General features: G+C 35.3%; 1 protein-coding gene and 1 long non-coding RNA gene across 4 annotated transcripts; one reads left to right on the top strand and one right to left on the bottom strand.

Moving 5' to 3' along the window:
• Nucleotides 1-18,002: 18,002 nt before the first annotated feature.
• LOC149224668 (uncharacterized) lies at nucleotides 18,003-33,106 on the bottom strand. 2 transcript variants are annotated; one of them, XR_016249527.1, is made up of 2 exons: nucleotides 32,761-33,106; nucleotides 18,003-18,231 (listed from the first exon to the last, which is right to left on the bottom strand). It is a non-coding gene; the product is annotated as an uncharacterized LOC149224668 (long non-coding RNA). The 2 variants fall into 2 exon arrangements; XR_016249528.1 differs by lacking the exon at nucleotides 18,003-18,231 and adding an exon at nucleotides 29,530-29,671.
• A 19,002-nt stretch (nucleotides 33,107-52,108) lies between these two features.
• On the top strand, nucleotides 52,109-53,013 carry LOC149224667 (uncharacterized). 2 transcript variants are annotated; one of them, XM_089383582.1, is made up of 3 exons: nucleotides 52,109-52,460; nucleotides 52,597-52,668; nucleotides 52,755-53,013. In XM_089383582.1, exons 1-3 carry the CDS (start codon nucleotides 52,279-52,281, stop codon nucleotides 52,852-52,854), a joined length of 354 nt encoding a protein of 117 aa, XP_089239708.1. In that variant the 5' UTR covers nucleotides 52,109-52,278; the 3' UTR covers nucleotides 52,855-53,013. The 2 variants fall into 2 exon arrangements, 1 of the variants encoding a protein (XP_089239708.1); XR_016249093.1 differs by having other exon boundaries at nucleotides 52,331-52,489.
• The last annotated feature ends 19,076 nt before the right edge of the window (nucleotides 53,014-72,089 follow it).

Below are 72,089 nucleotides of genomic sequence, written 5' to 3'. Positions count from 1 at the left end.
AATAGATCTTCAAGTTCATTTTTTCCTTCTTCTCCACCTTAGCTCTGATACCATGTTAGAAAGTGAGAAAGGAGAAAATATTTTCTTTATGTTGATAATTACTTGTGATATTACTATGTTATTAACTTTCTTTTGTTTTTCTTTTATCTTAGTTCATCAAGCAATTACTAATAACCATAACAAGAAGATCGAAGACACCAGATGTAGGCATACGACTAAGGGAAAAGCCCTATCTAGGGGAAAATCCAGTCAACAACACTTCCTTTAATATTTTCATGAGATGATCCAAGACCCTTGATGTAGACACAAACTTCCTCCAATCACCAAGTCAACCCTTCCCTTCTTTTGCAGATGACAACCTTCCAGTAACAACTTCGACCTAGAATTTTGACCTTGCAACAACAACTGGCAGCAACAACTGAACTTCGACCTAGATGCATCTCTTTGATCTTGAAGCAGCACTTCGACCTAGAAGCAACACTTCAACCTAGCGGAAGTAACAAAATTTTGACCTCCCTAGCAACAAAATAACTTTGATCATGATGCAATAATTCGACCTCCCAACAATAGTCCATGAAATTCACACGTGTGAGAGAGATGACCCAGAAACATAAACTTTTATCCTTCAGTAATTCTCCTTCTTCTCTTGGACGTTCACACTTTTTCTTCTCCGCCTTATTCTATATCGAACTTATGAGAATGAGTCTTCCAAATGAATTGAACTGTACTGTATATATACCATTTTCTAGATTTTGGATTACCCTCATGTAGGCCGACTTGATCATGTAAGGGTCAACTTGGTGTGGAGGTGACAAATTACATATTTTACTCAATAATAATTCTTTTTAAATGATTCAAAAGCCCACGAAGGGTCTATTTAAATGGACAATGACTCTAGTGAATTGATATAAGACATAGAAGTCCTCAATGGGGATTTTGACCTAAAACATTATGACCTATGCATGAAACTTATGCTTTAACAAGTCATAAAAATAATAATAATAAATTCCTTTTTCTTTCTTTTGATAAAATTATACATTTCATTATGACTCAAATATAATTATGAAGACCGAACCTAGTTACATTCTTCAACGGGGTTTGCACATGTGTTGGTCAAGTCGTCCTAGTGTTTAGAGGCCTAATGACAGTTGGCAAGCCCTGTAAAAACAAATTGTTGCAACCCTCACATTTGTGTATAAATTGAGTTGAGTTGAGATCATTTTATAAAATCACATGTGCAACATTCCATAGAAACACAACTTCTGAAGCAGTTGCAATCACTTGAGGACAAGACGTGGAGGTGAATAGGACTTTTTTGGGTTAGAATTTATCTTCTATGCAGATCTAAGTAGAGGAGCAGGCAAGCCACAACTCCTAGATGAATTATGGGCTAACTTGGAGTATCTTAAGGGCCGATTCTTCTCCCATTCAAGAAGTTGCAAGGTGCATTAGTGGAATTTTGAGGTCTAAAATGGGCCTCCTAAGAAAAATGTACGAAAAAAATAAACTTTATAAGGACCAATAGGATTCAAGATGATGATGTCAACCATGGGGGATGATTCACCACTTTTTGAGTAAAAAAGTAAAAAGATTAAAAAATAATAAAATGATAAAATTACTTTTTCAACTCGTATTTTCAACTTATCTCCCTAAGTTTTTACTCAAATTTTGAGCAGGAGAACTCATTGGATGAAAGCTTTAAATCCTCATCCAAGGAATACCCATGTTGCATACTTTCAATGGACCCTGCTACACAAAAAATGAGAAATACATGAAAAAATGCGATTGCAATCACATTTTTCATGTATTTCTCATTTCTTGTGTAGCAGGGTCCATCTAAAGTATGCAATATGGATACTCCTTGGATGAGGAATCAAATTCTACATCCAACGAGTGTTTCCGCTCAAAATTTGAGTAAACCCATAGGGAGATAAGTTGAAAATACGAGTTGAAAAAAATAGTTTTTTCTTTTTCCCCTCTAAAATTTGATGATGTAATCTAATCTTATTTTATTATTTCCACTATTATTTTACAATTTCCTTAGGAGACCCATTTTAGACCTCAAAACTACCCTAATGGTTGTAGCCTTCAGGAGGCTGCAGGTATGTTTGGGAAGCATTAAAGAGGTGCTAAGACCTTGTTTTGACAAGCAATCTAGCTCAAATTGAAGGAGAGAAGAAGTTGCAGCAATAGAAGGCAGTTTGGGAGGATTGAAGTGGGAAGGTGTGGATTGTTACCTTTCCCTAACGAGTAAACCTAAGTTGCAGCAGCGTTACACCAGTCAAAGAGGTATGTGTATGTTATGGTTATGTTGGAATTGTTGTTAGGAGGATAGTTCCAAGTGTGGACAGAACAAGTAGTCTGTGGAATCCAAAGAGGAGGGGAAGACTTGGTGGTTAGATGCCCTAACTAGTGGGTATATTCTATAGTGGATGATAGAAGTATGTATTGGGCACCTTTGGACTATTGGAGGGTAGCGTGTAGGCAGCCTGAGTGTAGCCCTTGATCAGTTGTCACAAAGAGAACTTGGAAGCTAAAGGTGGGTGATGTTTGAAGCCTAATGTGCATCACTTTGATGGACAAAAGTGACTCCTAGATTAGAAATTTGATAGCTCGGGTATTGGCTAGCCTAGAGGAGCAGATTGATGAGCCAAATTTCTTTGTAGCAGAAGCGACTTGCAACATTGATAGAAAATAACCCTCCTGGATTCTAAATGTGTTGTCCTTAATGGACTAAGGGGCAGCTAGAAAGAAAATCAGAAGTGAAGGACCAGCAGGACGAGATATGAAATAGTGGTTGTGATTGTGCACTAGAGGGGCGAGATTATCATTATATCTTGTATTCTTGTACTTGTGGATGGTTGAGGGCCATTATCCCTTATATGGGGGCCCTAGACTATTGTATTATATGTTGATAATATAACGAAGTTGGGTTACATATACTATTGTTATTATTGTGCTTGATTTACTGCATTATAGTGTTCCATTGTGCAAAGTAGTTTTGTTGTGATTCTTGGTTTGGTAGCGTCAATAATTTAAGATTCTATCCTAGTCATCGGGATCATGGAAAAACAACACGACCTCCGACCAATAAGTTGGGTTGACCCCCCGACCTACATGGTCATCTGATTGGACAAGTCAAATTTGCATCTCTCCAAAAACCAAATCTTCTGCTACAAGTACGCAGTTAATGGAAAAGCCCATGGTATTTTTCAATTTTTGTTACCGATAGAATATATCTATGGGTGAATATGATTGAGATAGACCTATCACCTGAAAAAATGTTTGTTTACCTGCATATGATAGACTTGTTTCACCTCTCCTTTTCCATACAAGAGAAATTGTTGATGCTTAAAACAAGATACCATAACTACATCATTCGTGAAGTGATTCTACTTTTCGCTAGTTAGAAAACATTTGATTCCAAATCCCCATGAACGTGGAAGCCTTATTAAAATTTCATATCCCAGGTTAAGTAAATGAAATCTTCCCGACTACCAATTACTATTTTAACAAGAAATTGTAATGCATTGTGGGCTAGTCATTGCAATATAAATTGAATGTATTTCTCACCATGTTAAGTTTCTTAGTAGACATGCTTGATTCATTTACCCTTTGTGTTGTTCGTTTAACTCTTTTTCGACGCCCACCTTTATTCAAACATATATTCCCTCATAGGTGGGTTATATGCAAAGAGGACATGAATAAAACAAAACAAATAATCATATAGAATTAAGAAATCACCATATAGGCATGAATGCAAAATATGAATTTATACAAATATATTAGATTAATAATGACTATGGTGAGTTTTATTTATCGAACATTTGTCTTAAATTGTATATTTAACAGCATTAAAAGCGCTTCTTCATCACATATTTGTTAAGTTCTTTGGTGAATGTGGAAGAAAATAGTAAATTATTTTTATTCATTGGGAAGTTTGCATGCAATTATCCATTGGACATAAACTATCAACACAGTGAATATAAATTGAATTTGTTTCTCACTATGTTAAGTTTCTTGGTGGACACATTGACTCGTTTAGCCTCCATCCTATCGTCTTAACTCTTTTTCGACCCCTAACATTAGAATAAAACCAAACAAATAATCATATAGAATTAATAAATCACTTTATAGACATGAATGCAAAACATTCGCAAAAGTATTACATATATCGCCATACATCGTTAACTTGTGATCTGAAATTTGATTGAAAACATAAAGCTAATAATCACAATTTATTAATTTCGTATAATAAAAATGTGTTAATTTCACCGAACTTTAACCAAACATTGTATGCATGTGAACAAATTTTCACTAAAGAGAAAGGAATTGATATCGTGAGACAATATTATAATTAATATGCAACAAACTATCTCTAATAAACAAATCCTCTTATAATGAAAGTCATTAATAATGGATAGAAATCCCATATATTTTGCTACAATTAACTAAAATTTAATTTGGTAAACTTTAATTTAATTTATCTTTATGTATTAAAATAAAAAGTTAAAAACAAATCCTCTTATAATAATAGTCATTAATGATTGATAATTATAAATTCAATATATTTTATTATTGTTTGACACTTAATTTAGTGAGTGTAATTATGGTGTAAAATGTGAAAGGTTATTGGAGTACAAGAGACCACTTGGAATATGAATCCAATGATCATGGAAAATAAATAAATGTATATCATTGTGAATAGTAAATGGAATCTCATGATTTACTGTATTTATTACTTATTATCTTGGGTTGTTCAGCATGGTATAAAAGTAGGTACCTTCCTAGCCTACTCAATTATGTGAGAGCCACCAAATTGTGGTCATGTATGCCCTTCGTTATATTTGTTGCAATATGTGTAGCATTTGATGCTCTAGGTGTTTGATAACGTCTCTTTTGCATGCCCAATCTATTCCTACTTGGCATTTTTTCTCTCAAGGTTTTCTTTGCATATTTTAGACGACGCTAATTGGGGAGTCCATTATTCAAACATAGCCCATTAGTTGTTCCAACTTATCATAGCACAGTGGTCTCAGTGCATTATGCTAGTTCTATCCATTATTGTTTTCCAAAACCATTTTTTCTTACAAATCGATAGAAATTTGTATTCTTTTTTAGTTCATTTTTTTTATACATGGAATTTCTGTCATTTATGAGTGCACAAGTTCATTATAACAGCCCTAGTTAAAAATACATGTAAAAAAATATAAGACCATGGTCATGGGACACGTATTCCAAGCTGAATGGTGGGAAAAACACCATATTGTGGGTGTTCATTTCGAAATTGGCAAAGGCGTTGGAAAGACATGAGCCACTTAATGGCATTATATTTATGAAAATAATGGAAATTAGGAAAAAAGGAAGGTGAAAAGTCACAAGTTGCATTTGAGGAAGAAAATAATGGAAATTGAAGAAAATAGAGGCATCATTGATAAAAAGGCTTTTGAAGATCAGTTGGCAAGCTTTTGGCTCGGGTATGCTCACTGTAACTTTTTGTCATTCAGTTTTGAAGCTCTCATTCTATTCTCTCTCTCATACTCTTGGACACTTAGAGTTTCCTTGGAGCACTCTTGGAGAGTGTGGCATACTTACATGCTTGGAGCAAGAAGGCAAAGAAATAGCAAGAAAGCGCAAGAAGACATTGCAAGCAGTGGCTACAACGGTTTTTCCTTGTGGCTACTGAGTTGCATGTATGTTTTCCTCACTTGTTTTGTTATGCATGGCATATGCATGTGGTTTATTGGTCATGATTTGTCATTGGCATGGAGAATTGTTTGGATGGACAGTGGATTTACCTAACCTTTCCATTTCCGAGATAGCTATGGTGTTGTAGGTTCATTTCTTTATTTTTCTAGTTGGTTCTCATGTTTCCTTTAGCTTCGATTGAGTTACTAGTTCCTAGAGCCTTGGTTGGACAAATGCTCTGGAGCCCTGTAACAACTTGGGTTGAGTTACTAGTCCTGGAGCTTTGGTTGGACAAACGCTATGGAGCCCTTGGTGGGTTGAGTTATTAGCCTTGGAGCCTTGGTTGGACAAACACTATGGAGCCCGACAGTAGTTATGGGTGAGTTTCTAGTCCTAGAAGCTTTGGTTGGAACAAACGCTCTAGAGCCCTGGAATGCTTGGGGTAGAGACCAATCTAGTGATGGTTTATGATGCCCAACCGTGAGCTGGAATCATTGTGTTGAGGTGGTTTGGCCTCTGTAAGCCCCGAGTCGGTTTTGATGGATTGTTCCATGAGATCCCACATTAATTCTTAGAATATGGCACAGGGGTGATTGGCTGAAAGAAAGATTCGGTTCAGCCAATCTATGGTCAGATGGTTCATGGAAGTCCCAAACCTAGTTGGTTGTTGCATCATTAATATGAGGTTATTTCTCCTTGTTATTTCATGAGTATTATACTGGTTCGTATGTGGCTATTGTTTTCTTGTTATTTATGTTGTTATTATGTTGGTTATGAATATGTATTATGACAGTGGTGATGTATAACTCTCATCATGTTTTTACTTGTAAATGAATGAACAATGTATCTATGGCCTAATAGATGATAATGCAGCTAATGTGATAAGGAAACAATGTTTCATAGTGAATTTCAAATAAGTATGAGACCTTTATGGTCAAATTTGTTGTTAAGACCTGTAGATTTCATATTTGTGATATGTTTGACGAAATATCTGTCATGGCTAGTAGGGGTCCAATATAGTCCTTGATGTTTTTTCAAATGTATCTTTGTTCCGCTATGAAATTTCATTTATGAAGGTGTCATTGAGTTGTGGGAAATGATCTGGGCTCTGGGCCTGAAAAAGTGGCACAAATCCCGAAGTCACAGACACAACATCGAGGAAAAAATTCCCCAGAAACTCCCTTGCCCTTGTTGTGGGAGCTTCTAGAGCCTTCTAGAAGCAGCCTGGTCCATATCAAAGGAGCGTCCATGGGTTTGACACACTAAAACTTCAGTTGCTCTCAAGGGTTGGTTACCTGAGTGGTTGAAATGGCTCTTGGGAGTTTTTTTGCTGATGTGGAAGGTCTATGTAATTTCTTCCGTCGATTCCACTTCCTTAACTGACACATACGGAGTCGAATCATATCGTAGTAACCTCTCATCACATGGTTACAACAACTGGTCGATTATCACATGGTTACCCCAACTGGTCGATTACTTGAGTAGATGTGGGAGGAGGGCATTACAGAGTGGTATCAGATTGGATTTCGCTCTCTTCAGATCATATATGATACCACAAAGTGGCATCAGAGCCGGTTGCACTCTCTTTGGGTCATATCTGATACCACAGATTGGTATCAAAACGGGTTTCGTTCTCTTTGGGTGGTGTCTAGTTTATGTTATTTTAAGTGACATCTGATACTACAAGGTGGTATCAGAGCATGGTTCACCCCTCGGACTGGATAGGCGGTGTGTTGGTCATGCATTCATATCACTTGCATATGTGTTCCTTATGCTTGTAGTCCATGCGCTTGTTGCATTTGCATAGTGTTGATAATGGTTGTAGTGTTTTCGCCATGTGAAATTGATGATGTTGTTGTGAAGATGTCTTCGTCATGAATGCAAGTCAGTTGTATATGCATTTTTATGCATGCCAGTGTCTATATGTTGTCATGCATGCATTGTCATGGTTATGGTTATGTATGTATGGTAGGTCAGACATGCATTGTGAGACCATTGTATGCAATTAAGTCATCATGATGTTATTAGTATGTTATGATGCTAATCAGTTGGTTGAGATAGAGCAAGAGATGCATATCATTAAAGTGAAGTTGCAACAATGGACTTCGGGGTAAGAATATATCATCATACAGGTTTGTATGGTGGGCATGCAGATATGTTGGTTAATGTTTGTTATAAGCATTAGAGTTACTGATATGCTTGTCATTCTATTATTATTATGGTTACATATATGATAAATGCTAGTTGATTAGTGTAGTCATATGCATATGTGTTGGATAAGCATTAATGATATTAACATGTAGTTGTATGCATGTTTATTGTTGTTTTATGATAGTTGACTTGATGATTAAGTTATATGTTGTTGATGAGCATGTTATATGTTAATTTGTTGTTATATGTTAGTTAATGATTAGGGTTATTGCATTAAGATCTCTATGTTATATGTATCATGCTAAATTAGGTTGGCCAATGCATATGGTTAGGGTTATGAAATTAAGGTATGAGTTTGGCTATGTCACCTATTTGATGTTTGAATGTGTGATTATGTCATCTGGTTGATTTATTTAACATGGTATGTTTGCAATTTGGTTGAATGTTTAATTAATTGCATGATAAGAGTATGTATCTGTAATATTGCATAAAAAAATGATCTTGTTTTAAGATGGTCGTACTAACACGTGTTGAGACAGTTGATATGTACTTGAGTGTAACATTATGTATTATGACTGATGAATGTGAGTTGATTTTAATTATGAGATGGTTGTTAGACTTGGTGAAAGTTGATTTCCAATTAATAGATATGTTTCCTTGATCCTTGGAACACGTAATCAACATGTGTGAACAGTTGCAGGAAATATGCTTGGTATTAGCATGACAAGGTAATAGTTGATTTGTTTACATAACTATCCATTGGGTGATGTGACAGTACATAGTAAACCTCAGTTGTAGCAAAGTAAAGGTAAAAGAATAGAATTGAGTGAGAATTCCTTTGGCTATATTTGGAAACTGCAATTCCAAACGAATGAATGCTTTGCATACAGGGAGTCTTTTTAACCCTAATTTGTATGAAATTATGTGGATAAGTGTTATATTCATAGACATCTATTTGATAGGTATAAAAACTCGTGTCTAGTTATAGCTAGATCTGTCAAAAGAATTAGAGTCCCTTGAGATATGGCACGGATGTGTTCAGCTACAAGGCAACGTACTTGGCATAACAAGGTAAATTGACTGGTATATTGTTATATTTATTTATACATTAACAATTATGTGTTTATGTTAGTGTGATGTTGGGAGTTGCGTCGCAAGAGAGATTGTCATGAAATCTTGAAGAAGGATCGGGTTAACCTTTCCTTGGGAACCATGGGATTGAATCATGGTGTCTATTGTTAGTCTTGTGCTTTCGGTCTTTTGTGATTTGTTTGCGCTTGATTTGCAACTTGTTTATGTCTAGTATATGGCCATGCCACTTTGTTTGTGGTGTCGTATTGTTATTAATTTTCATGGTCCCCTTATTTTTGCTTCTTGGTATTGCCTTTTATGTTTTGAGAGTCTTGGGAATTAGTTGGGAAAAAAGAAAGTTGATGGAACCCTAGGAGAGTTGTGTGGAACCCAACAAACAATGTAAGACTAAGATGAAGTTGGTACATGTATAAGGGAAGCTAAAGGTAAGAGTATGGTGGTCGACTAAGTTGATTGGGGCCATTAATGTAAATGGATGGTCGCAGGACAATCATGAGAAAGCTAACAAGAAAGGTAAAGTGAATGGATGTGAGGAATCTGATTCCTTGGCTATGTTGGGAACGGTTGTTCTCAATTTTATGCATGTTGTGCATGGATAAAGAGAGTTTTCTTAACTTTGATCTTATGGTATTTGGTAATTATGTTGTGATTGTGTTTATGCTAATGTTTATATATATGCATGTATGTATGTCGTTGTTTGACAAGATCATGATTGTTTTATGTTGATATATATATATATATATATATATATATATATATATATATAACGTTGTCTAACGGGGTCATTAGGAATAGTTATTGTCAATGAATGATTTTATTATGCAGGTGAATGGCAAAAGATTCGTGGTTCATAAGGAATCAAGTGGAAAGATTAGCCTGACGGATCTCTAAGGTCAATATCATGTGGATATGAATTGATATTATGTGATTATACTATGTGTATGTTTATGTTATGGACAGACTAATGCTGAAAGATACATCAACGGAATGAAAACAGTGTGATCTGCGACATGCTAGGATAAGCATGGATGGCAGAGAGACATTGGAAGCAAAGTTGCTTGGTAGAGTTAGTGTGGTCTTAGATGTGTAGTGCTATTGTGGTGTATATGTTGTTCACATTTTATATTTAATGATTGTACCTATGGTGTTATGTGCATATTGCATATGCAGTGCTGGGCATAGATGGTGCTATGTACATGTTGGATGTGTGGTGATGTGTACATATCGTACTGTGTGCATGATGGATATGCGACATTGTGTTCATGTTAGATATGCAGCGTTGTGTACATATGATGTTATGTACATATTGTATATGTAGTGCTATGTACATATGGTGTTGTGTGCATGTTGTACAAGTGGTACTATGTACATATGGTGTTGTGTGCAGGGGGTGTTGTGTACTTGTCGTCCATGTGATGTTGTATACATGTCATGCATGTGGTACTACGCACATGTAATATTGTGTACACGTTGTACAGGTGGTGCGTTGTACATGTTGTACTATGTACGCGTTGTGCAAGTGTTGTCGTGTACATATGATGTTGTGCACACGTTGTGCAGGTGGTGTTTTGTACATGTTGTACTGGTGTACATGGTATTGTGCACAAGTTATACATGTGTTGTGGGCATGTGGTACTATGTATGTGCCTTGTGTCGTCGTAGTATCGTGACATATGTATTCATTGTGTTGTACTTTGTGTACGTATTTGTGTTGTATTGTACACCAGGTGTAGGTGTATGTATTGTGTTGTGTACACCAAATGTAGGGGTATGTATTGTGTTGTGTTGTACACTAGGTGTAAGTGTATGCATGGGATGTCAGGTGTATGTGCATGTATTGCAAGGGGTTGTATGTCGTTGTGTGGTTGTATGTGTGTGATGCACCCTATGTGTGTGTGCACATGGTTGAAAAGAAGGCAATGGATGTTTATCGGGTGTGGCAACTGATCCGGTGTGCGCATGTAATAAGGACAAAGGTAGAAGTTAAAGATTGATTAAAGGATAAGTATCATTATTTTATTTCAGTTTTATTATGCATGTGATCTATGATTCTAGTTTATGATGGTTACATGTGTATATGTGTGTATTATTGTAAATATTGTATCGAACTTGATTTCTAAAGCTCCAAAGACAGTATGATTATTTTTTGGGTGAAGCAAATGTGTATATGTCTATATGTCTATATGTGGTTATTATTGTAAATACCATAATGAGTTGTATTATAAAGCTCCAGTAAACGATAGGTTTGTCATGTTTTAGCAGATGGTCATTGTAAGTATTGCAACGAGTTGTATTATAAAGCTCCATGGGAAGTATGTTTTGTTTTCAACGGTCTTGTTGGTTATAGGTATGATTGAACACAGAGGATGATGTTCCCCTGGGGGGAGGGTTCTGTAACAACCTCAGTTAAAAATCCATGTAAAAAAATATAAGACCATGGTCACGGGACATGTATTCCAAGCTGAATGGTGAGAAAAGCATCCTAGTGTGGGTGTTCATTTCGGTTATTATGGCTAAAGGAAATTGGAAAAGGCATGAGACATTTATTGACATTTTATTTATGAAAATAATGGAAATTAGGAGAAAATGAAGGTGAAAGGTCACAGGTTGCATGTGAGGAGGAAAATAATAGAAATTGAAGAAAATAGAGGGCTCATTGATAAAAATGACTATGAGAATCAGTTGGCAAGCTTTTGGCTCATGCTTGGTTAGTATAACATTTTGTCAGTTCAGTTTTGGAGCTCTCATTCTATTCTCTCTCTCTCATACTCTTGGACACTTTGAGTTTTCATGGGGCACTCTTGGAGAGTGTGGCATACTTGGATGCTTAGAGCAAGAAGGCAAAGGAAGAGCAGGAAAGCGCAAAAGGACATCAAGATCAACAACTACAGTGGGTTTTTCTTGCAGATACCGAGTTGCATGTATGTTTTCCTCACTAGTTTTGTCATGCATGGCATATGCATGTAGTTTATTAGTCATGATCTATCATTGGCATGGAGATTGTCTGGATTGATAGTAATTTGCCTAGCCTTGCCATTTTCAGAATAGTCATGGTGTTTTGTATTCATTTTTTCTTTTTTCTGGTTGGTTCTCATGTTTTCTTTAGCTTGGGTTGAGTTACTAGTTCCTGGAGCCTTAGTAGGACAAATGCTCTGGAGCACTGTAACAGCTTGGGTTGAGCTACTAGTCCTAGAGATTTGGTTGGACAAACTCTTTGAAGCCCTTGGTGGGTTGAGTTACTAGTCTTGGAGCCTTGGTTGGACAAGCCCTTGGTGGGTTGAGTTACTAGTCTTAGAAGCTTTAGTTGGAACAAACCCTCTAGATCCCTAAAAATCTTGGGGTAGAAACCAATCTAGTGATGGTTTGTGATGTCCGACCGTGAGGTGGAATCGCTGTTTGATGGGTTGAGGTGGTTTGGCCTCTGGAAGCCCTGGTTCAGTTTTGATGGATTGTTCCATGAGGTCCCACATTCATGCTTAGAATATAGCACAAGGGTGATTGGCTGAAAGAAAGATTCGGTTCAGCCAATCTATGGTCAGGTGGTTCGTGGAAGTCCCAAACCTAATTGGTCGTTGCATCATTAATATGAGATTATTTCTCCTTGTTATTTCATGAGTATTATACTAGTTCATATGTGGATTATATGGTTGTCGTTTCCTTGGTATTTATGTTGTTATTATGTTGGTTATGAGTATGTATTATGACAGTGGTGATGTATGGCTCTCATCATGTTTTTACTTGTAAATGAATGAACAATGTATCTATGGCCTAATAGATGATAATGTAGCTAATGTGCTAAGGAAATAATGTTTCACAGAGAATCTCAGATAAGTATGAGACCCCTATACCCTGCGTTGTTGTTAAGACCTATATATTTCATATTTATGATATGTTTGACGAAATGTCAATCATGGTTAGTAGGCATCCAATATAGTCCTTGTTGATGTTTTTGCAAATGTATCTTTGTTCCACTATGAAATTTCATTTCTGAAGATGTCATTGAGTTTTGGGCAATAACTTGGGCTCTGGGCCTGAAAAAGTGGCACAAATCTTGGAGTCGCAGCACAACATTGGGGAAAAAATCCCTATAAGCTCCCTTACCCTTGTTGTGGGAACTTTTGGAGCCTCCTAGACGCACCCTGGTCCATATCGAGGGAGCATCCAAGGGTTTGACGCATTAAAAATGCAATTGGTCTTAAGGGTTGGTTACTAGAGTAGTTGGGGATGGGTCCTAGGAGTTCTGGTGCTGATGTGGAAGGTATGTGTGATGTGCTTCGATGGTTCCACTTCCTTAACTAACACATAAAGAGTCGAATCATATCATAGTAACTTCTCATCACATGTTTACCCCGATTGGTTGGTTAATTAGGTAGATATGTGAGGAGGGCGTTACAATTGCTATGGATTGAGACTTCAAAAATGCTTCTACCAATCCGCCTACGCCTTTTCAACTGTCATGCTAAGAATTGTGAGTCATGCCCTCATCAATCAATAGTTGTGTTGAGCAAAAACAGACGTTATCACCAAAGGTAGCCATTTCATCTATCTCTGTTATACTATATCCAAATGCCTCTCTCATCGCAAACGTTCCAAACACCTCTCTCATTGTAAGTCAACCAAGTCCTTGTTGCATAGAGCTCGAGACTCTAATTGACTTATGTTATCATTATTAAAACGTCCGAGAATCGGTTCAAGACCAAGCTTGAGAAGTCGTCCCAAGTGGATCTCTTCTTGATCAAGAGTTCAAAGTGTTTTTTATTACTCTGAAGTCTTAATCCATTGTTTTCATTGAGAGGGTGAATTACTTCTACGAAGCCATTGCAAGTAACATGGGCTAGGGAGAATTTAGACGATGTGGTCAATGTGAATTTTGTGTGTTGCATAAGATTCAATCTAGCGAAGTTGCATTATTCTCACTATCATGTAAGTATTCCTCTGTAATGGAAAGTGAAAAGAATTTGCTTGCGTACATCTCTAATTGCTTGTGTGCATCATGGAGTTTGTTTCCTCGACTTCAAAGTGAAAGTGAACCCGCATCTATCCTCTTCGAATGTCAGTGATGGGAATCAAGTTTCTATGATCACTGATAAGGCTAGAGAAGTAAGACCAGTATAATTATACGTATTCAGTGAAGTTGATAACATATTTAAGTGTAGTCTCAGGTAGGCAAAAGTGACAATAATAGAGCCAGGAAAAGCACCATTTTGGGTCTTGCACCTAATTTCTCCTTTACTTGGTACTTCATTGCCATAGAGCAGATGAATGTGAGCAATGTGTCTGAGATTTGTTGAGCAACGTGTATGAGATTTGTGGCACAAGGTATGAGCTTTGGAGTAGCGTGGGCAGCTTTAGTGGTGAGCAGCGTATGAACTGTAAGTAGCATTGGTGGATATTTTTTTCCAATCATCATTTTATTGCAGCAATCTAAATTTACATTTGTTCATGAGAAATGGTCAAAGGCCTATAAAGTTTATTGATATTAGCATAGGAACTCTGCGTCCTCTGAGCATTGAATAGCACATATGCAGTGTTGTTTCTGTATGAACAAAGAATCCTGAACGATTCTATACTTTTGGGCAAAGTGTGGATCTACAAAAATTATTCATAAATTGTTTGATCGTTTCCGATTGTGTGTTGGTTATGGTAAATAAATTGTTAGCAAATTACTTCTATAGCTACAAATCTCAGTGGGTTTGAATTTTACAGTGTTTGAATTTTGGCTAGTAGTAAATTGCTCATTTTGAAGATCATTGTCCATTCTCAATAGAGTCACAAAATTGACATTGTCGACACCTTACGTTTGTTGAAGTTGAGTTGTTGACAAAATGACCAAAATCACTGAGTTATTAGAATTGTTAAATACTTTAAAACAATCAATTGGTCATGATACAATCACAATTGGCAAGGGCACTCTCTCTAAAATTAGAACCAAAACGCACAAGAAAAGATTGAATTTTTGCAACTCAAATCACAACTACAACAAGATGAATTACAGCAGAAAAGACATCATTTTAAACTTGTTTTTGTTCATAACATTCCTTTATGTAAGGTTGAGATGGCCTTCCATTAGCACGCAGAAACTAATCAAATTAGTGAAGATGTGGATTAAGTGCCCAATTCAAGAGTAGTTTTGCATAAAGATGCAGAAGTTTAGGTTCCTCTTCCCAAGCCTATCATTAGACCTTGGGAAGAGCTTGTCAACAAAAAGAACAAAATTGGTCTTGGATATGACAAGGAAGTGTCATTTCATATTCTAGACTACTCAAAGCCCATCAAAATTCAAAGTGTTGGATTTCTTAAGGACAACTTGTCTTCACCTGCTTCTCTTCCTCCTTCACAGCAGATTGTCAAATGCCAACACTGTAATCAAGTTGGGCAAGCGAAATATCATTGTTTTGATCTTCATCTACGTGAGCATTGTGGTCAGCACACTCATCATTCAAACAAATGCTTAAGAAACAAGCCTCCTACAAGAACGCAAATTCACCTTGGATGAGTCACTTTTTGGCAATGTGCTTCAACAACCACGAAGATATTTTGCTCATACCATAGGATTTATTCTCAAGTATTGAAAAGTTTTGCAACTGAGTTCTCTTCATCTTCTCACCTTGTATTTGATATGAGGGGAATTGATGGTCATCTACGAGTTTCAAAGATAAATCGAGCAAGCCTAAGTCGTAACCTAAATCTGTTGCCTAAGCCTAGAGCTAGAATTAGCCATACCCAAATTCAGAGTTTTAGCTAGAGACAAAGAAGCTCATGAGAATGTCTTTAGTTGGTGACCTCCATTTTCAAATTGAGATTCTCCCTTTTTCTGCAAGTTGAGACCTCTCTTTTCCAGGTTGATAGTCTCCCTTTTCAAAACATTACGGATATTCCATCTAGCAGAAGACTAAAAACTTCTTGTCAAATTTGGAACCATTCCGGGAATTGCACTAAGCGTTCGAGGTTGAGACCCAAATGGTCTCCTTTTTCAAAACAATAGAGAGCACTTCCTCTAGCAAAAGACTTCAACTTCTTGCCAAATTTGAAAGAGTTCCAAGAACTACACTAAGCATTCCAGTATTGGTGGTCATCCTCAAGCCACCATTAGTTGAGACCTCGAGTTCTCCCACCTTATACCTTCATTTGAAAGAGCACATTCATCGTATCGTTGTCATGTATTGTTGTATTTTTGTATTATAGTTGTCTTCTTGGATTCATATATACCCCTTCGGATTAAAGGAGGGAATGTTAGACACCTAGTCCGCTAAGAATTATGATATAAAATGTGAAAAGTCATTAGAGTCCAAGAGATCACTTAGAATATGAAAACCAAAAACCATTAAACATTATATAAAATATTCTATGTAAATGACATGCATCTCACATTTATCTTTCATATCTAATCCATTATTTGTATATGAGTGCAACAACTACAATTAATTAAAATTGAATTTAGTTAACTTTAATGTACTTTATTTTATTTTTATATACTATAATAAAATTTATTAAATTAAAATTACAATTAAAATGAATTCCTTTGAAACCTAACCTATGTTCATAGCCTTTATTTTATTCTCTTCACTTGTCAAGCTCATCATCACGAGCATCCCTCACTAAACCAAAAAGTTACCCAAAAAAAAATCATATGTTATTAAAAAAATATATATTAAATTACGATCACTATGAATTCTTTTGAAGGCAAACCTATGTTTTATTAGTATTTATTTTCTCATTTTTCACTGGTAAAGCTCGTCATCACCAGCATCCCTCTCTGAACCAAAAATTTAAATACTAATATATATATATATATATAGAGGCTCTGTATATAATTTATTAACAAACTTTTTTGAAAATTTTGCATTTTTACATATCACTCAATCATACAAATATTTGAATTTTTAAAAGATTTATGAGGTTTACATTTGATCATTTTTAAGAAATTCTCTCCTGATGAGACAAACAAGCACCCCTGTACTATCAATGCTCCACCTGGTACTTACGAAATCAACATAGACAGAATGAAAAAACGCTAATTTAAGTAACAGATGCCTTGCGTGGATTAAAAGAAACAAAATTTGATCCATGGTAGAGTTTGTTGAAGGAGATGATCCATCTTGAAACCCTCTTCCGTGGCTTATTAATTTTAGGCCAAGGTTCACTAGATTTGTGTGTAAGTCCAACCAGCTATACAATTGCAATTTCAAGATTGTCTGCATCCAAGAACTTTTTGAATACAGTAAAACATTTGCTACTAGTTAGGTGACTGGAGGGCTCTACTTTTATGCAGTAATGGTTGGACTTTGATCAATCAATCATATGATTCAAGGTTAGGCTGTTTAATCAAGAAGGCATTGTGGAAGCGCTATAAGCAAGCAGATGTGCTCACAGTAAAGCCAAACTAGGTACGTTGTGCAATTTTCCTCCATTCAACAATTGAATTAAACTGGACGATGGCAGGTTTAGCATTCTGAGTTCATTCCACCTCATTATTTAAATTGAAATCACTAAAATTAGAATTGGCTGTGGTAACATATGGCAATTGTTGTTAATGTTTATGGAGGTTCTTTGTTCAACTGCATCTTATTGAGTATCAGTGGGAATGCAATAACAGCACAAATCTTGTAACAAAATTCTGGAAAATTTTAATTTCCTTGATATCTAGGGCTGATATCCACGTTACAATATATGGCGTGTGTGATGTGGTAAATGCTTGCAAAGGGGTATGCTGAACTTAGGATTGACCACTTTCTTTTGTGAAAATTGTGTCTAATATTGCATTACTAAATAATAAAAAAGGTACATAAAGAATGGTTCATCCTGGAGCCAAACTACAATCACAGATTTCCCCTCCCCACATAAGCAAGGAGAGCTAATACATCCGCCTTCGCTCCAATCTCATGACAATGTACATCTTTTCTGAAAATGCCAATCCTGGCTAAAATATGTAAGGCCAGCTCTGATTGTAAAGTTGTGACTTCTCCCCAAGGGAATGGATTAGTTGCCCTATAAAAGGCTGCATGACAGCTTCTTTTCCATAAAAGAGACATGCATGCCAGTCGGATCACATTCCACAATGGCTATTGAAGTCTGAAAAACCCTACTTTTGTTGTTGGAGATCTCTACTACTAATATATACTCTGTGCTGCTTGAAATTCTGTTGAATGTTCTGGGTTTCTATTTCAGGTTGAAGCAATTTGCGATATTCCATACGAAGAAATCACAAGCACGGCTAAATTGAAGTAACGCAATGATAATTGATAAAACATTCAAAAGACCAACAGAGGAATTGTAGACAATGCAACCCCCCATTTTAATCTGCAGCATGATAGGCATCATTAATTAAATTCATGAGCATGGTAAGAAGGGTAATGGACATTTAGACTACTTGCATTGTCATTCTCTACACAAATGGAATGAGAATATTTCTACCAATAATTTGTCGCTCAAATCAACAAAGTATAATTTCAGTATTCATGCTTCAGAGCAATGTTTGCATCAGCTGAGAGAGTGGACTTGTTTAGCATATAGCATCAACAAGCAGACATACTTGAAAAAGATTAAAAAAGGATGATAAATTTGAATTTCCTATGGCTAGGCCTTATCCTTTTCTGATGATTATAGTCTTCATTTGACATGTTAGGTCTGTGCTAGTTTAATATGTTATCAGTTTTCATGAAAAATATTAGTCATAACCCGCTGAGTGTCATGTAACTAAATATTATAATTAATATGTATTTTAGGTCGTTCCCTTTCTTTCATCCCGTGTATATATGAATATTATATAATATATGCACTTCTCTCACCGTATGTCAACTTTTCATCTTTTTTCTTCCATTCATGGATGATATTGCTCAAGGAAATTCCTTAAACTGAAATTTTCCAGTGTGAGCATTCCGGTGTAGAGTAACATATCAATACTGGAATCAGTGTTTGATATGGGGTCAATTTACAGAGATTTTATATAGGCAGGGTTTGTTATTTGCATGAAAAAGCTGATCCAAACAGGTTTAACCTTAACTGTGCATCAATTTGGTTAACTTTCCAAAGGCTCTTAGTCATTTTCCTATACTTGTGATGATGCATGAGAATCCTTGGCCAATTAAGCTATCCTGCGTGCAATTGAATGCATAGATAGGTGTGGAAGACTTACAAGTATTCCAATTCAGATTTCAGGACTTGAGCATGTTTACATTGCCCTGGGTGTGCATTCCCTGAGCTGAAGAAATAAGGGCAAATTTTCTTCAAGTACACTAGAAGTTAGAAGTTTATTTAGAGTGTGAGATAAAATAGGTTTATAGATAATTGACCGCAGAATCAAAAACAACTTTGAAAACTTGTTTTGAGTCATTGATGAGACCTTGGCAAGCATTTTAGTGATGATGACATGCATTTTCTGGAAATGTCAAAAACAGTGTCAGAGAGCAGTTTGGTAGACCAGCCAGGTGCATTTGAAGATGGATCAAGAAAATCTAGGACATGCATTTAGAAGCCAGCATGGCAGAATAGTGAACTGCATCTTCAATTTTATCTTTTGATTCATTTAAGGAGGGCTGGTGGGCATTTTGGAAACTCTGTAAAGAAGGAAATTTTATGGTATTTTTGCACAGCGGGTATTTTTCAGATCAGAATTGAAATTCCAGAATTGTAGGAAGGTGGGGAATGGAAAAACAAACATCTTCCAAGTTTAATCATTCAATTTGAATTTGAAATGAACCATAGATATGCATTTTGGTGAAGCAATGCAAACTTGGTTGCCCTTGATAAAAAAAATGCAGAAATCACTGAGTTGGCAGATTAACTGCTTGCATATGGCAATGAAATTGGAAATAGCCAGATTTAAGGAGGGCTGGTGGGCATTTTGGACACTCTGTAAAGAAGGAAATTTTATGGTATTTTTGCACAGCAGGTATTTTTCAGATCAGAATTGAAATTCCAGAATTGTAGGAAGGTGGGGAATGGAGAAACAAACATCTTCCAAGTTTAATCACTCAATTTGAATTTGAAATGAACCACAGATGTGCATTTTGGTGAAGCAATGCAAACTTGGTTGCCCTTGGTAAAAAAATTGCAGAAATCAGTGAGTTGGCAGATTAACTGCTTGCATATGGCAATGAAATTGGAAATAGCCAGATTTAAGGAGGGCTGGTGGGCATTTTGGACACTCTGTAAAGAAGGAAATTTTATGGTATTTTTGCACAGCGGGTATTTTTCAGATCAGAATTGAAATTCCAGAATCGTAGGAAGGTGGGGAATGGAGAAACAAACATCTTCCAAGTTTAATCACTCAATTTGAATTTGCAATGAACCATAGATGTGTATTTTGGTGAAGCAATGCAAACTTGGTTGCCCTTGATAAAAAAATGCAGAAATCACTGAGTTGGCAGATTAACTGCTTGCATATGGCAATGAAATTGGAAATAGCCAGAGTTTCAGACTTCAATCCTGTGCCTTTGGATTCCACTTGGCATGCTTCTCTGACGCTAGCGGGCATATTTCTGACTCAATGTTTTAAAACTCCGACTCCGACTCCGACTCGGCCGAGGGTCGACTCCGACTCCGACTCGGACTCGGTCGACTCGATTTCAATGACTCGGTCATTGTAAAAAATACATTAAATATTTATTTTTTATGAAAACACATAATTTTAAAGATTTTCATTCATGTTTCCAAACACACAGCATTAGAATATAGATAGAAGACAACATATGATCAAAGTAGGCTCATGAATATATCCATTATATCAAAATGGCACCCAATGCATTGTCCAATACATACACGATGATGATATAGAGATCAAAACAAAAACACATAACCAAGGAGGCTATAAATGGCCTCTACAACAAAAGTCTGTGACCAGTACTACTGGCTACTGCTAGAGTTGCCAACATCATCTGGCTCAAGTGTTATTTGGAAGTTGGGAGCAGGAGCGAAAGTGGGGAGCGAGAGCGAAAACGGGAGCGGGAGTGACATTTTCAGAAGCTCCTGGTTTGGGAGCGAATCCCAGAGGAGTTCGACAACCAATGTCACTAACATCAAGGTACATAGAGGGATTGGTGCTCTTGATTAAATACGAGTTCCATACCCTAATACATGACAAAAGTCAATGGAAACATTGCAATCCTCCAATCCTGAAATCCTGAAAAACTGATAAGTCTGCTGGATTTTGAATGAAATCTAAAATTCTACTTTCTCCATATGAAATCCAATGAGGCCGAAACCCCTCTCAAATATCCTGAGTCATTTCATGGTAATGTTAAAAATTTAAGTAAAAGGATGAAAATGAAGATTAAGGAGAATGTCACTTTTACTTTAAGAATTTTACATGACCATGAAATTTGAATAGCATATCAATAGTAGAGAGCATTTGAGTGTGTTAAATAGGGTTTGGGAGGGGGAAATGGACCCCAAATAACATTTAACTAATTCATAAAACACATTGGAGTTCAAACCAATCAGCAAACACTTCAAAATTTCATTAAAAAAATGTCAAATCGTTGTTTTGATGGGGTTACAGGCCACTGGTTATGACTCAACCGAGTCAATACAGAAACGGCCGAGTTAGCCATGACTTGGCCTACTGAACCGTTTCCTCCACCGAGTCACATTTCTGGGCAATGAAATGGATCAACTCGGCCGTTTCCGTTTCGAATCGGCCGAATTTTAAAACTATGTTTCTGAGCCACTTGAAGCTGATGTAGATCCTGTGTCTTAAGCTTTTAACATCAAACTTAGATTTTTAGCACTTCATGGAAATTTGATATTGCTGCATGAATTTTGAGCTTGGGACAAGGAGATAGGTATGATGAAACATCCTCTACAACCTCTGAGCCTTCAACAATGCATAATTCATCGGGGAGTGCATTTTAAAAATGCATTTAGCCCAAAATTATAACAATTTGTAATTTTATTGTCCTTAGTGAATTTTTACAAACCCCTGGAATTTGAAGCATTGCATTTGGTTGGTTATCGTGGGAAGGCATGATTAGAGTAGTGGGAACAGGGTTGTAGGGGAGCGCCTCCCCCTCCCCCTCACGCCCCCTCTCCCATTTCGCGTTCCGAGCAGGAGCAGCTCAGGAGCGTGCTCCTTGGAAAAAAAACGCTCCCTGGTTTTTCAGGAGTGTTTACTCTTTTTTGCAATAATATTCAAAATGCAATTTTTTTCAAAGAAACAAATAAGTTTTGAGTGGGGCAGCCTAATGATCAAGCCTATGGCCCTAGTATCGATATGTGATTCATGATAAAAGTGACATTCTCCTTAATCTTCATTTTCATCATTTTACTTAAAATATTTAACATTACCATGAAATGACACAGGATGTTTGAGAGTGGTTCTGACCTCATTGGATTTCATATGGAAAAAGTAGAATTTTAGATTTCATTAAAATCCAGCAGAGTTATCAGTTTTTCAGGATTGGGGGGATTGCAATGTTTTCATTGGATTTTGTCATGTAGTAAGGTATGGAACTTGTATTTAATCAAGAGCACCAATCCCTCTATGTACCTTGATGTTAGTGACATTGGTTGTCGAACTCCTCTATCATGATCCTCCTAAAAATGTGCGCATCACTCAAACAAAATCTTGACTTGACATGCTATGTTTTTTCTATCTTATGTTTAATGCTTAGAGGATGATATCAATGATAAAGATCCCTATACAGATCTAGAGGTAATGACAAAGATACCTCTGGATATTAATGTTTAGAGGGTGATATTAATGACATAGATCCTGAGTTTCCAACAAGGCTAAAAAATTAGACATTTCTCGTGGTAGCACTCCGGGCAGGAGCGACTCGGGAGCGCGCTCCCGTAAAAAAATTTGCGCTCCCTGCCTATTTCCGGAGCGAAGCAGGGAGTGCTTTTTATAACCAAGGAGCGGTCAGGGAGTGATCGCTCCCGACCACTCCTGGGTTATAAAAATCGCTTCCAGAGCGATGTGAGCGACCAACGGGAGCGAAACGCGTGAAAAAAATAAATAAAACTAGATAAATTTGGCGGTAAAAAAAAAATTGTGGAAAATTTGTGAGGGAGGGAGCGAGGGTTAAATAGACCCTCCCTCATTTCATTTCATCATTGTGAGAGTGAGAATGAGATTGAGATTGAGAGAGGGTGAGAGTGAGGAGCAAGGAGAGAGTGAGAGAGAGCAAGAGAGAGCAAGGAGAGAGTGAGGAGCAAGGAGCAAGAGAATGAGAGAGCAAGAGAAAGCAAGGAGCAAGGGGAGATTGGAGAGCTTGCAAGGGGAGATTGGATGCCAAAGAGGTAGGCTCTACAATATTGAATAGAGTGTCTGACAATTTTTTTTTAATGTTTATTCCTGAATAAATAAATAAATAAATTTTTCTCTATTTCCCATTCCATTTTTTTTAATTTTGCAGATTCAAAACTTCAAATTTCAAACATCATGGTTATATTTCTTGGCATTTTCTTCTTCTTGGTTCCTTTTTTGGTTATTATGGTGCTGGAGAGTAGAAAAAGGAGGGTTAAAATTGAAAATGAAGAAGGGGGGCATAGTGGATTTGATGAAAACCCCTGTGAGGAGGAGCTGGAGGAGAGTGAACATGAGTCAACTCAAAAAACTAAACAAGACCAAACCCCTTTGTGGAAATATGTTAACAGGCCTGAAGCAGGGAAAGGGGGTGGAACCACTAAATTTCATTGCCCCCATTGCAACAATAATTACACAGGTTCATACATCCGTGCCAGAAAACACCTCTGCGAGAAAATGCCATGGGATGGAGATAAACAAATAGGAATCAAAACTTGTACAGGTGTTTCAGCAGCAGATAGAGCCAAATACATAAGGGAAGAGGAGGAAGCCCAATACAAATCTAAAAAATCAAAGGGTTTCTTTGAACCAAGCTCACAATCACATGCACAAAGAACTCCTTCAGCATCCTCCCAAGGCAGTGGATATGGAGGCACAGGGTCACCAAGTTTAAGACGTAGAACCATATCAAATTTCCTTGATGAAGGGTGTAGGAATGATGTGGAATCAAAAGTTTATAGGTTTCTCTATGCATGTGGGATATTATTCAATGTTCTTCGCTCACCTTATTGGCACCAAATGGTTTTGGCCATAAATGATACCCCTAAAGGATACAAGAGCCCTGGGTATGACAAGGCAAGAACAATTGGACTTGATCATGAAAAAGAAAAAATATCACATTCTTTGAATAGAATGACAAGTTCTTGGATTGACCATGGGGTGTCCATTGTATCTGATGGATGGACAAATGTAAAAGGCAAGCCATTGATAAATGTTCTTAATGTGTTTGTTAGTGTTGCCATCTTTCTTTTAGCATATGATTACTCAGACAAGTTCAAGACCGCCATCAACATTGCAGAACCATTACTTGAAACAATTGACCATATTGGGCCATACAATGTCATCCAAGTCATCACTGATAATGCTTCTAATTGTAAGGCAGCGGGAGCAATTATTGAGGATAAATACCCCAACATATTTTGGTCTGGGTGTTTGGTTCACACAATGAACCTTTTGATGCATGATATTGTTAAGAACAAAAACGAACAATACAAATGGATTGGTGATTTGTACAAGAAAGGCAAACAAATGATAAAATTTATTACAAATCATAGCAATACCCATGGCCTTTTCCGCAGTCACTCAAGATTGGAGTTGTTGAAGATTGCGAGGACTAGATTTGGTAGCTATTACCTCACCTTCAGGCGCCTTTTGAAGGTAAGAGAGTCATTGGCTAGCATGGTATCAAGTCCACACTGGCAGGTATTAAAGGAAAGGGCTACAAATGCAGCTGACAGGCAAGGTTTTGAACAGGTGGAGGAGGTTGCTCTTGATGGTATGTTTTGGGCACGTGTGAGGTAAGTATTGGATTTCACCAAGCCCATTTATCACATGATTTGGTTTGCAGATACAGATAGACCAGTGATTGGCGAGGTGTATGAGCAGATGGATACCATGTTGGGGCAAATAAAAGATATTATTCATAACAATGATCCCAACTTGTCCAAATTGATTCACGATTGTGTGTGTATACGGTGGGATAAACTTAATGCTGCACTACATTTCTTGGCGTATATCCTTACGCCAAAATACTAGTCTACATCTTGGTTGGGCCAACCTGCACCAGGGGGTGGGGTTAGGGCCAAACCCCATATAGATGAAGAGGTATCTACAGAATATTTGCAAGCATTAGAAAAGTTGATACCTGATAGGGAAAAATGTGCTAGTGTGCGTCTTGAAATAGGGAGATACTTCAGTTGCACTGGTTTGTTTGGTACCTTTCATACAATGGAAGATAGAGACAGATTTGATGCTCTCACATGCTGGGAATCATATGGCGGCCATGGACTTTTGCCAAAATTGGCAAAAAAAGTTCTCTCACAAGTTGTAAATACTTCTTCTACAGAGAGGTGTTGGAGCACCTACAACTTCATACATAATGTGAAAAGACACAGACTCAATGAAAACCGGGCAAAAAGCTTGGTTTATGTGCACTACAACTTGAGGTTGTTGAGTCATTACTGTGATCGGGCTTATGAGGATCTAACATATAAAATTTGGGACAACCACTCAGAGGATGATAATTTGGAGGATGGCACTATACATCTTGAAGAACTGGAAGCAGAACTTATAAGAGAGGAAGATGAAGCAACAACCATGCCACCTCCACCATCCAATAGCAGTGCTTGAGTTCCGAGTCTTGTTCCTTTACTGTCGCCGCCTCCATCTACACCCTCACGTGGAGGGCATGTTCCTTCTGGTTCTGGTCGTCGATCTGTGCGGGAGACTCCTAGAAGACCACCACGACCTGCTTATACATTAGACAATTCTCGTGGCAAGGGCCACATGTAGTAGTAGATAATAGATTTATAGTTTACTTGTCTTTTCTAGTTTCTATTAGTTTTCATAACTGTTGAGTCTTGACTCTTTCATATCATAATGATATTTTTTGTAAACAATATATGACTGTGACAATTTAAGTTTGAAGTTTGAAGTTGGCAATTATAACTCATTGGTAATGATTATGAATTATGAATATGATGCTTCGTGAAAGTTGTTTCATTTCATTTCATAATTCATTTTATAACATTTCATTTCATGTTAGATATTATTTCTTGTAATGGTTAAAGTTTAAAGTTTAAACTTAGCTTACAAGTACAACTTTGGTGATCAATGATGATAAATGTTATATATTGAATTTTCAATTTTGAAAGCTTGAAGTTGAAACTTTAAGATTGATGAATCATGATTCATGAGACTCAATATGTTGTATGTTACTAACTTGTGGACATGGTTGATGAAGATTATAACTTCTAGATGATAAATGTTATATGGTTGATGGTTCAATGATCAATCTATGTTTTTTTGTTTTTTATATCTAATTCATCATTCTACATGTTTTTGTTGACATATATGTATCATATATATATATATATATATATATATATATATATATATATAAATCACTCCGAGATTCGCTCCCAAACACAGAGCTTTTGAAAATGTCGCTCCCGCTCCCAAGTAACACTGGGCCCAAGCATTAGCAATAGATAATAGATTTACTTGTATTTTCTAGTTTCTAGTAGTTTTTATAACTATTGACTCTTTCATATTTATTATGATATTTTTTGTAAACCATTTATGACAATATAAGTTTGAAGTTGGCAAATAAAACTCATTAGTAATGAGTTACGAATATGATGCTTCGTGAAAGTCGAAAGTTGTTTCATTTCATTTTATTTTAGATATTATTTGTTGTAATGGTTACACTTAGCTTACAAGTACAACTTTGGTGATCAATGATGATAAATGTTATATATTGAATTTTGAAAGCCTAAAACTTTAAGATTGATGAATCATGAGACTCAATATGTTGTATGTTACTATGTTACTAACTTGTGGACGTGGTTGATGAAGATTATAACTTCTAGATGATTGTTGTTATATGGTTCAATCTATGTTTTTTATGTTTTTTATATCTAATTCATCATTCGACATGATTTTGTTGACATATATGCATCAAAATATAAAAAATATATATTATATAAAAAATGCTCCAGAATCACTCCCAAACCAAGAGCTTCTGAAAATGTCGCTCCCCCTCCTGCTCCCAAGTAACCTTGAGTGGGAAGGCTAGAGTCCAAATATCACAAGCATAAATGCAAGAACTGTGAATGAGTGAAGGACCTTTGGCTCTCGTAGTTTAGCCTTTTGTAGTTGTGATCAGTGGAGAATCTAGAGACCATGATGGCTTTATGAATGTAATAGGACTGAGAGTTTGGGCCATTTCCATTGAACAAGAGGCAGCAAAACCTCAAATTGATGGATTCTGTGTCTATGTTTGATTGTTGTGTCTATTTCTGTTCAATGCATGGTGTGTGTGTTTGATAGTTTACGGTGTGTAACTCTGAATTTCTGATTGGACTGCCATACTGCACCACCTGAGGTAAAGCCCATTAGTTGTAATAAATAGCAGTAACTAAGCCTTCTGACTCACGAAAGCTTTGAATAATCAGAAAAGATTATCCATAGTTAAAATTAAGCATTTTTCAGATTTAGCATTTTATGTACAAACTCCTCTAGCTGTTCTGATGTTATCATATGGGTTTACTGTTTACCAAATAAAGAGTAATCTTCCTTAGATTACATTCTCTTAATTCTACACTTGCGATGACCAACCTTCTTTATTTATCATTCAGCTATTTACTATTTTTCACTAGACTCAGATACATGAAAGATCTTTCTTCCTATTTAGGCAAGTTATTGTGCGTCAAATCTTTCCCTACAATTTCAAATCGATGGGCTTCATAAAAACACATGTGATAACTAGCTAATCACTTCCAGCGGTCATGTTATAAAGAGAATATCATCTTTATCATTACAAATCAAAACATTACAAAATTTTCTATTAAAATAAAGGCATGAAAGCACTCAACATATATTACAAAAGGTCAGAAAAAGGTTTCGATGTAGTTGGTCACTCACAAACAAAATATTAAGTTTTTATAGTCTACAGGAAACCTCCTACTATCGTTTTGATTATCATACCTGTTGACGGGAGAATATCTAGAATATGTATCCCACCATTACAGATCTACTACGAAGCAACTTAAGGATAACCAACCAGTTTTTTGAGTTCAAGGTGATTTAGAACAATGCAAAAGGAGGTAGGGAAGCTAAGTGGTAGGAGAGGTCAACAGCTTAGAAGATCATATAAATCCATTCTTGGAGAAGAGAAAAATACCACTATTAACAGCCTTTTGAGCATTAATTCAGATCACAAAGGTTTTGGGGCATATATAATGTCTTTCTCCAAAAGACGGAACTTCAACTAGGCTTGATAAAGTGGTTTTCTCGTTCTATGTCCAATATATCTTCCTTCAACAATTATAAGATTAGAATATGCTAGTATAATATGGAGCTTTCTTTATATGTACTTTCTGTATACAGATATTACAATGTATATTTGGATGGGAGACCGGCCCATACAGATAGAGTCATAGACCATTAAGATTTGTGTTTGTAGGGTGATAAGTCATTGTATCCATATTTAGACATAGGGAACATGCAGGAATAGCTGGCCAACGCATGATTTAAGACAGAATTTTATATGTTCCATATTAGTGAGATTTTTGTTGTTTCCCTCGAGATCTGGCCAAAGATAGAGTTAAGTGCAAACCCTTCCTTGAAATGCTCCCGGATTAATCTTCTACAATAGTAAGAAGTAGGAATTCTAGATTTCCTTGGGCATCACTTCTAAAAATACTGCAATGACAATTGCATTGATCTAAGGGTAAACAAGACAAGATATTTGGGCTTTAATAAGGCCAAAGTGATTGGGGGCTCCAAGCTCTTAAGAAATTTTGGTAACAAAAGGGGTTTTCAAAGATCCTGCAATAAAAGATAATGTTTTTCAAATTTACTAAAACACTTCAAATTTGATAGACACTGATTTCACTCGTGGTTGTAGATCTTGGAACTGCGGGACTGGTTCACTTGGCAAGAGAGGGGTCCATTTAGCTGAAGGAGGGGAAACTGCAAAGAGATTTCAAAACAACTCATGGGAAACAGTCCACGGGTCTGTCAGTTTGCTTGATTATGTTCTTTCAATCTAGAGATAAGTAACCTTTCATCTGAGAAAGGTTCATAAAAAGAGTAAATCATGAGTGTTTTGATATTTGCCAATTCCTTAAAAGATTATTCTGGGAATCTGAGATACAAAGCATTAAAATCATGAAGCATTTGGTGGATGTCATCCTTCTTATTTTATTTAAACAAGGCCTAGTATAAAAGGGTCTCACTACTGAAGTAACTTGAAGAGTAGGCAGTCAATTGGGTTTAGCTCAGGTGGTTGGGAGGAACAATTGCTATCCTCCCACCCCAGGTTCAATTCCCGAAAGTGACATGGCCTTGTTGTCGATTCTCAGCAGTCCCGTGAGGACTGAAACATGTATATTCCTCATATGGATATCAAAGGAGAACCACATTGTAGAAAGGCAGCTCAAAGTTGATGTTCGGAGGCTTGAAGACATGGTAGAGAACTGCATTGGATTTCTAAATAAAGGAGAGAAAATGTTTGCACACAAGGCTAGTATTTAGAAGAAAAAGTGGAAGATAGAGACCCTGACTAATCTCTATTTTAGTGACTAGGTTCTGTGTATAGTATAAGGATCAGAGTAGACCATACTGCCATAGTTAATGGAATCACCTAGGAAAGGTGCCAAATCTCTGAATTGGAATCTCTGAATCCCTGAACTGCATCAGAGCTGCTTCCTGCAAACGGAAAAAATTTGACATGTGATGGATCCATTTACAAGAAGATGAAACACATCATTTGTCGAAAAAACACCACCAAAAAAAACATAAAAAATCAAAGCTGCATGAGAAAGGGAAGGGCACATTGCAGGAAAGAGGATGTAGGAGAGGACCAAAAGCACAGAAAGTAAACCTAAACCCTAGAAAACCAAGACCTAAACATCAACAACATTATTTTTCACTTTCGCTTGCAAACTATGAGAGGTTGAGACCTGAAAGCAACTAACAATAACAGGCATTTGGAGCATCAACATAGTGACAGTGACAACCTGATATCAAGCATTCGGAGAGTGGATTTGGCATATCAGCATTCTCATTTGGCAAGTTCGGAGTGCAACATCTTTAGAAATCTTCCTTTTCAGCCAGAAAAACCTTCTCTCTACGATTATGATTATAACTCACGAATTTATGATGTAATTTGTCAGTCATAATTTTGACATATCTGAAATTAGAGTTTAGAAATTTTGTTTATATGTACTATGAATCTGAATTTTTGTTAAATGTTTATATGTACTATGAATCTGAATTTTTTTAAATGTTCAATCATTTATTATTCAGAAATCAGAAATTTTAATTCTGGAATTTGTTTATGTATTATTCTGCGAATGATAAATCTTAATATATAATATAAATTGTGACTATGAATGATGAATCTGAATATAGAAGATGAATTGTGACTGTATAAATGGTGAAGTTAGAAACGGGGTAATCTGTAATTTTAATGTTTTCCCAAAACTTTATTCTCTTTTTACAGCATATAAGTTAAATATATATTTATTTAAAAATTAGGATTTGGAGTATGATTCCCTTATTCCTAATTTCGGGATGGTTGCCACACCCACACAAGAACCTTCTGCCATTCCCGATTGCACCCACAATTCTTGTAACTTTGGAGCATGCTGAGTTCTGTATCATTTTTGTATAAGAACTGTGCTCAACTCTAGCAGAGTCTAAGACCTCTATAGGATATGCCAGGCTATCTGAAGTGTTAAGAGTTTGGTTTAGACAGAGCCAATGTAGCATAATTTTTGTAAATAAGAATCTAAGATTGGTTTCTTTTCCAAAAGTTATAATATTTTCCAACCAGAACTTTATTCTCTTTTTATCAGTATATAAGTTAAATATATATTTATTAAAAAATTAGGGTTTGGATGCTGATTCCTAATTTCGGGATGGTTGCCACAACCATAGAAGAACCTTCTGCCATTCCCGATTGCACCCACAATTCTTCTAACTTTGGAGTATGCTGAGTTATGTTTTCCCAAAACTTTATTCTCTTTTTATCAGCATATAAGTTAAATATATATTTATTAAAAAAATTAGGGTTTGTATGCTGATTCCCTGATTCCTAGGGATGGTTGCCACGCCCACACAAGAACCTTTGCCATTCCCGATTGCATCCACAATTGTTGTAACTTTGGAGTAGGCTGAGTTCTGTATCATTTTTGTATAAGAACTGTGCTCAACTCTAGTAGAGACTAAGACCTCTATAGGATATGCCAGGCTATCCGAAGGGTTAAGAGTTTGGTTTAGACTGGTTTTTTAAATAAGAATCTGAGACTGGTTTCTTTTCCAACCAAAAATGCCTTTTAATTCTACAGCAATTTAATTTCATTTCAGAAATGTAGCTTAAAAAAAGAACACTTCGATCCTTAAACCAAAACATGCCAACAACCAAACAAGAATAAAGAATTTCTGAAGACTTTATATTCTAAAACATTTGAAAATCAACTTCTCCACTAATATGAAGTGGAGACAGTACATGTAGACAATTATATATAAAGGATGGAGCGGAATGAAAAACAAATACAGAGCTGCAGAATTCTAAATATGGCTATGCATAAACACAAATATAAAATTGGGGTGGGTGTATCAATTATTGATACGAGAAGCCTAATCCTCTCTCTAAACCATCATATTTGCATGCAACTCAGTAAATTTCCATTTCCCCACTCTCTTGAGACGCCCTTCTCTCAGCCTTCCAACATAGTATTCCAATTTGGAGGTCTAATCAGTGAACTTACGCCTTTTCTTCAAGCTATTACTTTAGATGCCCCAACATTCAGACATCCCGGTATGGCAATTCCAAATGACACTATTGATACAATGATGGCGGAAAGGGCATATTTTGTATGAGTTCAGACGTAAGCAATGGCTATGGTTATTGATTCTAGAGTCTAGACTCAAGGAATGCCTAGAGCCATTCTGGGTCTTCAAGAAAAAGGTCAATAGAATTTTCCAAAGCATTAAACAGAGCTGCTTTCTTGGCCGGCCACGCAGACCATTCTGAGGTCTTCCCTATCCTTTCATGTACTGGTGCAAACTAGACTCATGGTCAATAGGCCTGCAGCTCGACATTAAAAGGATATCTTTAGGATGACTCCACAGACCTTATTCATCTGCTGGACTTGCATGCAACCTTGAGGTGGTGACTGCAACAGCTTTCTCAATTCTGTCAGCAAGAATTTAAGATGGAGGCCAGTATGCTGGACAGAGAGTCTGTAGGCGCTAGCACACTTTGGGCTTTTAAAAAGTATTAACTTCACAGAACAAAGTTACAATGTTCAATCCTAGTTTATGGATGAAAAGTTTAAGAAGGACGACTCTGGCAAGAAATCCAAGGGAAAATGGATCCATATGTAGCCAAGCTTACATGATCTAACAGCCCCCAAAAGACATCCAGATTGTATTCAATGGAGAAAGAGTCTACAATGGAATCTCTTCTTATGCAGGCTATGTTGCAAAAGGCCTAAATTCTGAAATGGGTACTCCTCCTTGTGGGTTTACATGACAGTTTTCTGATTGTAGAACCAGTAACCACTACACTAGGCCCATTTCAAGAACCCAATAGTCACCTGACCGCTGAGCTATTTTAACATGCCTCCTGTGCTAGATTGTGTGTACACTACAGAGACAAATATTTTTCAGGAAAAGATATTTGCATAGAAGACAATAGAATTTTAAAATCAAAAACATTTTAAATGCTGATAATTCAATTCTACCCACGTACAGAGTAAAACCATCATCTAGTCCAGGAAGAAATTTACCGTTAAAAAGTAGGTCAATCCAATCCCAATGTAAGTTGCAGCTCTTCCAAAGCTTCAGAAAGCACGTCCAAGCACAAAGCAGCCAATCTTGTCAGTTCCACCATCAATCCCCAGTTAGCCATATATATCTCTTAGCTCATCTTCTGTTGCTTTCAGCAATTCAGTATACTGCTCTTCTGGCAGATAAGGATTCCAGCACATATCTTTATGATAATGAATATTGATCAGACCTGAGACAGAAGCTTTCGTTAGCAAAGGAGCTTCCAATTCAGGGGAGGTCTTGTGTCATATTTCATCGTCTCGAAAATGCTTGGAGTCCAGATGGACAGCACACAACGAAAATCGAGTGTCGGCCGATTTGAATTCTGAACATGGGAACTCTCAAATTTAGGTGGGACCATGTCGTACACGGAAGTGACATGAGCTTTTCCAGAAAGATAATGACTCCTCTATCTAAGCCTTTAATTCAGGGATTTTGTTTTGTGAACCAAGCTTTTCCAAAAGATAATTACACTTAATTTAAGGGCTTTTCCAAAAGATAATTACACTTAACTTAAGTCACGGACTTTATTTATGGTTCTAATTCAGGGATTTTGTTTTGATGGAGTTACTGCTCTTATATGTGTAGTTTAAAGGAAAAAAAATATATATATATATATATTTTTTTTTATTTATTTTTTTTTTTTTTTTTTTTTTTTTTTTTGTTCAAAATTTAGTATTTTTATTTTTAAATCATGATTTTAAGTTTAATTCAGTGAGATAAAATGTCAAAAGTATATTTTAAACAAGAAATGATAATCTGGCTAAAAATTGTATTAATATTTGGACAAAAAGTCATTTGATTTATGACATTTTTTTGAAATGTCCAATATTTTTTTAGTAAAATTTAATATATTTTTTTAATACATTAATTTCATTTAAAAGATTTTGAATTAAGAAAGTCATTTAATTTATTAATTAGATTTGGCATTTTTTCCATATGTCAAATATTAAGTAAAGTTTTGAGGTAAAAATCACATAAGAAAAATTTTTGGCCTATACGTTTCGAACCAACAAGTGTGGTTCATCATGAGGATGAGATTTCTACCCAAACGTGTCTGCCAAAAATTTCTCTTATGTGATTTCTACCGAAAAACTTTACTTAATTCATTATGGATCACAGAAGTTTGAATACAGAAATGTCAAATATCATTTTGAATAAAATTTAATATAGTTTTTTTAATTAAACATTAATTTCATTTAAAAGATTTTGAATTTTACCCACAAAGCATACATCAAATGGTCATAGGGTGTTCCATTAAGGTACTCTGTGATGAAAAGGTCATCTGTTTGAAGCTCTGTGAGAAAAAATCCAGTCATGGCAAGGGTTGGTGTGCCCTAGGTCGGGTGCACTCCCCTAGTTATGGCTACTAAAGTCACAAGTTAGGCGTGAGGACTCATATTACCTAGCAAACAAAAAAATTTGTTTTGAATTTAATATATTTTAAGGCGTTATGTAAACATTATATGTTTTGGAGTTTTTCCTTAAAATCTAGTCAATTTTGTTTTAGCCAAATTTTGATCTTTGTTGTTTAAAATCATGTTTTCAATGTATATATAGATTCATCACCATAAAAACCCCTAGGGCACTTGGATTATGGAGAATTCACAACTCAAATTTATTCCAACAAATCCCTCCCAATTTTTGAGCAAATTATACTTGAAAATACCCCTGAATATCCTATGAAACATATAACACTTATACTAACATTGATTTAATATATAGAAATCATTAATAGCAAGTTATAAGCATTACCTAATAAATAAATAAAAAAAGATGTTTTCTATTTAATATAGTGTAAATATTTATTTAATTTTTCAAGTAATGAAAAGCTTATAATATTTAACGTTATTTATTTATTGTTTATTGATTTTAGCTTAACATTTTTATTGATATAATATTTGGGCTTGGAGTATATTCTAAAATTGATTTTTCTTAGCTAAGAGCTCATCTTCCTGGGATATTAAAAAACAAGTTAATAGCCCAAGACCCAGAGGAATATGGTGGGGGTGAAAACATGCCCCCTTATAGACCGATAGGGGGTAATTCCAAGTTGCGTGTTTTTCCTTGAATAACAGTGACGAGTTAGCTTTCATTCTCTAATAACAACCAATGATGGTTGTTCTCATTGTTGGTTTGACAACTAAGTTTTTATGTGTAACATCATTTTGTGAAAAAAAAATCAGTTTTAAAATTTTTAGTTGTGTTAAATGTTTTTGGGTTTGAATTGTTTTTTTTTTTTTCATTTAGGGAAATGAGGACTTAGATGAATTACAAATATGTTATAGGTTCGGACCCAAAAAAAATTTGTTTTGTTGAAAATAAATAAATAAATAAATCTTTATTTTGAAATACAAAAATTTTGAGGGGGTAGGAGCAAGAGGGGTTATTCTTCGCCCTAATGGAGAAACAGAGAAAAAATTTGCTTGGGGATTAAGCATCTCTTCAATTAATCAGGCATAAGCATTAGGCCTTTGGCAAGGACTGAAAATTGCATTTGCAAAAGATATCCACCATATAAGTGTATTTGTGGATTTATTGATTATCATACAAAAATGTCACAAGATGAAGGATCACATGGAGAACAATTTTCCTCCAATAGATCATTGAATAAAGCTCCTTCTAGATAGGTTTGAAAATTTTGACCTCTATCGTGTTAAAAGGGATAATAATCATTTAATTGATGAGCGGGCCAATATTGAGGTTAATTCGGCTCAAGGAATTCTTATGGAAGATCAAAACAAGCCAAAAGAATGGAATATCCCATGAATGTGCCCATACAAAGGATGATATATAGTTCCCAGGGATCACATCAAGAGGGAATTATGGTCTAACAATCTGCATAAACATGTTTTTTATCTCAAGATCCAGAAGAGCGTCGAGGATTGCTAATTATGGATGAAGGAGTCCACTAAACAAGAAACTAGATGGGAACACGAGGTGTATGGACATGTATCATGTGAGGTGGAGTAAAGACGACAATATATTAACTACCTATATCAAGGTTGAACCTAGTAGTACAACTTGAGATCTGGATCGACCATCCTTGTGTGTGCTCTCAAATTGGTGGTTTTAATAATGGATCTTCAAAATCAATCTGAGCGAGGACAAGATGTAAACATTCAATGTGATAAGAGCTTCTTTGCAGTTGTCTCGGACCCAGATACTCAAGGTAAAACTACATTTGATTAGCATCAGAGAGTGAAGAGCAAAGACATGGCTTTCACATCCAAGAGCGGTGTCAGTAAGTCCCTAAATGAGTAGCTGGACGTGATAAAAAAGGAGATCTCGAAGCTAGTTTCTAAAATGGGAGAGAAGATAGTGATTGAGGCTCGTTCCCACATTGTTCTAGTATCAAAACAACTTGGTGACCTAAAGAAAGACGTGGAGTGCATGTAGGCAACAGTAGATTTGTTAATCGCTAAAACGGAAAAGTTGGATTACAAGGTGGATAATGCGGAAGTGAAAGTGGAAATAGTCATCGTTAATGTGCTGAAAGAGTTATTTGGTCTCAATGAATAGTAGAATGGAATGCAAGAAAGGCAGCAAGTGGAGATGGGCAGTGGAGCTTCAACAAATCCACCACTACACATTGAACAGAACACGCAACAGACTGAAACAAGCCAGGATATTACAACGGATCTGCCTCTACAAATGGATGTCGATCACATTGGCTCAGATGGGCTCAATTGGAACTAGGACGAGGGCAGCGGGTAGCTTCTTCATAAACTTTAAGTTACCCAATGTTTTGCAATTTTGTTATTTTCAATAGAGTGTTTTGGAGATCCTACAAGAAAAACTCTATTACATATTTGGTGAAGAAATCTCAGTCTATGGGAAGGCTTTGACTTGAGCACTTTTGGAAGACCATGAAAGAAACTTGTTTTTGAATATAAAGGCATTTCTAACTAGATTAATACAAAGTTAACCATTTCTTTATATATATATATATATATATATATATATATATATATATATATATATATAATTTTTGGAATTGGTAATTATAAAATGTTTAACCATATTTTTATTAAATTATTTAAATTTTCCAATGGGATATAGAGTCGCAGGTGATAGGGTATTTTATTAAGGTACTTTGTGGTGTAAAGTTCATAGGTTTTAAACTCTATGGGAAAAACTCTAGTCATGTGAAGGATTGGTTGGTGTAGTCCAGATAGACACATCCTCGAGTGATTATAACGACTTAAATACCTTTGGGTGGTAGAGACTAAAGCCATAAATTAAGTATATCAGTCATCTCAATACTCACATAATCTAGTAAACAATAAAAAAAATACTAACTATTTAAATTTATAAAAACTTTATATAATTTTTTTAATATTTTATTGATTTTGAAAAAAAAACTTTTTATATTAAAATAAAAATTAATAAATTAAAAAAAATATAAATAAAGTTTAACTTTTTAACCTTTCTTTCTTAATTAACTAAAAATAATTTTAAATAAACTATATTTAAAATTTAAAATTTTATATAATTTTTAACTAATTGAAATTAGATAATTTTAATTGCAAACAATATTTATAAAAAATATCAATATAGATTATTCATAAAACTACATAGTATTCTATTATAATTTAGTTTCTCCTCCAAAAGGAGCACATACATACTTTAACATAAAAGAACTCGTGAATTTTAAATTTTAATGTCATTATCACGCTATGCAATGATTGATTATTTAAGATAATTTTATTGAAAGCTGTAGTTATACTTTTAAATATCTTGAATGATCATTTTTCCTTTTCTACTTTTGTGTGGAATTTGTATGTTTCTTTGCTTTTTTTTCTCTCTTTTTTTTATTATAAATATAGGTCTGAGTTTGAATAATAAATTTAATAACAATAATACATCATGATAAGTTTTATATTAAAATACTTTTGCGTGGAATTTGTATGTTTCTTTGTTTTTTTTTTCTTTCTTTTATTATTAATATAGGTATGAATTTGTATGTTTCTTTGCTTTTTTTTCTCTCTTTTTTTTATTATAAATATAGGTCTGAGTTTGAATAATAAATTTAATAATAATAATACATCATGATAAGTTTTATATTAAAATACTTTTGCGTGGAATTTGTATGTTTCTTTGTTTTTTTTTTTCTTTCTTTTATTATTAATATAGGTATGAATTTGAATAATAATAATAATACATAATAATGGTAAGTTTTATATTAAAATAGAGTTGAAGTTTTAGTATGTAATAAAAAAAAATATAATAATAAAAAATAAAAAAATTATAAAAAGTTTTATTTGTCATATTTTATGCATTGCCATTAAAAAAAATGCTATTTGTAATGCTAGACAAATTAATTTAGCAAAAGCAAAACTTTACATAATTATATAAGTAGGTTGACTTAGGATTAGTGTTTCACTTCTATCTCAATTGAATGTTGTGCCTTCTCACTTAGAATTTAAGTATTTATTATTTCAAAACAAGATTTTAACTTGGAAGGCAAGGAGTTTAAGTCTTTATTTTCTCCTCATTTATTTTGGGTTAAAAAGGAGCTTATAGAGAAATTTGTAAGGTGGCCTAAAAACTATATAGGCATTGAGAATAAATGAACGATCATAACAATTTTGTGCCCTATAGAGCAAAATGGTTTTGAGCTTGGAGTCCATGATGGCATATTTCTTTTATTGACTTCCATAATGATGTAGGGGTATCCAGTAAAATTCAAATGACCAATAGCTCAAGTTCCTTTACCAAGAGCTCAAGTTCCTTTACTAGAGGAGGTTCCTCGATGTGTAGATTTGTTAGGATAGAATTTGTTAATTTTCCTTGTAAATAGATTGATTTAGCTATTTGTTGTAATTAGTTGATAATATGCCAAAATTGCGCTCATATGATCCTGTCTTTGTGGAACAGGAATGAGACTCATCTATGTATTTTGTTAATGGTTTGAATTAATATAAGATCATAGAGAGAATTGAGATGAGTGGATTGAGTTGATAACACATGGCTTAAAAACTAGTTCTTCTGCAATCCTTTTTATTTTCATTTGAATGCACATATGTACGATATTAAATGTTGCAGGGGTTATTGTGTTAAAGTCATGAGCCTTTAATCAAATCCTGTGCTCATTGAAAAAGGTTGGAATAGGCAACAACAAACCATTCTTCAAGATTAGCGTGATTCTGGAGGCTTGTAGCAGTGACATAGTTGTGTCCATTAATTCAAAAAAGATTCTTTGTCATGGAGTGTTTCCCTGGAAATTTCTAAAGGAGGTGTAGAAGGGTTTAAACATAAAAGGTCGAAACCTAGGTTGTATTTTGACAGACGGAAGGTAGCGATAATATTCGACATGAAAATTCTTGTTTCGTGGGGCTTTCTCCCTCAAAGGTTCTTCCCCGAAGATACAATTTGATGTGTGCTTTGAAAATTCGGGTGACATTGATTACTAATGAACTATGGTGATGTCTGGAGGCATGGATGGGACCCACTTCTTCCCCAAGTTTATTTCCATGGTTTTTTTTAAGAGCGGATTTGTGTGTTTATTAACAAAAGGTCGGTGTCCAAGGTCAACATTTAATAGGGATCGAACACAGTAGTTGACAAGAACATTCTTGTCCCCTATGGTCTGTCTCTCTAGAAATTTGCAAGGAAATTATTTTTTTCATCGGACTTTAAATCATTGAGGTCCAGGGTTCCAGTGCCCAAGTCACGTGTCCATGTTACATGGGGCTCGTTTCATCGCATTGGTGCTAAAATGTATTGGCCACAGGTGCATATATTTACAAGGTTTAAATCGAGGGGATTTTGGAAAAGGGCTTTCCTTTAGCACCCATTATATGAATAAAGGCTTGGATACAGTGGTTTTAAAACCTATAACACTCCTCCCACTTGTTTAATATATTTTTTAGCGTGGCTTGGACGTCCCATGTTTTAGCTGGGTGGTTCTATGAGTAAATAATTTGAGGTGTAAAGGAAAATTTGGCCTAGTTTCCAATAATAGTTTTATAAAAATCCCCTTTGCCTACACTAGTTTGGTATCAAAGAAAATTTTGTATATGCTCCAAGAATAAATATGGCTCACAAAGTTGGAAGAGTTGGATGAGGTGGAAGAGGAGGTTAGAGAGGACAAAGGCTTGTAGTCGATGTTGAGTGATGCAATCTATGCAATGGTTGGAAGACTGAATGGAAGCCATGGAAATCGATAGACAGAGAGATCCTGAAGCTAGAGATGTGAGTGAGGAGGGAAAAATGTCTTCAAAAGAAGAAGAAGTTGAAGATTCTGCGGAGGTTAAAGTACTAAAAAAAGTTTTAGGATTTGTTTCCAAACCTAATCATGATATATCCACCTATACTGGTAGCATGAAACCAAAGGAGCTTGTGGATTGGATCACAAAGATGGATGATTTCTTTGAGTATGAGGAGATGAGGAGAAGAAAGTTAAATTTGTTGTCACCAAATTGAAGGGACACACAGCTCTATAGTGGGATGGTGTGCAAGATGAGATGAAATTAAGGAAGAACAAGGAGAAGATCAAGAGTTGGGATAGTATGATTGCAAAGCTCAGAGGTAAGTTTTTTCCAAAATATTATTAGCTTACTTTATTAAGGAAAATGTGAAATCTCAGACAAAGGTTAATGTTTGTGAGGAAGTATACATAGAAGTTATATAAGGTGAATATTAGGATTGGTTATGTAAAAGAGTTTATAGAGAAGACAACTAGATACATTAATGGTCTTAGGTTGGATATCTAGGATGATATTAGTGTGTTATCTTCCAAAACCGTGGAGGAAACATACCAGTTGGATTTCAAGGCTTATGAGAAGCTTACGAGGAAGCAGTTGGGTAGAGGGAAAAGCATTGCTAGAGCAAGCGAACAACAATCAAATAGAGGAAGATCTACAACAGAGAATTAAGGAGCTAGTAGCTCAAGCCCACAATGACAGCAAGAGGGAGACTTCAGAGGCCAACAATCATTTTCGAGAGGATGGAGAAGAAGTAGAGGAAGAGAGGTTCAGTGTTATAGGTGTGGAAAAATTGGACACATGGCATATGAATTTATAGAGAATAGAGACACGGTCTAGAGAAGTGTTTTTGTTGCCCTAGTGGAAGAATGGGAACCAAAGGTACAAGAGGCATGAGATGTACTAGAGATAGGAGAGTCTCTATTGCTTAAGAAAGTGTTGTTGAAACCAAAGAATCAAGTTGTTGAATCGGTTAAGAGGAAATCATGTTTGCAAAATCCAAAGGAAATGCTACAAAGTGATGATTGATGGTGGCAACACAGAAAACTTAATGTCTACAAAAGTAGTGGAGAAATTGAGTTTGAAGAAGATGAAGTATCCAACACCTTGTAAGGTGTCATGTATTCAAAAGGGTCATCAATTGTTGATGAATGAATAGTGTGAAGTGGAGTTGCAAATAGGTAACTACCCAGACAAAATCATTTGTTACATCATGCTCATGGATGTGTGCCACATTTTATTGGGTAGATCATGGCAATTTGACAACAATTTTATACATAATGGGAAAAAGAACACTTACAAATTTTAGAAGGATGGCATAAATCATACTTTGTTTCCATTACAGGAAGAAGGTACATTAGAGAAAAATGACTCAAAGGCATCAAAGGCATTATTGTTGAGCAAAAAAATATTTTTTGCAGCAAATGGAGGACAATGAGGTAAATTTTGGTTTTGTTTTTAAACCCAGAGTAATCCTTACTTCAACTATTGTGACATGCTTTCCTTTTGAAATTAAAGACCTATTGAATGAATATAGTGACATTTAGTAGATGACTCGCCTAATGAGTTACCACCTATGAGGAGTATACGTCATCATATTGACTTGATACCGGGAACAAGTCTAAGAAACAAGGTTGCGTATAGAATGACCCCTAAGGAGAATGAAGAAATAAAAAAGAAAGTGTAAGAGTTGTTAAATAAAAGAATGATTAGAGAGAACCTTAATGCATGTGCAATGCTGACAGTGTTAAGCCCTAAGAAAGATGGTGTTTGGTGAATGTGTACATTCTCTAAGGCATTGAATAAGATTACAATCAAGAACAAATTTCCTTTACGTCATATAGATGATTTGTTGGATTGTTTAGGTTATGCTAGTTGTTTCTCTAAGATTGATATGAAGAGTGGGTACCATCATATCAAGATTAGAGAAGGAGATGAGTGGAGGACAACTTTTAAAGCCAATGATGGGTTGCATTAATACTCGTCATGCCATTTGAACTGTCTAATGCACTTAATACCTTCATGAGGTTGATTAATGAGGTGTTAAAGGAATTCATAGGGAAATATGTGATTGTATACCTAGATTATAATACACATGGGGCATATGGGTGAGTAAAAAGGGGGCATATATTACATCTATTCACTCTAGACTTGTCTAAATGGAGAAAATAATCTTGGCATTTCATGCCATGTGGAAGTTATAAATGCAACCTTGACATTTTATCAATTACAAAGGCTTATACAAAAGGGAGGTGCCTTAACTGGTGCTTTTATTTTACAAATGAGTTGATTAAGGCCATTAACGAGGCCTGCACCAAGAACCCACCCTTCAACTATAGTGATTTTTAGATTTCCTTTGTGATATTCAGTTGGAAGCCACCAAAGGGGTGCAAGTTGCTCAAACAAAGAAGATAGTCACCTTAAAAATATTCAAGCTATGGAGGTTGAGGCAGGATATTAATAACATGGAGTGCAACGACAATGATTTCAAATAGTGTTATGACTAGACCTCAATCTGCATTTTCAATTGGGGCCTCATCTTGGTAATAAAAGATCTACTTTAGATCTACCAATCCTCACACAATTGGTTTTGAGCACCCTACTAACTTAAGAGGATTGGTGTATTGTGGGTGATTTATGTGGTCATACTACAGTCAATAATTCTAATTAATTATCCCAACTTATTCTAAGAAAGTAACATAATAGAGCTATAACCCCACCTACATCTTAGGAGCCATTACAATTACTTAAGGTTTTAGATCCCTCCCCTCTTCATTTGTATGTAAGGGACTCCACTCATTAAGGCCTTAACATAGAAAGGAAAAAAAACTTACCTTTCTACCTAGTTTGTTGGAAGCGACTCACAAGCTGTTGCAAGCTTATCACTAGAATCCATCCTACCATATGGAATAACTTAATGAGCATAGCTCCTATTTTTCATTCATGAAAATCCATGAAATTTGATGATTAAGACCACAATATCCATAATCACTTAAGCCCAATAAAACAAAATATATGCTAACCTTAATTACTTGCATCCACATGTTGCCATTTTTTTCTTCTATGTCCAATATCACACCATTCCTTGTACCCACATGCATGTGTATGTATTTGTCCAATGTTTGTGGCATGAAATAAAATTACACCCGAAGAACTTAAAATGCATGCTTGAAATGATTCCCAGTGTAGCTAGTTATGAGGCTACTATTAGGGATATAAACATATAAGAAATAATTATAAATTACAAAAATAATGATTGTAATATTAGTTCTATGCTTTCTCTCTATTGTTCTTTAGAGAAGATTCAAGAGATAATAAGACAAAAAAAAAGAAATCTAAGAGATATCCCCCATATTTTTCTATATTTTTCTTTTAAAGTAAAGTGAATATATGTACTACTCTGCATATTACATGTGAGCTACATAATTTTGAGTGTAAGTTCAAATGGATAACCCTATGGAAAGGAAGGGTAAGGGAATTTTGGCTAAGTTGGGTCTATGCACTTTGTGCTAAGGAGTGCAGGGGGGTGTTGTTAAAACTCTAAAGATGCCTCACACTCTGAGTTGGTTCATGTTTTCCTCTGAGTATTGGTTCAGGTTGTCGATTCATGGTGTGGTGCAGTGCAGACAGGTGGTGCTCATGCTCTTCGGTTCTTCTCTTATGCCTAAGTATAACTTATATTATTTGTTGCTTTTATGTCCTTCTATTAATCTAGGTCTGCATAAATGACTTCTCCCTCCAGCCTCTCCACAATGTGTTGGGTCTCAAGCGAGGGTAGGTCTAAGTAAGTTGATGAGGAGTGGTCTATTATCGCCCATCATGGTGGAATCCCCTCCTGTTGTTGGTGCCTCTAGGAACGGAGGCCATGGCCGTAAAACTTAGGTTGGTAAATATAAAGAAAGAGGCTTGACTTCAGGCAAGCCTTCTCGACAATGCGACAAAAAATTAGATGCCCAGATCCTGCAAAGCACTATCCAGGCTTATTATGAGGGGACTCTAACCCACGTGAAGAAATTGATATCGACTTGGGAGGCATAATTAAATCAGAAGGCTAAGATGGAGCTCTCGACGGAGGACTGGAGTGGTCTAATCCTCGACCCTGGTCACACCTGCGGATGCTTCAACTCTGTATAAATAATATTTTCATCTTTTTTGGCTAATGAAAAGCATTGTTGCAAACGCCATGACATCCTCTCTCCCAATTTCTCCGACTATAGATCTTGGTCTCAATGAGATTCAGAAAGAACTACATTTGATTCAACTCCAACTCCAGCAATAGAACGCTCACCTAGGCTGCATTAAGCGCCACATTCCTTGTCTGCCTCAATCAAAATTGTCAGGATCAAGTGTAAAATACTCCGCTCTGGTGGAATCATCAGATGAATAGATGGTGGAAGGTTCCTATTTGTTATCATTTTTTATTTATTTTTATGTATATGTCGAGTAGCATTTATGTTTATAGTTATATGGTTAGTAGATGGTTTATAGACTATATGTCCTATAAGGTTTTGGTAGATAGACTCAGACTATTTAGGTTTTGGATGACATATAATGCAGCCGGTTGCCAACAAACTTGGTTTCCCATTGGGCAGGTTGAGGTCACCGAACATTTCTTGTGGTTATAACCTACGAGATTATTTGAAATGAATGAATGAATAGGTACTTCTAAGCTTCCAAAAACAAAGTGAATATATCTACTTTTCATTTTCCCCTAATGAATTATTAGCTTATCTTACCATGTATTTTTCATTCCTTAAGGTCTTGAATGGTTCTCATAGCTCTTCAATAAGAAGAACATGCAAGATGTTGGAGAGCTAGAAGTAGTGTGATAGAGGAAGTGGTGGATCCATTTGTTGCATTGAGAGGAACTCTTCAACTCAGTATGATAGAGATGTTGCAATGTTTAACATTTTGATAGTCGAAATAAAATAAAATAATTAATTATTATTATAATTATTGCCCCAAGAGTCACTCTCTAACCCAGTATGGAAGAGATGTAATGTATTGTAAATATTTTGACTCAATCAAATTCCATAAAAATAAAAATAAAACAAAATTTAAAAATAAGAAATAAAATGAAATTGAGGTAAAATAATGAATTTACCGTTGTTTGCTTTTGGGCTCTAGGTTTTGACAAGCCATTGTTTTGCTAATGGTATTCTTATTTAATAAATATACCAACGTAGATCCATCTTAGCGCCAGATCTTTCAAGCACCAAGAGGGATCAAATCTCTTTTCACTTTAAAAGAGGTTTGTATCTCAAGAAATTTGATCCCAAAAGAGACTTGATCCCTCTCGGTGCTTGATAGATCTGAGGTTAAGATGGATCTAGGCTGGTTATATTGATTTTTAATTAGGGTCATCATTGACATTAAATTACATTTCTTAAATGTTAAATGCTAAACATTTACCTTTACATATGCCCCATATTGAGTTGTAGAGCACCTCTCGATGCGCGCACACACACACACATATAAATTCTAACTCATGTGTCTGTGTATGAGTTAGACATACATATACATTTAAAAAAGTATGCAACAAGATTTTTTATAAAGAGACAGGTATTGAGTTGCACTAAGAACCATTTGGTTTTAAGGCCAAAACCTTTTACATAAAATGTCATTTTGTTTCCACCCGAGTTCCAAAATTCCCACCCCATTACATTTAGAAGTTTCTTCAAAACGCATACTATTTTTTTGTTGTTGGTAAAAAAAGCTTCTATTATATGATTAGGAAAATACAAAATAAAAAATGAATTTCAAAAGCTCTCCCAGCTTCACTCTGACCGGATTTGTTAGCTAGGAGAGTCAGAATAGAATGCATAGGATTTTTCCATTGAACCTTTATTTCTAAAGAGCTAGACAACCATACATGCCAAAAGAGAGACAAAGTAAGTAGAAATCCCGTGGACGACATATCAAGGTGGTGGCTGAGGAGGACGCATGGGCGGAGCTACCATTAGGCCATGTCGATCGTGTATATAGAAATCAATGTTCCATTTTGACCTCAATTTCATGCAGGTGGTCATTAGCCTGTCGGCTCTAGCGCATATTGGCCAGTTGCTCCAAAATATTTGTTTGGCTAGAGTGAATATCCTTCATATAGGCCACTAACTCATTCCGGTCCTCATATTTGTGCTCTTTGAGAGTATCCAATTTGTCATGGATTCCCCTCAATTGTTCATCTAACGATTCAAAGATGACTTTGCCCTCTCTTTCCATGCTTGCAGAATCTTCCTCGATGGATGAACTTTCTTTGTCAGCTCTTGTCGTGGCCTACCCTTACTGGGTGCCACCTTTGCAGGTTTGTCCCATTGTTGGGGCGTACCTGCATACAAAACAATGACCCAAACCTAGACCACTACTCGGTCAACAACACACTCATAGTCTCCCACCTAACTTCTATACTTTAGAACAAAAGGGACCCAGAACAAACACCAATAAACTAACCCAGATGAAAGTGAAACACACCCTAATATTTGGTGAACCCTGCAAGGACCAAGGGTGGAAGAATTCTCGACCAAAATCAGATGGTGCTTCTAAGTGGTGCGAAGGCCTTTTGGATTTAATACAATTCCCCACCCCAGGTAGTTCCCCCAGATAAACACAACTCTACAACAATCCTAGTGACTAATAGACTTTTCACATTCAAAATGACATCATACACAATTTAATAGCTCTAGGGAGATGCTAAATTGAAGGCACCACTGGACATTATGTAACAATATGGGAATGAAATTAAGGGAATCAAAGGCTTCACCACATTAAAGAAGTAAGTGATGATACATAAATCACAACCTGGAGAGAATTAAAAGCAACTCTTTGACACTAGAGCATAACAAGTCAGACCTTAATAGGTGAGCCCAATACTCAGAGCACAAGATCACCCAAGAAGAAAATGGGTTCCTATCACCACAAACACAAATGATCCATGTTGAAACGACAAGTTAGATGGAAGGAATACCTAAATTCCAGTGAGAGGATCCCAAGACAGAGGCCAACAATGCTTACAAAATCCATCACTGGCAGTTACAATTTCTAGACAGAGAAGGAGACCTCCAGTGTAGGAAGGTTGCGCGCCTGGATCCCAAATGAATGCCTGAGAGTTGCACGGTAATGAAACTCCAACATTAAGAACTTCCTTAATTTCTTGTTGCCCATTCTGCTCCCAGAGCAATCCTCCTTCGTAGCCACTGTAAAGTCTTGCCTCCCTATTCCCTTTATTCATCTCCCAATTCATAGAACCATGCCAAATTCACCTAAGGAGAGAAATAAGTATGCCCAACACCTCTAGAGGCTTCATTTTCCAGAATCACCATTGATTAATGTCGTTTCTGACTGAGAGTATGTTTGAAGGATGGTAGATGGGGGAGGCCCCAAGGTCACATGAACCGTTGATCGCTCACCCCATTAGGGAAAAAACATACTATTATACTAAGCAAGTTTTTCTCATATATCCTCCAAAAAAAACTCCATTAAAAACTCTCTCTAAATCTATATCTATATCTATATTAAAATTAATTATTTACTAGTTCTCCTTAGTTGGAATGACTTAGTCTTCCTCGACATTCTCAACGTGTGGTATGTCGTTTTCCCCGATAGCCTCGCTACTGTAATTGAGATCCTCAACATGTTGCATTGAGATCTTCAACATGTTGCATGGCGTTTTCCCCGAAGTCTTCAGAACTAGAGCTCAAATCCTCGTTAACTATTATTGGTTGACCTTGTTCTCGTCAATGCCTATGACCTCATGGCCTCCATTGATGTCCTCATTGTGCACCACCTCATTTCCATCCAGCCTTCGCCCGAGGCTCTCCACGTTGAACAAGTCGTTGATTGCCTTGGTTTCAATCAATTGCGTTTCTGATTAGCAAGATGTCAAAGTAATTAATAACGCTACTGACCCTGCAATATCAACTAGATGAGCATCAATCTTGTCACTTGTTGTGTTTCTGATTAGCAGGATGTCAAAGTAATTAATAACTCTACTGACCCTGCAATCTCAACTAGATGAGCATCAATCTTGTCACTTGTTGCGTTTCTTATTAGTAGGACGTCAAAGTAATTAATAACTCTACTGACTCTGCAATCTCAACTAGATGAGCATCAATCTTGTCACTTGCCTCTCCCACTACACACTCCATATTCACCTATAAAACCCGCAAATGTTGTCTCAACGCCGTGAGAGATAGAGCTAGTTTTGCCTTAATTTCCTTATTGCCTTCATGCTCCATATATACTATTGCCTTTCCTTTCTCAAGCCTGCTCCACAATCTTGAAACATTTAAGGTTGTTGCGCTCCTCCATTCCATTTGCATGGGCTCCTTTAATGGCTCAGCATGGAAACTCTACCAAAATACCCTCTTCCCTTCGCAAATCTGATATAACCTCACCGAATTATGGTTTTCACACATCTACATGATTTCAAAATTCAAATCACAACAGAATCTTTTGTCTCCTTTGTCTGATGTCGATTCCATACTAACATATCCACTCCAGGCACCCATGCATACACAACTTCCCACATTATAATGACACATCACCTTTAATATAATTAATGAAAATTGCAACTGACTTAACTCCACCATTTGTTAGCCCACGGGGTTTTGGATTAACTGTGAATGGGTGCATTGTTAAGGCACTCCTTATGATAGGTCACTAGTTCAAATCCCTCGTGGGTGCTTACCTACCAAAAAAAAAAAAAACTCCACCATTTGTTTACTGATATCGAGCTTAGTGCACCTCTTGGTCTGTCTAATATCCAATTGCTTTTTCAACATCTTTTAATGTGATAAAAATCAATAGAATCAAATTGACCCATCAGCAATTTAACCCTATGCAAAAGTGTTGGGAGCTTAAGATCTTCTATTGTAATTTAATCCTACGCAAAAGCGTGGGGAGCCTAAGATTTTCTCGAGCTTAGTGCACCTCTTGGTCTGTCTAATATCCAATTTCTTTTTCAACATCTTTTAATCTGATAAAAATCAATAGAATCAAATTGACCCATTAGCAATTTAATCCTATGAAAAAGCGTTGGGAGCTTAAGATCTTGTATTGTAATTTAATCCTATGCAAAAGCATTGGGAGCCTAAGATTTTTTATCATTGCTTGTTGAATGACAATTTTAGAGTTACTAAAGATTCTTATTTTTTACATTCTATTGGCTAGAGCTAGATCTAGTCCTTGCCATAATGCCATATATTCTGCTTGGTTATTAGTCATCACCCCTAACCCTAAGTGTACTCTTGCTCCTACCTCCCTGACATGCAACAAGATCTCCCTTTCTTCCTCAAGGTAAGTAACAACCCCTCCTGCTCCCACTTCCCTGACATGCAACAAGATTCTTAACCATGGAGACTCACTCCACTTTTCCATGGCGATTCTCAACACATAAGAAGGATTTGTTACAAATACCATGGGTCGATACAATGGCTCAAATACCTCGTGGGTGTTTACCTACGAAAAAAAAAAAAAAACTCCACCATTTGTTTACTCATCTCGAGCTTAGTGCACCTCTTGGTCTGTCTAATATCCAATTGCTTTTTCAACATCTTTTAATGTGATAAAAATCAATAGAATCAAATTGAACCATTAACAATTTAATCCTATGCAAAAGCATTGGGAGCTTAAGATCTTCTATTGTAATTTAATCCTAGTATGCAAAAGCGTTGGGAGCCTAAGATTTTCTCGAGCTTAGTGCACCTCATGGTCTGTCTAATATCCAATTGCTTTTTCAACATCTTTTATGTGATAAAAATCAATAGAATCAAATTGACCTATTAGCAATTTAATCCTATGAAAAAGCGTTGGGAGCCTAAGATTTTCTATCGTTGCTTGTTGAATGACAATTTTAGAGTTACTAAAGATTCTTATTTTTAACATTCTATTGGGTAGAGCTAGATCTAGTCCTTGCCATAATGCCATATATTCTGCTTGGTTATTAGTCATCACCCCTAACCCCTAAGTGTACTCTTGCTCCTACCTCCCTGACATGCAACAAGATCTCCCTTTCTTCCTCGAGGTAAGTAACAACCCCTCCCCTCCCACTTCCCCGACATGCAACAAGATTCTTGACCATGGAGATTCATTCCACTTTTCCATATAAGAAGGATTTGTTACAAATACCATGAGTCAATACAATGGTTTACTAATACCATATGCCTAAAAAAAAATCACTCATATTCATGTGACACACGTTCACCAAAGCTCACATGAATTTTTTTTTAATTAATCAATTCAATTAAAAAATCAAACTAAAATTTTGGAAATGTTATTTCAAAATAAATATGCATACATAATTAACTTAAAAAATAATATACTTATATTTTTTTAATTGTTACACATCATAGTGGCTATGTCACCAGGCCTGGAAATTGACGTCCTACAAGACGTATTTTAAGTTTCAGCACGTATTTTATGGTTGGTGAAAATTTTTGCATGTCAAATCTGACGTCTAAAATATATTGGGGTCCCGTCATTCTGACATTTAATTAAAAATCCAAACCATAAAAATCTATTGTACTGAAATTTACTAATCCCCAAAATTATTTATTATAACTAAGGTTGAGTTTACAAATACCGGAATTTACTAATCCCCAAAATTATTTATTTATTTATTATTTATGACATAATTTAATGACCTATTTACTAGCATTGGATTTCACTCTCTTGCGAAACAACTTTAGAATTTACCAGGGTCCAAATACCACTTTCGCCTTTAGAATTTACCAGGGTCCACTTAGTCCACTTACCACTTTCGCCTTTAGAATTTACCAGGGTCCAGTTTAGAATTTACCAAGGTCCAATTACCACTTTCGCCTTTAGAATTTACCATGGTCCAGTTACCACTTTCGCCTTTCGCATCTAACCATATGTGGTTTGATGAATTATGTGTTTTATGGTCTTACATTTTCCTCTGTGATTGCTCTTTCTTTCTAATTGGGAAAAGCAATAACATCCCTGCAATCTTTTAATTTACCCTACTTCACTGTTGAATTTGTTTTTACCCTATTGCAGTGTTGAGTGTTGAATTTGTTAGCCTGTGAATATGGCATGCTTAAAAACTGCTAGACTGGTGGTATCAGCCTATGAGGTATGTACTCTTTATTTACTTATGCCATTAGTTTATTGTAAAACCTGAAAAATACATACAAGTTATGTAAAATTTGATATGGTATACAACCCTGGGAAATTTTGAAGTAAATTAAGGCATGGTTGGTTTTGATTTTGTTTTTATCCTACTACAGTGTTGAATTTGTTAGCCTTTGAATATGGCATGCTTTTTGGTTCAAAACTGCTAGACTGTTGGTATTAGCCTATGAGGTATGTACTCTTTATTTACTTATGTCATTAGTTTATTGTAAAACTTGAAAAATACTTAAAAGTTATGTAAAATTTGATATGGTATACAACTCGTCACGAAATTTTGAAGTAAATTAAGACATGGTTGCTTTTGAATTCGTTTTTATCCAAAGTAAATTAAGGGTGGTTGCTTTTGAATTTGTTTTTACTCTATTGGAGTGTTGAATTTGTTAGGCTCTAAATATGGCATGCTTTCTCGTTCAAAATTGCTAGACTAGTGGCATCAGCCTATGAGGTGTGTACTCTTTATGTCACGCTCCAATACATGCAATAAATTTTTTTTGACATAAGTAACTATACATTTACCATACCACTTATATATCATTGAATAACCCACCAGTAATATGATCATTCAAGGGGTTGACTCTATACATATATCACGTAATAAAGTTACCGCATACACAAATAAATCCTATTGATTTGATACACTCTTATACTACTGCATAAAATAGCACTTTACAATCTTCACGGTCATTACTCATTGGATTACAATCTTAGCTGTACTCAATGCATGTACATATATTCATTCGATCTCCTATCTTGTTATCAAAGGTTTATATAACTATATAGATAAGGGTTTGTATTGTAGTGGCGGTCATGGGTTTACTGCCATGACAGGTCTCGGTTACCAAGGCTGGCTCCACCTTAAATGTGATCTGATGGTTGATCGACCCGTGACCGGTTAACTTGCTCCTTGAGTTATACGCGTACAGGTAAGGTACCATCCATCGCAGCATTGTTAGCTGAGGTTCATCCATCTGGCAAGATCCACGGCTCATAGTGTTGTGCCATGTGCGGTGGCGTGAACAAGTGTTACGAGGCTGGCTCCTCGAACTTACCAATCTCGCGCCCAAACCTTTCCGGATCCTTCTCCAAGATCGAACGGCAGTGGCAGTCTTACCCAGATCGATGGCCGAAACTATGCCACGAGGCAAGGTCTTGCAAGGGATATTTAAGGTTCGTTTTTACATTGGTTGGTCATTGTTTCCATTCGGTGTCGAGTGTTTGGCTGCTGCAGTCTTCGGCTCTCCTGCGCTCGGCCGAGGACTTGCAAACTCTCACTGCTCCAGGGTTTCATCTTATACCAAGGCGTAAGGAACCTTGACAGCTTATTACCCAGGTTAAGACGAGCTTTGCAAAGCAGTTTAGTTTTCAACTTTAATTACTTGAGTTTTTCTTCGGTAAATATACTTTCTCAGTCAATGTTTTTTTTTATGACAATTGCAGGGAAGGCCGCGGATGTCCAGACAGCGTTTGGAAGAGGCTACTGGCTTATCGACCTCGACCATCCTGCCACAGGTAGGAGCACCACCTTATTTGCTTAGAGTAGATTTTTGGGTCTTCTCATCTCGGAACAATGGCTAATCCACTGTTCTGCTGAACAGGGATGCCGAGTTCCTTGCTTTCGAACTCCTCTCTCAGCTGTACATTCAGGGTTTTGCATGTAATGGACCTGTATGGGTCGGTCCTTCGTCTGTTATGTGAATGTGTTTAGACATGTTATTCAGCTTTTGTTTAATGACTCTTGTTAAGACGGCCTCCGTCTAGTCTTGTTCACTGAGATGTATATTTGCACAGTTATCACTGGTTTGGATGCCGATTCACGGCTAACTGATAATCGAATGCAGAGTTATCTTTTGTAAATTTGTCCATTGAAATTTATGTTCATTTCGAGTTCGTCTTTATACTGTCAGCATTTGATTTGCTTAAGCTTCGATTCTCTGTATAAGAGCATTGTTTCCTCTTTATTAATATGGAGTCTGTATATAAGTTACAGGTCCAAGGTTGGGTTTTAGCTCTGCTATGCACTAGCTTGTTTATGTGTTTACTGTTTATGTGTTCAAGATATGTTTATGGCGCCTGGCCGTTTCGAATGGCTTCAACCCGGCTCATGTAACTTTTCTGAGCGAGGGTTTTTACTAAACAGGTTCTAACCGAGACCGTTGTAACCTCGGTTACCTTGCGGTCTGCGGCTTACCTCCTTCTTTAAAGTTTATGCATACAACTCTGTATACGTGTATTCTGTGTTGTTAAGCTATACATGTGAATATTATTATTGTGGGTTGGTTCTCTGACCCGGAGGTTCTAGCGAGCTTAGGGTTCACTAAGTGTATACGCTCTTTTGGATTGTTGAATATGATAATATCTTCCGGTTTTAGGCATGCTGGCTTTACAAGACATACCAGTCCCGTGCTATATAAAGAATGTCTCAATGATATAAGCGTAATACATTATCTTGCACAAAATGCCTGTTTGTTTCTTTTTGATTCTGCATGTAAAAAAAGTATTCTGTTCTTTTCCGCAGTATATAAAACTAGATAGAGCTTATTACAGTTTTCATCTCTGTTTATAATTCTTACTGTCTCTGTGATAATGAAACTTAGTATTTATTCCGTTCCGCTACTATTTTTTTGGCTAAAAGAAATAGGCAAGGGTGTAATATTCTTCATTCAGATTGCCATGTCTCGGTTTCTATCTATAAGGCACAGCTATTGTCCTTTTCACATTTTCAGCTACGAATGACAGTTATAGAAATTACACAGTATCAATCTTTCTAATACAGAATAGTGAATCCTTTAGCCTAACTCCACGTCAGAGATAACTAAATAAATAAATGTATACTTAGTAGGCCGTACCTGTTCCGGTACCAACCTACTTGATTTGCTTGTCAGTCCACCCGTCCGTAGGAAGTTTTTCTTCTTTATTCTTCCACCCCCAAGCACTTGCTGGTCCTGCTCGACCGCAATTACACTGGCTTTGCCAGTAAACGCTATCTGATCCTAACCAGACATAGCGTACAGGAAAATTCCTTTCCTCTTATGCCATCTGATCCTAACCAGACATAGCATGAATGTTTTCTTTTTTTCCCTCTGCCATCTGATCCTAACCAGACTTGGCATTTTCCCCTTTTTCCTCTGGGGTCTCAACTACCTCAAGGTAGTTAGGGTTCCAATGTAACTGATTCCTCAGTTACTAACCATGATTAATCATAACTCAGTTCAAAATGGTATCAACACAACTGTCTTTTTTTATTAACATAATATTAATAACCAGAATATATATAATTTCAAATAAAGTCTCTGTTCAATAATTACTTTTAACATTTACCAACATTAACTTTTCACAGGGGATATTACACTTTATTTATTGTAAAACTTGAAACATACTTACAAGTTATGTCAAATTTGATATGGTATACAGTCCTTGAGGAAATTTTGAAGTAAATTAAGGCGTGGTTGCTTTATTTACTTATGTAGTTAGTTATTGTAAAACCTAAAAAATACTTACAAGTTATATGTACATTTTGATATGGTATACAACCCTTCACGAAATTTTGAAGTAAATTAAGGCGTGATTTCTTCCAACCAGCTTAGGGAGCCCCTTAAAGAAATTTTGAAGTAAACTAGGGCATGATTTATTCCAATTAGCTTGGGGAGTAGCTCAAACTCGGGTTGGTAGCGATAAACCCTCAAATTCAAGAAAAAAAAGTGTGTATTTTACTTTTTTTATTCTAATCTATTATGTGTTTTATGGTCTTATGTTATTTGGTATTTTGAATTTTCAAAATTTCACTGGATAAGAGGTTTAATGTTATTTGGTAGTTTTGTGGAATGGGAAGTTGAAGATTTTGAATTTACAGGGGCTGAAATTTACAAGGGCGTGACTTCAAAATTGAAAGTTGAAACCATTCATTATCATTCATCATCTTATAATGCGATATGAAATTTCTATCTCAAAGCTTATCATTTCTATATTTGCAGGGACATGACTACAAAATTGAAACCATTCATTATCATTCATCATCTTATAACGTAATCTTAAATTCCTATCTGAAAGCTTATCATTTCTATGATTTTAAGATTCTAATTTATTTATTAACTCATAAAATTATATTAGTAAAATTTAGAACTGTGATCTTATAAGGGAGCTGAAAAAATTCTATCCTAAAGCTTATCGTTTCTGTGACTTTAAGATTTTGAAAACGTTCGCCATGAATATTAATTTTATTTATTAACTCATAAAATTGTATTAATAAAATTTAGAACTGCGAGAGTGTCATTTGAAATTTTCATGTCCGGTTTTAAATAGTTTGAAATGAATATAAATTTATTTTATAATTAGATGTGATGGTATAACTTTACGTGATCATGAATTTGCATGTGAAGGCCATTGAGGTTGTTGAATTGAGTTATATATAATAGTTAAATTTTATTTAACAATTTCTTTTGTTTTAAATGCAATTGTTAAAACCTTGTTTTTTAACATTTAATATTTTTTTAACAAATATTTTTTTGGGTAATGTGTTTAACAATGTTTATGCTTTTTTAGGTAATAAATAAATATCCATTATTAGAAAGTATTAACTTGGCCAATTTGTATGATTTAATGAACTTTAATTTTCATATGTATTTTTTATATAGGTGATTACAAATCTACAAATGTCTCAAAAGAGAAAACTACAAACTACAATTGGGGAAATGTACGGATGGATGAAAGGGAAAACTTCCAAGACTCAAAACATTTAGAAACATGTGAAAAAACCCATAATGCTGATGTGGAACAACAATTACATGAAATTTTTGGAAGTTCTTCTAATCGTGATCTAGATGAAGAAACAAATGAAGTTGAAGAAGAAGTTGCTAATAATTCAAAAATGAAAGTGCAAACAAAAAGAAACTTTCGTATGGAATGGTTAGATAAGTTTCTTTGGTTGAATTATGTGAGGTTTGATGATAAAATAGCTATGAAGTGTAGTTATTTTGAGAAGTATAAGATGAATGGGCCATGGGGTTTAGGTAATGGTTGCACAAGATTACAACATGATGCTCTTGTTACTCATGAAAAATCGTTGGTGCATAAAGATGCGCAGGCAAGATGGATAAATTCTCTAGAGGGAAAGATGAAACCAATTCCAGATCATATTAGACAACTTGAACATGTCAATAAGGAAAGAGTGATTTCTATAATGAAAGTAGCATATTTCATATGTCAAGAAGATTTATCTCTTTCAAAGTATGATAAACTTTGCAAATTTCTAATGGATGCAAAAACTCCATATATGCCAAAGTCTCAAGAGTACTCTTCATACACAAATTGTAAGTTTGCAAATGATTTTATATATTGCATATCAAAACATCTTGAACAGATTGAGATAAAAAATATGATGGAAAACCCTTTCTTCTCATTAATGGTTGATGAAAGCACTGATCGAACCTTAGAGCAACACCTTGTTGTTTATGCAACATATTTGGACTCAAAGGGTATTGGTCCACCTATCTCACAGTTTATGAAGCTCAATGATGTAGTGGATGGAAAAGGGAAAACCATATATGATAATGTCAATCAATTAATAAATGTTAGAGGCCTTCAATATAAAGATTTGATAGATGTTTCTACAGATGGAGCTTCAAAAATGATTGGACATGAAAATGGTCTTGTTTCATTTTTGAAAAAGAACAGTCCAAACCTTATTATAGTTCATTGTGGCTCATCGTGAGTCTTTAGCAGTAATAGATGCTTCTAAGAAAATACCTGAGTTATTATATGCTGTAAAATTGCAAACAAAGTGTATTCATGGGTTCAAAACTCCCCAAAAAGAAATAATTAACTTAATGATTTGCTTAGAGTCATGAAAATTGATGTTCTTGATGTTCTAAAAATACATTCAGTGAGATGGTTATTGAGAGAGGAAGTTATTATAAGGCTTGTGAAGCTTATGCTAGCAATTTTAACATTGTGGAAAAATGAAAAAAAAAAACTTCAACATGGTATGATAAGGCACGGATATATTCTATCCAATATTGTTTACATATGCTTACTGATGTTCTAGGGGAATTGAACAAGTTGAATATGACTTTTCAAGAAGAAAATGTAGACATTACAACTATTGGGTTAGCTCTTGAAGTAACTATAAGTACATTATCTAGATGGTTTTTGAGAAAAGAGACATTTGCAGAAGACACAATTTATCTTTCAAAATTTTTAAGTGATTCTCAAAATGGATACATTGATATTAAATATGAAGGGACATTGGTAGATAGACATGAATTACGATACATCTCTATCTCAGCCATGGATATTGAATGCAATGAAGCAAGGAAACAATCTATGAAACCTTGTATTGAAGGTACACAAGAGAGTTGTCAACAACTCACAAAAGGTTATATAGAGACTCTCATAGACTCTTTAAATGAAATATTTCCAGACCTTCATCTTTTTAATGCAGCAAAATTGTTCAGCCCTTGCTATTATCCAGAAGAGTGTCGTAATCGTGAGAAAAATTCAGAACGTTGGCTTTTAAAGCTTTTTCAACATTTGCAACATACCATATCAAGTGATGTTGGATTTGTAGCTTTATTTGATGTTAAAGCTTGTAAAAGAGAGTTGCACCCTTTTGTTGATTCATTAAATCTGGCTTGTGAGGGTTATAATGAGTTGTTCAATCATAGTCAATATTGTGTATTGCTAACAAGATATCGCGTAGTCTAATCAAGTGGAGGAGTTGCTCGAAAAGTTATGGAAATTCTGGTCATATTTAGAGAAAATCTGGCAAGGATTTTTGTAAATCCAAGGTATAGTTCTTAAACTTCAAAATTTTAGATGTCCTAGACGTTTTTGATAGTGTTGAATCCATTTCCACCATAAAAACACGATTCAAACACTACCTCTACAAGATTTTTTGAAATTTTTTTATCGAGATTCCAGCCATTTTTGACTATCTAAACAATTCCTCCGCCTCATTAAAAAAAACATTGGATTGTTCAATCATTGTAAATCGTATGGATTGCTATGACACATTTAGTTTTATATATTGAGACCAATATTGTGTATTTCTAGCCGGACATTGGGTTCTTCAATCATTGTAAATCGTATGTATTTATATATATAGCATATCACTGTCGAAGGAGAAGAATGAATAGCATCTGATAATGTGCCAATGACTGGTGGCTACGCCGGGCTGATCAGTTTTGTGAGCACAGATCGCCAAACCTTAAGGTCGGTAATGTGCCGACAACTTCCTTGTGATTAACTAAATTTTAGTTCACGCAAGCTTAAACTGAATTTAATCATTAAATGTTCAACGTGGTTTCAAGAAATGTACTAGAGAACTTCATATAAAGAAACTCAAAAGCCTTTGAATATGTATGTACATGCATTTTATTTTATTTGTTGGTTATGGGTTATCAGAAGTCAAGATTGATGTGATAATTGTACGCCAAAACATCCTATCCATGACCAAGAAAGATTCACACCCTACGAAGGAATTGAATTTTTAATGGTAACAAAGCTTTTCAAATGTTGTTTTCCTTAATATAAAAGTGGGGAAAATGAAAGTCTAACCAAGCCTATTTGTCGAATCCAGTTACGCAACCCTAGCCCTAATGTTTGCATGTCATTGAATCGTGCACTTCACATATGTATGGCTGAGATGTGCTCATGGGATGAGATGTGGTCATGACTTTTAACCAATAATAAATTTTTAAAAGAGTTAGAGAGGGTTCCCATAGGTGATAGAAATATAAACTTACATAAATAACAACTATATAACTACAGTGCAAATGATAAAAGGAATACTTCCCATTCCACTGTCAAAAACCATATCCTCTTTATCCCACTTGTAACTCACTGAAGGAACAAGGATAGATATCATAATAATAAAAAATACTCTTGTTCATTCTCTTTTTCAAATACTCTTGTTCATTCCCTTGCAACACAAAAAAAAATAATATATCATAGAAATTGCAGAGTGGTGGGAATGAGTCAAATACGAAAGTGATGTTAAGCCTCCAAAGGTACAACCATTAAATATCACCAATTTGATACTTACTAATGTGATGAGAAGTGTAAAAAGTAAGCTAAGTTACTCTAACGACTAAGAAAATTTTATAACAATTAAATTATTATGATGAGTAATATGCTTAATCATAAGAGTTAGGTTACATAATTAATAATTTTTTAGATGATAATAATATTTCTTGTGTGATTATGTCTTCTGGATTCATCGCATTTTACTATTTTATGTATTGATGTTTCGAACCATCCTCTGTGGTTCATCATCAAGATTAGATATATGAAGAAGTCATAGAATAATAATAATATTTCTAATTAAATATTAATATTAATAATAATAATATAAAAAATAAATATAATTTTTCAAATTAAATATTTTTAGCAATATTTTACTATTAATTATAATTATATAAAATGAAATATAATATATTTATATATTTATATAAAATGAAAAATATTTATTTGTTTTTATAGTTTTACAATTTTAAAATTTAATTATTTAATGCTATGAACCAAAGAGATTAATAAACTTAAAGGGATTATTAATATTATTATCAATATCACAATACGATAATTAATAAATATCGGGGTCTTGGATAGCCAATGGTGCTCTGTTATGGAACTCGTTGATGTGAAGTTACCAGTTCAGTTCCCCACCCTGACCAGGGTGATATATTGAACATGTTGAAGATGTAGTCCTGCCAAGTTTACAAAAAAATATATTGTAAACCCTTTGAATAATGTTGTACTCTAGGAATATGAACCCTTAGATTAAAAAATCCAAGGGGTCGATATTATAAACCCAATGGAGTAATGAACAAAAGAAATTAATACTAAAAACCCAAGGGATCATATTAAACCCTAGGAATTAATATTATAAATCCAAGGCCTATAAACCTTAAGATAAATATTATAAACCCTTACTAAAAACTCAAGGGATCATAAACCCAGGGGAATAATATTAAACCCAAGGAATTAATATTATAAATCCAATGTCTATAAACCTTAAGATAAATATTATAAACCCTGAAATAAACATAGTTGACCATGGTTGATTTTCATATTGAAACAATCTTTGAAACAATGCGATGTTACACCGTCGTTGACCATAGTTTTCACATTGTGACAAAGATTGTATCAATATGAAAATGAACCATGGACAACCATTGTTAACCATCGGCAATGATGGTCAATCATGGTTAGCCATGGTCCAACATCACATTGTGACAAAGATTGTCTCAATATGAAAACCAACCATGGTCAACTATGGTTGGCCATTGTCAATTATGGTTAACCATGGTCAACCATGGTCCAACGTTGCATTGTGAGAAAGATTGTGTCAATATGAAATTCATTCATGGTGAACCATGGTCACATTGTGATAAAGATTGTCCGATGGTCCAACACCACATTGTGACAACAATGGTCCAACGTTACATTGTGACAACAATGGTCAACGATGGTCCAACGTCGCATTGTGACAACAATGGTCCAATGTCGCATTGTCACAAAGATTGTGTCAATATGAAAATCAACCATCGTAAACCATGATCAACCATGTTTATTTAAGGGTTTATAATATTTATCTTAGGGTTTATATACCTTGGCTTTATAATATTAATCCCTCAGGTTTAATATTATTCCCATGGGTTTATAATCCATTAGGTTTTTAGTATTAATCCCATGGGTTTATTATTCTCTTAGGTTTATAATATCGATCCCTTGGGTTTAATATAGATTGCTTGGATTTATAATTATAGTCAACCATGGTCAACCATCGTCCAATGTCACATTGTGACAAAGATTGTCTCAATATGAAAATTAACCATGATCAACCATAGTCAACCATCATCAGCCATGGTCAATCATGATCAACCATGGTCCAATGTCACATTGTGACAATAATTGTCTAAATATGGAAATAAACCACGATCAACCATTGTCAGACATGGTCAATCATGGTCAACCATGATCGAATGTCACAATGTGATAAATATTGTCTCAATATGGAAATCAACCATGGTTAACCATTGTCAACCATCATCAGCCATGGTCAATCATGGTCAACCATGGTTGATCTGAAAATGGAATGTACTTGTTTAAGGGTACAAGGTATCCATTTCCCATAATTTCAAATGTGAGTTATACACTCCAAGTGACCTCTGAAAATGTGAAAACTTCTTATTTCTTATACAGAGATAGACTATAGGGGCATTCACCGGACATGTCACATCTAAAGAGAGGATGAGTTCGAGAGGCTACCTGGCCATCTACAGGCTCTGCCTAAAGAAATAATGAAGTAAACACTTAGAAGTCTTTGACATACACATACTTGAAGTTTGATGTCTTGCGGAATAAGACAAATAACTTTCTGCAGCTGCCTAGGTGATTATGTGTGTATGCAAGTTATGTATATTTGTTGTTTAACACTTTATATCAGTTTTGTTTAGCATATCATCTTCAGAAAATAAAGACATCAAAATGATAAAGCAGTTCACCCCCTCTGGGCTACATCTGTTGGACCAAACCTCTCAAACTAGGCTTGTCCTCTTGTATTAAAAATGGTACAAAGGCTAATAAAAAAATACGAGTGTTTCGAAAGACAGATCTGACTGTAAATACAGAATTAGAAGATAGGAATTAGCTAAATATGCTCTTTCCCAAACACTAAACAGTGAAATTGTACCTTATACAGTACTTTCCCCAATTGGCCCTAGTGGCCCTTTAAACTTTCATGGAGAATTTCGAGGTGAAGATGACCTCAATTGGTTCTAAAACCTCTGCCATTAGACTCAGAAGGTATAAAATAGCAGACATAGGCTTTTGAATCACCAAAAATGGATGAACATAGCACCCAAACAGCTCAAGCACTGAAATGGCCCTAGTGGACCTGAAAGCTTCCCTGAAGCTAAACAGTGAGAAGAATGCTTAAACAGGAAAAACGAGCTGTAGAAATGGATTCAGAATGCTAAAAACCTTCAGGAATGACCTTCGTTCCACATTCACTGGCTGCACAATTCCCAATGCAGCTCCCAAACTGATTTGGCCCTAGTGGCTCCTGGAACTTCCACGAAGAAAAATCACCTACAAACGACCTCAGATGGCTGTGAAACCTATGCCAATGGCTTCAGAAGGTCGAAGATACCCAAAATAAATAAAAAAATTTGTCCAAAAAAGACTTTCCTAGCCAAAGTTATGGCTCATTAAAGTTTCTCCAGTCTGCCCTAGAAAAACTCCAATTAAAACTGGCTAACTGCCAGATAACCCCGCTAAATTTGGCAATTCCGCCTTTTTGGAGTGCTCCGCCAGACAGACCACCGGTTAACGGATTGTTTTAATGGCACATGTGAACGCATTTATCAACGGGCAGTTTACCTTAGATGGCGCGCCTGGACGGTTAGTGGACGGGCGGTGAGCTATGTTTTAACTCCCGCATTTGGTGGCAATGTGAACACGTATATATTCTAACCGTTGAATGGTTTAATACCCGATGGTTTAGGGTGGAGCGCCATGGTCCCAGAGGATGGGCATATGGTATGGGGGCTGGCCCCCTTCAGGCCCCACCCAAGCGTAATACAAAGGTCTTATATCATATGATCCGCTATACAAACACGAACCACCTGTTTGGTCCAACGATAAGGCATGGAATTGTTACGTGGTAGGTTGTGGGTTCAAACCACAATTCGACCAAAATTTTAAACATGCGCCCAAAGTACTTATGTCATGCTGATGTCACCTTTGGCCACGTGGCGGTCTCCGAGTGTGCCACGTGGCAACTTGTGATTGGCTGCTCAAATGGAATATTCCAAAGAATATTCTACAGAATATTCTTTTTTAATTTTTTTGAAAAAATTCAAAAATTAAGAATCATTGAGCGATTTTGTTTTTGGCATAACTTCTACATACGGAGACCATTTTCGAACCGTTCGCGGCGCCAGAATAAGGAAGACAAGATCTATCTGGTCCTTTAGGTTCAAACCAGTTCTGAGCACTTTTATTTTTGACCATTTTACGACACTTGGTCCTGAGCTCCTAATTAATGGTCCAATGTCACATTGTGACATAGATTGTCTCAATATGGAAATCAATCATGGTCAACTATGGTTCAATGTGGCATTTTAACAAAGATTTTCCAATATAAAAATCAATCACAGTCAACCATGGTCTAACATCACATTGTGACAACCGTGGTCAACAATGATCCAACATCACGTTGTTACAAAGATTGTGTCAATATGAAAATCAATCATGGTAAACCATGGTCAACCATGTTTCTCTTAGAGTTTATATACCTTGTGTTTATGACATTAATTCCTTGTGTTTATGACATTAATTCCTTGGGTTTAATATTATTTCCTCGGGTTTATAATCCCTTGGGTTTTTAGTATTAGTCCCTTGGGTTCATTGTTCCATTGGATCCCTTGGGTCTAATATAGATTGCTTGGATTTACAATTATATTCAACCATGGTCAACCATTGTCCAATGTCACATTGTGACAAAGATTGTCTCAATATGAAAATTAACCATGATCAACCATAGTCAACAATCATCATCTGCGGTCAATCATGGTTCAATGTGACATTGTGACAAAAGATTGTCTCAATATGGAAATCAACCATTATCAACCATTGTCAGCTATGGTCAAACATGGTCAACCATGCTCCAATGTCACATTGTGACAAATATTGACTCAATATGGAAATCAACCATGGTCAACCATGGTCAACCATTGTCAACCATTTTTAACCATCATCAACCATGGTCAATCATGGTCAACCAATGTCAACCATCATCAACCATGGTCCAATGTCACATTGTGACAAAGATTGTCTCAATATGGAAATCAACCATGGTCAACTATGGTTCAATGTTGCATTTTAACAAATATTGTCCAAATGAAAATCAATCATGATCAACCATGGTCCAACATTATACTGTGATAATCATGGTTAACTACGGCCAACAATGATCCAACATCACATTGTTACAAAGATTGTGTCAATATGAAAATCAACCATGGTCAACCATGTTTCTCTTAGAGTTTATATACCTTGGGTTTATGACATTAATTCCTTGGGTTTAATATTATTTCCTCAGGTTTATAATCCCTTGGGTTTTTATTATCAATCCCTTGGGTTTATTATCCCCTTGGGTTTATAATATCAATCATTTTGGTTTTTAATCTTAGGGTTCATGTTCCTGTTGAGATTTTCTGTTTTAATTAATTTTGGAAAAAATCTCATGTATGTGACAACAATAGGATTAGTTTCTATATTAGCTCCAGTATTTTATGAGGAGGAGTTAATGCATCCTATATTTGTTGTGAGGGAATTTATGATTTAGTTTTATACTCCAGCTATAAAAAATGTAATCCCGTAGAGGATTGTGAGAGTGTAGAGAAAATAGGGTGAGCTGAGAGTATGTGTGAAGAATTAAAATTGTTGTAATCTCCTATTGAATAATAAGATTGTAGATGCCTATGTTCTGGTGGATGTATCCCATATTGGTTGGGTGAACCACGTTAAAATCTTTGTGTTATGGTTTTGTGATTTTGTATGTGCTGTGTATGTATGTTTATTTTTATTTCCGTTGCGCATTGTTTGGTCTAACAATTGGTATCAGAGCGGCGCAGCGGAAGGGTGGAGGGCCCATAACCTACCGGTCTTTGGTTGTGGAGCTAATACGTGTGACAGAGCTACGAAAGGTGGAGCTTTTCCGTTGGCGCGGTTTTGTCAGAAACAGTCGCGCCAATTTTTTGACAGTGAACGGGTTGGCGTGATTTATTTTGGAACAGGCACGCCAATTGACGCGGTTCTGAGTGCAATACTCACGCTAGTGCGCCAGGATCCCAATTGGCGCGGAAACGACAGGTATACTCGTCCGAATTTTGTGAATTATACCGTTTTTGTCTCTGGCACGGATCTTCTGTTGTCAAGGAAGCGCCAAGTCCCTTTCGGCGCGCCAAGCATTTTTCGCTATGATAAAACTGCAATTTTTTTTTTAATTGTAATCTGAAATTTGTACAACAGAGGAATTTTATGATAAGGAAAAGGCATTTTTTATATTAACTTTATTTATTAAAAAGTTGGAATTGGAGATTTTTTTGTTTGTTACAACATGGCAAAAACTGAAAGTGCTCGTTTTGAGATCGAGAAGTTCAATGGCAAAAATAACTTCAAAATCTGGAAAGTGAAGATGCATGATCTACTTGTGCAACAAGGCGTGGCGAAAGCGTTGTTGGGAAAATCCAAACAGCCTTACACCATGACAAATGATGAATGGAATGAGTTGGATGGAAGAGCTCTGAGCGGTATTCGACTGTGTTTGGCGCATGATGTTTTGTTTAACATCGTGTCAGAGAAAACTGCTGCTGGTTTGTGGAAAAAGCTTGAGAAGCTGCACATGACAAAATCCTTAACCAATATGATTCTTCTGAAGCGAAAATTGTACAGTCTGCACATGAAGGAAGGTACAACTATTACTAATCATTTGAATGTATTTAATACTCTCCTGGTGAAATTAGAAAGTATAGAAGTAAAATTTGAATTATAGGATAAAGCTATAACTTTATTATGCTCGTTGCCCGAGTCATGGGATCATTTTGTTACTTCTATAAGTCTAAGTATATTAGAAACCCTTGAATTTGATGATGTTGTTGGAGCTTTGTTGTCCGAAGAGACAAGGAAAAGGTCAAATTCTGAAACCTCTACATCAGAAGCAATGATGGCTAGAGGTTGTTCTAGAGAAAGACGCTCCGGTAAGCACAGCGACTCGCGTTCAAAATCGAAAGGGAAGAAGAGTAAGGTAAAGTGCTGGTTTTGTGGCAAATCGGGACATTTGAAGAAGGACTATTGGAAGAGACAGCAAGCATCCAAAGAAGACTCCTCAACAAAGAAGAAAGAAGCAAACACGACAAATACAGGTTCGACATCCAAGACAGGTATGAGTGATGAAGTGTTATCAGTTGATTTGTCTAGTCATGATCAACATTGGCTGTTAGATTCTGGTGCATCAAATCACATGTGTATTCATAGGGAATGGTTTAAAACTTATAAACCAATCAATGATGGAGTAGTTTACATGGGAAATGATGTCACAAGTAACATTGTGGGAATTGGAAGCATTCAGCTTAAAATGTTTGATGGGACAAATAAAATTTTAACTGATGTAAGACATGTACCTGAACTAAGGAAAAACCTCATTTTATTAGGAGTACTAGACACTAGTGGATATAAAACCTTTATTCAAGGTGGAGTAATGAAATTTTATAAAGGAATTTTACTAGTAATGAAAGCAAAGAAGGTTGGAAACCTTTTTCAGTTAGAAGAAGAACATAGTCAGATCATGTTTCTACAGTGTCTGAAAACGACAGTAATTCTATTCGTTTATGGCATCAAAGGTTGGGCCATATGAGCAAAAGAGGTTTAAAGATTTTATCTGATCGTAATTTACTTCCTAATTTAAAGCCTGATAAGTTAGATTCCTCCAACGAAACAAAGCAAGCAGAAGTTTAAAACTGGAAAACATACTAGTAAGGGAATCCTTGATTATATCCATTCTGATGTTTGGGGTCCATCTCCTACAACCTCATATGAAGGTTCATCATATTTTGTATCTTTTATTGATGATTTCTCTAGAAAAGTGTGGGTCTACATGTTAAAGAAGAAGTATGATGTGTTTACAGTTTTCAAATAGTTTAGAGCATTAGTTGAAAACATCACTGGAAGAACTATTAAATGTCTAATAACTGACAATGGTGGTGAGTTTACTTCAAAGGAATTTGATAATTATTGCAAGGAAGCTGGGATCGAAAGACATAAAACCACTGTGTATACTCCTCAGCAAAATGTAATTGCTGAACACATGAACATGACTCTTTTAGAGAGAGCAAGAAGTATGCTGAGTAACGCCAATTTGCAAAAGGAATTGTGGACAGAAGCGGTTGCTACAGCTTTCTATTTGATAAATCGATCACCATCAACTGCAATAGGATGAAAAATTCCTCAAGAGGTATGGAAAGGTCATCCTTGTGATTATTCTAAACTGAAAGTTTTTGGTTGTGATGCATGTGCTCTAGTTCCAAAACATCAGCGTTCTAAATTAGATCCTAAATCAAAAAGATATATCTTTGTTGGATATGGTGATGGGACTAAGGGATACAGATTGTGGGATCCTACTACTCACAAGATCATCATTAACAGAGATGTTAAATTTAATGAATCCTCACTTGAAAGATCAGATGTAGATGATAAATTAAAACAGGATAATGTATCTAAGCTTCAACACATTCAGTTTGAAACCAATTCAAATACTGATGATTATCAAGATGAACATGGTTCAGATGCTAGTCATGAACAAGTTTCAAATGTAGATCATGAACAAGTTTCAGATGTAGATCATGAACATGTTTCAAATGCAGATCATGAAGAAGTTCCTATAGATAATAATCAACAAATTGTGGAAGTACCAGAAACATCTTTAAGGAGGTCCACGAGAATTAAACGTCCTCCTGGAAGGTATGATGATTATGTTACTTCAGTTGCTTTAACCGCTAAGGATGATGAACCTTTGTGCTATCAGGAAGCTGTAGAAGGTTCTAAAAGTGAAAAGTGGAAAGAAGCTATGAAGGATGAGATGATGGCATTAGACAAAAATGACACATGGGATCTGGTAGAACTTCCTAAAGACAGAAAAACTGTGGGATGTAAATGGGTTTACAAATTGAAAAGGGGTGTTGATGGTTCAAAGGACAGGTACAAAGCAAGGCTGGTCGCGAAAGTTTTTTCTCAGAAAACAGGCATTGATTTTCATGAGATATTTTCACCAGTTGTAAAAATTGTTTCAATTCGAATTGTATTAGCATTAGTTGCCTTACTTGATTTAGAATTACAACAACTTGATGTTAAAACTGCATTTTTACATGGAGATTTAGATGAGGAGATTTACATGGAACAACCGGAAGGGTTCGTTCAAGATTGCAACAAGAAATTTGTCTGCAGGCTCAAGAAATCATTGTATGGTCTGAAGCAATCGCCTCGACAATGGTACAAGAAATTTGATTCTTTCATGTTGAGTGAAAATTATAGAAGAAGTGAATATGATCATTGTGTTTACTTTAAGAAATTAAGTAATGGCATGTTCATTATCTTAGTGTTATATGTTGACGATATGCTTTTAGCAAGAAAAAGGATAACAGAGATCAACAGGTTAAAGGCTCAGATGGATAGGACATTTGATATGAAAGATCTAGGAGCAGCAAGACAAATTTTGGGCATGGAGATTTTTAGAGACAGGAACAATGGTAAGCTGTGGCTATGGAGTAGTAGGTTGTTTAATGTATGCGATGGTTTGTACTTGACCAGATATTTCACATGCAGTTAGGGTTGTCAGCAGGTATATGGCAAATCCAGGAAAAGAAAACTGGTCAGCAGTGAAATGGGTGCTTCGGTATTTGAGAGGCACAAGTGATTATTGTATCAATTATAACAGAAGTAGTGAATTTGTTTGCGGATATGTTGATTCCGATTTTGCAAGTGATTTGGATAAGAGAAGGTCAACTTCAGGGTATGTCTTTACTCTTGCAGGTGGAGCTATTAGCTGGATGTCAAAGCTACAGAATATTGTTGCTTTATCCACTACTGAAGCATAATACGTAGTTTCTTTGCATGCTTGCAAAGAAGTGGTTTGGTTGAAAGGTTTGATTAGTGAGTTTGGTAGGTTACAGGACAACATCAAGTTATTTTGTGATAGTCAAAGTGCAATTCATTTGGCTAAGAATCTGGCCTATCATAGTAAATATAAGCATATACCTATCAATTACCATTTTGTAAGACAGGTTATCACTGAAAAGGGGTATTTCTCTTGAAAAAGTGCATACGAAGGAAAATTGTGTAGACATGTTCACGAAACCAGTTTTGATAGAGAAGCTACGTTGGTGTCTGGCTTCTCTTGGCTTGCAGAAAAGATAAAAATAATAAATGAACAGGATATTAGGCTAATTGTTGTGAAGGTGGAGATTGTTGAGATTTTCTGTTTTAATTAATTTTGGAAAAAATCTCATGTATGTGACAACAATAGGATTAATTGCTATATTATCTCCAGTATTTTTTGAGGAGTTAATGCATCCTATATTTGTTGTGAGGGAATTTATGATTCAGTTTTATACTCCAACTATAAAAAATGTAATCCCGTAGAGGGTTGTGAGAGTGTAGAGAAAATAGGGTGAGCTGAGAGTATGTGTGAAGAATTAAAAATGTTGTAATCTCCTGTTGAATAATAAGATTGTCGATGCCTCTGTTCTGGTGGATGTAGCCCAGATTGGTTGGGTGAACCACGTTAAAATCTTTGTGTTATGGTTTTGTGATTTTGTATGTGCTGTGTGTGTATGTTTATTTTTATTTCCGCTGCTCATTGTTTGGTGTAACGGTTCCTAGGATATAATATTATTCATAGGGTTTATACTATTAATCTTGGGGGTTTATTATAAATCCATTGGGTTTATACTCATGGTCAACCATGGTCCAACGTTAAATTATGAAAAAGATTGCTTGAATATGAAAATGAACCATGGACGTCTATTGTCAATCATTGTAAACCATGGTCCATTGTCACATTTTGACAAATATTTAGTCGATATGAAAATCAACCATGGTCAATCATGCTCAACCATGTTTATTTTTAGGTTTATAATGTTTATCTTAGGGTTTATATACCTTAGGTTTAGAGTATTAATCCCTTGGGTTTAATATTGTTCCCTTGGATTTATAATCCTTTGGGGTTTTAGTATTAAGCCTTTAAGTTTATTATTCCCTTCAGTTTATAATATTAATCCCTTGAGTTTATTGTCAACCATGGTCCAACGTTGCATTGTGAAAAAGATCCTCAATATGAAAATCAATCATGGTCAACCATGGTCATATTGTGACAAAGATTGTCTTATGGTTGAATGCCACATTGCGACAAGCATGGACAACCATGGTCCAACTTTGCATTGTTACAAAGATTGTGTCCATATAAAAATCAACCATGTTTATTTTAGGTTTTCTAATATTTATCTTAAGGTTTATATACATTGGGTTTATAATATTAATCCCTCACGTTTAATATTATTCTCATGAGTTTATTGATTATTAATTTAATATCTAGTAATTTATAATTATTACTATTTTTTTGTTATTAATACTTAATAATTTTCAATTATAATAATTTTTTAAATTATTAATTATTAATAATTAATAATTAAAAATAATATGAATATTAATAACAACAATAACTATTATGGTTAATATCGATATTAATTTATTTTTAATTATTAAAATATTAATAGTTAAATTATAATAATTAGAAGCTATTAATAACTAATAACTAATAATTGTTAATAATATAAAATTTGTTATAATTATTACTAATTATAAACTATTAAATATTAATTAATAAATATTAAATATTAATAATTTATAATTTATAAATAATAATAAAATTATTAATGTTTATATTTATAAATAAATAATTATAAATATGGTTGATATATGCCTATCTATATTTATCAACCATGTTTAGTAATATGGTTGTGCTCTTAGTAAATTACCAACATCTTATTGGTGTCATAGTATTTATTTTCATTATCAACCACGTTTATTAATATGGTTGTGCTCGTAGCAAATTACCAACATCTTATTGGTGTTATGGTATTTATTTTCATTACAAAGAGTTTTCAGATAAAATCCATTGCTTTGATATGATTTTCTTATTTATTTTATGTAAAACTTTAACAAACCTATATGTAAAATCCAAAAAAGAACATTATTAAAAAGCTTGAATGTTTCATTTTTCTATATATTAAATTTTACAAATAAGATCATAAATACTCTTTTATTTTTTCCTATTAAAAGACTACTACTCCTTTTATGGCTTACATTTCAAGGTTTCTATCTATTTTGTTATACCTACCATGTCTCCAATTAGTCTTGAAGTTATCTTTTACCTGATCTCAGAGTTGTCTTTCATCTTATTTCATTTTATATGTGTTTTTATTTAGCCATAATATTTATCACATGTTGGTAAACTCATTTATCCCATACTGGGAAGATAATAAGTCTTTTGTACAACCTACTAAATGGATGCTTAGAAATCTAGGGTAATTGGCATGGTAAAAGATTATTTTCATGTTAGTTTATGTGAAGCATGATAACACCTTATTATAAGAGGGTTGCAAGTCACTATTTGATGCAAGAACATCCAGCTGAGGGAGGTCATGGCTGGAGTGTTTGTCTTTGCAAACAGATATGTTTTAGTTAGTTTTTTTTTATTTTCATTTAAATTTCTAGGAATGACTGTCTCATCCCACTGTTAAGTTTTTGCTTACGTTTCTTTTTATTTATTTATTTAAACTTTACTTTTAGATTATAGTCCAGAAAGAACAGTTATCCAGAAATAACCAAGTGTAACTACTGGTAGTTTAATAACTATCCAGTGATCTTTACAAAACAGAGAAAGGAAACCGTTACTGTAATCTTTTAACCATCATAGAATTGAATAGAAAGAAGCACAAAAAATTCTAAAAAAAAAGAAAAAAAAAGAAAAAAAAAAAAGAGAATCTGGACAAGTTCAACAAGGTAACAGAGCAAGCTTGCAAAAGAAACAAGATTGTCACTATCGAAGGAATACACAAAAAGTTACAGGTACCAAACCGAACTCATATCACTTCCTTTGCTAATTAATTGTCAACAAAAATCATTGTATAAATACATATATATCCAAAATTGAACATACACAGTCCAATATCCAGTTATCAGTTATAAAAGAACCATGAAACATAGTTAACATTGCCCAAAACCACCACGAGGTCACTACAGGACTGTTAACATTACAAAACATAAGTTGAATAGCAGAAGCATAAATACACAGCGAGGCTGTAGCCACAACAAGG

The sequence above is a fragment of the Pinus tabuliformis genome, chromosome Q (genome assembly GCF_031772625.1).
Source record: "Pinus tabuliformis cultivar Carrire ecotype Pingquan chromosome Q, CPIR1, whole genome shotgun sequence".
NCBI classification, from domain to species: domain Eukaryota; kingdom Viridiplantae; phylum Streptophyta; class Pinopsida; order Pinales; family Pinaceae; genus Pinus; species Pinus tabuliformis.
This window is presented reverse-complemented; position numbering and strand designations above follow the sequence as displayed.

Coding starts and splice junctions, on each gene's coding strand:
- LOC149224667 (XM_089383582.1), top strand. CDS start 52,279: ATGGCCGAAACTATGCCACGAGGCAAGGTCTTGCAAGGGATATTTAAG. Junction 52,461..52,596: donor GTTTCATCTTATACCAAGGC/GTAAGGAACCTT, acceptor TGACAATTGCAG/GGAAGGCCGCGGATGTCCAG. Junction 52,669..52,754: donor CCTCGACCATCCTGCCACAG/GTAGGAGCACCA, acceptor TCTGCTGAACAG/GGATGCCGAGTTCCTTGCTT.